General features: G+C 44.0%; 4 protein-coding genes across 6 annotated transcripts; all 4 read left to right on the top strand.

Moving 5' to 3' along the window:
- Window positions 1-5,482: 5,482 nt before the first annotated feature.
- On the top strand, window positions 5,483-6,172 carry LOC123146978 (basic leucine zipper 19). Its single transcript, XM_044566233.1, has one exon. The coding sequence runs from the start codon at window positions 5,533-5,535 to the stop codon at window positions 6,118-6,120; it is 588 nt and encodes a 195-aa protein (XP_044422168.1). The 5' UTR covers window positions 5,483-5,532; the 3' UTR covers window positions 6,121-6,172.
- A 7,505-nt stretch (window positions 6,173-13,677) lies between these two features.
- LOC123146977 (F-box protein PP2-B11-like) lies at window positions 13,678-15,320 on the top strand. The gene is made up of 3 exons (XM_044566232.1): window positions 13,678-14,047; window positions 14,143-14,267; window positions 14,638-15,320. Exons 1-3 carry the CDS (start codon window positions 13,772-13,774, stop codon window positions 15,182-15,184), a joined length of 948 nt encoding a protein of 315 aa, XP_044422167.1. The 5' UTR covers window positions 13,678-13,771; the 3' UTR covers window positions 15,185-15,320.
- An 11,171-nt stretch (window positions 15,321-26,491) lies between these two features.
- LOC123149635 (DNA (cytosine-5)-methyltransferase 1A) lies at window positions 26,492-38,552 on the top strand. 3 transcript variants are annotated; one of them, XM_044569331.1, is made up of 15 exons: window positions 26,492-26,644; window positions 27,322-27,459; window positions 28,417-28,500; window positions 29,188-29,228; window positions 32,066-33,515; window positions 33,691-35,176; window positions 35,344-35,508; window positions 35,618-35,810; window positions 35,908-36,019; window positions 36,107-36,254; window positions 36,345-36,542; window positions 36,634-36,912; window positions 37,010-37,171; window positions 37,298-37,516; window positions 38,032-38,552. In XM_044569331.1, exons 4-15 carry the CDS (start codon window positions 29,195-29,197, stop codon window positions 38,170-38,172), a joined length of 4,587 nt encoding a protein of 1,528 aa, XP_044425266.1. In that variant the 5' UTR covers window positions 26,492-26,644; window positions 27,322-27,459; window positions 28,417-28,500; window positions 29,188-29,194; the 3' UTR covers window positions 38,173-38,552. The 3 variants fall into 3 exon arrangements, with proteins under 3 accessions (XP_044425266.1, XP_044425265.1, XP_044425264.1); XM_044569330.1 differs by having other exon boundaries at window positions 28,417-28,495; window positions 35,908-36,254; XM_044569329.1 differs by having other exon boundaries at window positions 35,908-36,254.
- A 2,473-nt stretch (window positions 38,553-41,025) lies between these two features.
- On the top strand, window positions 41,026-42,730 carry LOC123146976 (chaperone protein dnaJ 11, chloroplastic-like). The gene has a single exon (XM_044566231.1). It carries the CDS (start codon window positions 42,284-42,286, stop codon window positions 42,581-42,583), a length of 300 nt encoding a protein of 99 aa, XP_044422166.1. The 5' UTR covers window positions 41,026-42,283; the 3' UTR covers window positions 42,584-42,730.
- Window positions 42,731-71,775: the final 29,045 nt, after the last annotated feature.

The following is a 71,775-nucleotide window of genomic DNA, read 5'->3' as shown; positions in this document are numbered from 1 at the left end:
GGAGGGGGAATCCCTCTCCGGTGGCCATCTTCATCATCCCGGTGCTCTCCATGACGAGGAGGGAGTAGTTCTTCCTCGGGGCTGAGGGTATGTACCAGTAGCTATGTGTTTGATCTCTCTCTCTCTCGTGTTCTTGATTTGGCACGATCTTGATGTATCGCGAGCTTTGCTATTATAGTTGGATCTTATGATGTTTTCTCCCCCCTCTACTCTCTTTTAATGAATTGAGTTTCCCCTTTGAAGTTATCTTATCGGATTGCGTCTTTAAAGATTTGAGAACACTTGATGTATGCCTTGTCGTGCGTATCTGTGGTGACAATGGGATACCACGTGATTCACTTGATGTATGTTTTGGTGATCAACTTGTGGGTTCCGCCCATGAACCTATGCATAGGGGCTGGCACATGTTTTCGTCGTGATTCTCCGGTAGGAACTTTGGGGCACTCTTTGAGGTTCTATGTGTTGGTTGAATAGATGAATATGAGATTGTGTGATGCATATCGTATAATCATACCCACGGATACTTGAGGTGACATTGGAGTATCTAGGTGACATTAGGGTTTTGGTTGATTTGTGTCTTAAGGTGTTATTCTAGTACGAACTCTAGGGTTGTTTGTGACACTTATAGGAATAGCCCAACGGATTGATTGGAAAGAATAACTTTGAGGTGGTTTTGTACCCTACCATAATCTCTTTGTTTGTTCTCCGCTATTAGTGACTTTGGAGTGACTCTTTGTTGCATGTTGAGGGATAGTTATGTGATCCAATTATGTTATTATTGTTGAGAGGACTTGCACTAGTGAAAGTATGAACCCTAGGCCTTGTTTCAACACATTGCAATACCGTTTACGCTCACTTTTATCATTAGTTACCTTGCTGTTTTTATATTTTCAGATTACAAATACCTTTATCTACCATCCATATTGCACTTGTGTCACCATCTCTTCGCCGAACTAGTGCACCTATACAATTTACCATTGTATTGGGTGTGTTGGGGACACAAGAGACTCTTTGTTATTTGGTTGCAGGGTTGCTTGAGAGAGACCATCTTCATCCTACGCCTCCTACGGATTGATAAACCTTAGGTCATCCACTTGAGGGAAATTTGCTACTGTCGTACAAACCTCTGCACTTGGAGGCCCACCAACGTCTACAAGAAGAAGGTTGTGTAGTAGACATCAGGTACTTGGCCAGAAGCTTGTTGGGTATCATCTGACACATCATCAGGTATAGCCCTTGGCCCCTTCTCACTTGTTTCTTTGGCAAAATGCCAGCCTTTCTCTTATTGCATCCTTTGATATTATGGCACTGTTCATGGCAGTAGGAGCATGTTATTGTGCCTCTATGTCTGGTCATTACCTTTGTTCCATCTTTCTTTTCAATCTCATAAGGATGCTTTCTCCTACTCTTGTTTGAAGGCCTCCCTACTCTTTTTTTCATAGGCAGGTGGCTTGATTTCACACCCATTCATCTTCTTCCACTCTCTCCTATCTCTGCAAGGCTTGATAATGGGTTTGTATGCTAGCTTGAATGCCGCAATACTGTAGCAGAGTGCACCAAAGTCTCGGGGTCAATTCTTTCATGTCTGCAGCATGCAACTGCATGGTGACATGGAACTCCACTAAGATCCCACCTCTTGCATGTACAACTCTCTTCCTTAATGTCAACAATGTATGTCATGTTCTTGTTGTCAACCTAGAAAATACCATCACCAGCCCCTAAAACCATGCATGTAGCTGACAACTCAATATCCTTTTCAACTCTTATCCTTATTTTTGGGCATATAGAGCTAGGCCAGTTCTCTGCCTCCTTTCTTTTATTGTAGAATCTGACCATGAGCTGGGTTTTGATCTTGTCAATCATTGATTTGATCAGCATCTCCCTAGCCTCAAGGATATATTTGTTGAAAACCTCACAGTTGTTGTTCATAAGGATATCACACTTAGGCAATTCTCTTTGGAAACCCCTGGCCGAAGTGTTTGGTGGTAGTTTCTCAAGCCATGTGTAGGCTTCCAAGCTCATGGCCTTTAGTTCCTCCATGTTTGCAGCCCACAGTTCAGGTGTTGTGCTCCTTGCACACTTCCATAACCGGTTCTTCAGTACATCTCCTTTGTGTGTTTGTTGAAAATTTTGCCATATATGCCTGACAAATGTCTGTGCTCTGAATCAGGAAAGTGCCGCCTCACTCCCTTGATCAGCCCCTTTTTCTTGTCTGACATAATAGTCCACGGCTCTGTATTGAGTATTCCCAAGTCACTCTTCAGGTTTGACAAAAACCATTTCCATGTATGAGTGTTCTCTACCTCCACAACTGCAAATGCTAGAGGGTAAATGCAGTCATTGGGATCCATCCCAATAGCACACAACATAACACCTCCATAATTGCTCTTCAAGTGGCATCCATCTAAACATATCACAGGCCTGCAGGCTTGCATGAAACCCCTTTTGCAGGCATCCAGAGAGAAATAGCAACTTCCGAATATGCCATCATTGACACCCACATAGAAAGAGCTACCTGGGTTTGATGTTCTGAATTCTTGTGCATAATCCCACATGTTGCTATACCGCTCTAACTCATCTCCCTCAAGGACCTTCTTGACTAGTCTCTTAGCCCTTCTAAGTTTGCTCCTTGTAGCTGTCATGTTCCATTCCTTCTAAACCACCCTTGCAAAATTCTTCATGTTCATGTTTTCATCTGCTCTGAAAGAATCAATATATTTTCCTGCCATGAAGGGAGCAGTGAATGACTTCACGGACCATTTATTTATGCAGGTATGCTTTGGGTTGTATTTCTTGACCATCAAGCATTTTGTTCTGCCATCAAATGATGCAAACAAAGACCAAGGGCACCCTTCTTCACAAATGGCTTGCAGTCTTTCCCTATAATTTCTGGGGCACTTAATGTCAACCCTTTCCCTACAGCTGTACTCTTTGATACCTTTCCTTAGTAATTCAACACTTGCAAATGTCTGACCCACTTGGAACTCTGGTTTAGACAGGTCTTCTTCTCTGAAACATTTGAAATTCAGCTTAACCTTGTCTTCATCAGAAGAAGGCAAACACAGGTCCACATCTTCAACAGGATCATCAGGTTCTTCTTGGACTGCTAAACCTTTACCTTTATCACAATCAACATTTCTGTCAAACAAGTCATCATCATCTTGCAGATCAATATCTGAATCAACAAGTTGTGGATTGAAATCTTCATCAGAATCATGAATTGCTGAATCACCAACTCCATCTTCTACATCCATGTTTAAAACCCTACAGGTTTTCCTTCTGCCCCTGAACTCAAATTGAAATGTATGAATATATTCTCCTAGCTGAGGAGGACCTGGTATGTACTCCTCTTCTTCTGACTCTTCCTTACTTTCTACCTCATACAATTGATCTTGCTCGGTCTGCTCCTGTAACACTTGCACTTGCTCAGCATTTTCCTCTTGCACTTAGAGTTGAAGTGACTGGTCCTCTTACACTTGGTCAGAATGATCCTCTTGCACTTAGAGTTGAAGTGACTGGTCCTCTTACACTTGGTCAGAATGATCCTCTTGCACTTGCAATTGATGTGACTGCTCCTCTTGCACTTGCTCCTTCTTAGGCCTCAAGCCACTGAATTTGGCCAAAGGAGGATCCTCATCATCATAATGAACTGGAACAGGGGAAATATATGACCTCATGTTGTCATCATGATTAAGAAATATCTGCTGGACATGGTTCCCATTCAGAACACAATCCTTCATGTTCTCTGTCATTGTGTTGTCCCCTAACTTAATTTCTCTTAAAACATTCTTATACACTGTCAGTCCAGGAACACACCAGTAAGCCCTGATCCTGCCCTCAAACTCATACCCAATTTCCTCCATCAGACTGGCAACAACTGTAGGTGTCCAATTACCTATATCACAGTTGTCATACCAAATGGAGTGGCCCTTATGATAATCCCTATGCTTGCCTGAACATAGGAAATAGCCACCATGTATGACCTCAACGGAGAAGTGGTTGCTTAGGGGTCCTGGAAAACAATGGAAATGACAAAATGTTCAGACAAACAGTAATAACAGAGGGGAAGAGACAACGTAACTACACAATGACACAACCATGCTATTTGAGAGCATCTGAGCTAGGAAACTGACACAATGTAACTGCACCAGTCCAAAAATTGTCAATGTTCAAACCGTAATAACAAAACTGTCAATGTTCAGACAAAAATGTTCAGCCACTTGAAGACATGACCCAACCATCCTATTTAATAGCATCTTTGCTACAAATAGCTCAGTGTAACTGCACCAATCTAACCAAAATGTCAATGTTCAGACAGGTTCAGAAATAGATAATTTAGACAGGTTCAGACATTGAAAGTTCAGACATTTCCAGAACAAAAGCATGGAATTCATGGCATATCCAGTAAACAAATGTATGATCTTTCACGTCCAAAAGCATGTTCTTTTAGGGGATCTGGCAAACAAACGATCATCTACAAAACAACATATGGTCGACGCATGTGACCTAATTGAAGCTAACATTTTCCACCAAAAAATAGGGCATACCCTTTGCCTAACAATTCGAGCAATCAAAACCTTAATTACCTCTGTACAACCATAGTTCATCTACAAAGAACCTATCGAAAGGCCTCATGAAACCCTAATTTGGATCTGCCACTAACTTCACCATCCACGGCTAAAAGCCTACGTGCGCACCCCATCCGTGACCAAAAAGAGGGCCAACAACCCTAAACCCTACCCCATATGCGCAACTGAGTAGGACGTGCACTCTTTCCCGGAGCTAAAATGGACAGATCGAGCAGAGAAGGTGGTGACGACGGCGACGTACCATACAACGGCGGCGAGGCATGCTCATCACAACGGGAGGGAGCGAGAGGGACGTCACGCATGCCCCTACCAAACGGAGCAGACGGCAGCGGCTCGGTGGCCGATGACGAGCTCATGGCGGTCGTCGCCACAGTCGGCCACGCCGGCGAGCTCGAGGTCGCACCTCGGCAGCGACGACGAACGGGGGAGCAGAGCAGGGGAAGGGAGCAGAGCGACTCGGTCTGGTCGGTCTGGTCCGACCAGGTGGGCTAATGTTTTATTCCCTGGTGATTTTGCAAAAGACCCCCCCCCCCCTCCCGCATTCCCCCGAATGGATCGGCCCAGAGCGTTTGGTGATGAGCTGGCGGTCAAAGCCCGCGTAGACATGCCAGTCAACCGCCAAATCAGCACGTACATAGAAGAAAACGTATATTGGACCGTAGATGACCACCTGAGACAAGTTTGAGGACTGTATTTTGGGTATTTCTAAGTACAAGGACTAAATCGGCCAACGCGACGAGTACGAGGACCTGGAGTGAATTTTTCTCAAAAATAGATGAATAAATCGCTGGCGTTTTTTTTTAACGGTAGTGGCTTCCTCTGGTCCACGTTGAAGTATTTCCCATCATGTCGACACTTTCTGCGAAAAAATAAGAAACAAATGCAAGCGTCACGTGAGCACGCAGGCTAATTAAGCGTCTCCTGGTCGCTGCAAATCGCGGCCATGGACGACGGGGACCTGGACTTCTCCTCCATGTCCATGGGCAGCTACTTCGACGACTTGCTCGGGGGCACGGCGGAGCACCTCGCGTGCTGCACCCACACCCACACCTGCAACCCGCCCGCCCACCACCTCCCCCACACCCACACCTGCCACCACGTCCACTCCAAGTTCGCCGCCTCCGCCTCCTCCGACGCTGCCGCCGACTCCCCCACCGAGCCGGAGGACGCCCACGCCACCTCCCGGAGCAAGAAGCGCCGCCCCTCGGGCAACCGGGCGGCCGTGCGCAAGTACCGCGAGAAGAAGAAGGAGCACACGGCGGTGCTGCAGGAGGAGGCGGCCCGTCTGAGGGCTATGAACGAGCAGCTCACCAAGAAGGTCCAGGACCACGCCGCGCTCGAGGCCGAGGCGGCCAGGCTCCGCTGCCTGCTCGTCGACGTCAGGGGCAGGATCGAAGGGGAGATCGGCGCCTTCCCTTACCAGCGGCGACCGGCCAAGGGCGACGGCCCGGGCTCTGCTGGCCCGGTCATGATGAGCTCATGTGGCTTCGTACGAACCTGTGAACAGCCTCCTGTTTGTTTTCATCATTAGTAAAAGAGTAGCAACAGAATTTTACTTTGGATACGTTGCCTTCTCAGATAAATTTTATGCCATTGTCGTTTTCCTTTTATAAAAGGCGAAGTATCATGTGAAAATAGGTACTCAGTGAAAATCTGAAAATTCTCACGTGGTCCATCAGATCTATAACGAACGACACTGATCAAAGGTGGGATCTCTAATGATCCACTTAAACACAATTAGCAGAAAACCCCCTGGCTTGTTCACCATCAAGGTGGAAAAAATCCTTCGTGAGTGTCCCTATGATAGGTTTACGTTTCAATCTTACACGCCGCCATGGAGAATCACGTTTCGGCGGCCGTGAGCCCTTGCCTTTAGACGTCAACGATGATCCCTCCGATGGCAGCAACAGGCCCTCCGTCCGCTGTGGCTCATCCTCCGCCGGTGGCGACTCGAGTTATGTCCTTCCCTCCGACGGCAGCGACGGGCCCTCTGTCGGCTACAGCTCATCCTCCGCCCGTGGCGACTGAAGCCATGATCTTCCCTCCATCTGTCGTGACAGGGCCTCCATTGGCTGCTCACCCTTTGCCGGTTGTGTCTCAACCTTCAGAGTACTCAACGCTGTCGGTCGTGAAAGGGCCTCCGTTGGCTACACACCCTTCGCCAGTTGCGTCTAAATCTTCAGAGTACTCAACACCATCGCTCGTGACTGACACCCCTATTTCCCCTGACATGCCTCCGGCTCTTCCTAGCCATGCAGAGGTAAGCTGTTACGTGAGCATAAACCATCGATTGATCACTAGGTAACATTCATCGTCTCGTACTCTCAAGTTATGGCGCATTAGATGAAAAAATAGACTGATGCTTGACAAGGATTTGTGCCAAAAAAACATATCTGCATCAGCACTAGACGTACTAGAAAATTAGAGTATGAGATGATCATGCAACGGTACATATACTGTATAGAATATGCATATTTGATGACTGTTTCTTTGTTTATACGAACTGAACATGCTAACACCCATGATGTTGCATCACAGATTGAGCATGAATTCGATATTGGCAATGATCAAGGGAGTCATGATATGGAAATCCATCCTCCTCCGATCAATCTAGACAACTTCAGTACACCAAAAAAGAGAGCTACAAGTGGCCCATTTTGTGTGAGTATCATTATCACCATAATTTCGGTCAGATTTCTCTAACAATCACTAGCTTGTATGAGTAACGAGTTTTAATTTTTTTAGGGTTCATCATGTACACCCGACTGTGATGAGAACTTAAAGCCGGTTGTAGGTAAGACATTCGAGAGTATGGAAGCTGTCGAGAAGTTTTACAAGGCTTATGCACACAGTGTTGGATTTTCAGTTCGAATTGGGCAGAAAAGGACCGTAGATAATGTGGTGGTCTGGAGGAGATTTCTTTGCTGCAAAGCAGGTTTCCGAACAATAAAGGAGGAGGAACAAAAGAAGGATCCGAAGGGAGAGAAGACAAGAACACATTCAAGAAAGATTACTAGATGTGGTTGTGAGGCCATGATAACTGTCAAGCATATGCAGGATGGCAAATATTGTATGTCATATTTTCAAGAAGAACACACCCATGAATTTGTCACACCTAGCAAGCAGCATTTAATCAAGTCTAACAGAGAAGTCAGCGAGAAGGCCAAGACCACACTATTCACATGTCATGCAGCTAGCATTGGCACATCTGGGGCCTTCCGATTGCTTCGTGTTGGTGAGGGCGGATTCCAGTTCGTGGGGTGCACAAAGAGAGACTTGCAAAACTATCACCGCGACATGCAAAGCACCTTCAAAGATACAGATGCTCAAATGTTCATTGACAACCTTAGAAAGAGGAAGAAAATCAACCCAGGATTCTTCTTTGACTATGTTCTTGATGATAAAAACCGACTGGCGCGTGTCTTTTGGGCAGATGCTTTTTGTCGGAAGAATTATGCTTTATTTGGCGAAATGGTGTCTTTTGACTCCACATATAGCACCAATCAGTATAAGATGATATTTTGTCCTTTCACAGGAATAAACCACCATATGGGATCAGTTTTCTATGGTGCCGCCTTGATTGTTGATGAGAAGATAGAGTCATATAAATGGGTGTTCGAAACATTCTTGAAAGCAATGGATGGTGTAGCACCGAGGCTTATAGTAACTGATGAAGATGCTAGTATGAAGGCTGCCCTTGATGAAGTTATGCCGAACACCGTCCATAGGTTATGCATGTGGCATATAATGAGAAAGCTTCCAGAAAAGGTTGGTCCTCCACTGAGAGAGGATGAACATTTCTACAGTTCAGTTAACTCATGTATATGGGGATCTGAAAATCCAACTGAATTTGAGGCTAAGTGGTCTTCCATGATTTCTGAATTTGGACTTGAGGAAAACACATGGTTTGCTAGGAGATATGAAATTTGTAAGTCATGGATACCGGCCTATTTCAAAGGTGTATTCATGGGTGAAATTCTGAGAACCACTTCAAGGTCAGAGAGCGCTAACTCATTCTTCAACCACTTTATTGGTTACAAGCATGCTTTGGTGGATTTTTGGATTAGGATTGGTACAGCCCTAGAGGAACAGCGTCAAAATGAACTCAAGGCTGACCATGATTGCCTCAGTTCCATGCCTCCTCTGATTACATCCTGGGAGATCGAGAAGCATGCTAGCATGTACTTCACCCATGAGGTTTTCAAAGCTTTTCAGAAGGAAGTGCGTGCAGCTAGAGAACATTGCTTGATTGAAAGCATATCGCAAGAAGGTGATGTGAAAACCACGGTTGTAGGTGGTGACTGCTCTTCCAAGTCTAGAGAAGTTCAATTCAACACATCAACCATGAGCGCTCACTGCTCTTGCATGTTATTTGAGACACGTGGAATTCCATGCCGACATATTATCATGGTTTTGAGAGGTGCAAAGTTGAATGAGCTCCCTAGTCAGTTCATTTTGGATAGGTGGAAGAAAACAGTTAATAGGAGAGCCCTATATGACAGCTATGGTAACTTACTTGAAGAAAATGAGAGTAGTTCTCTAGATTTGGCAAAGCGAAAAATGATTTCAGAGATACACCAAACATTGGATGACACAATCAGGTTGGCGGAGCACTCTCCTCAAGAATTGGAAGCATTGAGAGATGGTCTCCTTGGAATGAAAAGAAATTTATCTCAAAAGGTTACAGCCAATAATCCTAGTAGATAAGATGAATTTGAGGCATACATTGGTTGTACTATGCCCGGTGAAGTTGAAATCCATCCACCAACTGATGTCCACACAAAGGGAAGATGCAAAAGAATTAAGGGACACTTAGACAAGGGTGGGGAAGGGAAGCAAAATAAGGATGGGGAAGGAAAGCAAAATAAGAATGGAGAGGGGAAGAAAACTGCTGCAGGACCCAAAAAGCCTCGCACATGCAAGGCGTGCAAGCAAGTTGGTTTCCATGATAGTCGTACATGCCCTAACAAGAGCAAAGAAATGTAGAGGTAGTTGTCATACAAACAGAATGATTACTATTTCAGAATTCATTTGTGCAATACTAACAGTTGTGTTCATGTCTATGTGCAGCTTCTTTTATTTGATTCGAGGCACCCAGTTGCTTTTATTTTGGTGTACTTGAAGATGGAGTTCAAAGCTTCAGCATTATCTTCTGAGAGATCAACTTTATCTTTTGGGCTTCTAAGAGCGGCGCCTTTAAGAGCATGAGCATTATCTATTTGAGAGCTTCAATGTCGTTCTTTGAGAACTCCTTTTGTTACCTGCTACTGATTTTTCTTTATCTATAGAGAAACATTGCTAGTTGCTTGTTCTGGTGAACTACATTGAACAAGTTCATGTATTGCGTGATTTCTGAATTGGCATTGTGCCAATATTTTATCAAGTTGAACCGTGCAAAACTCTACAAAGATGTTAGTTTATGGGCTTCATGCCAACATTTTATCAAGCTGAAACTGCGCAAGAATTCTGAAGTTCTGTATTCACATTCTTTTGCCTCCTACACACGGATTTTTGCAACGAGTCCACCACCCAATCAATCTTAATCTCTTTTGTAGCTAGACACATGTACATGGGCCCAAATTACAGTCTTTACAAGCAAATTTAGAAACAAACAGAGGGACAAGCCCCAGCCAGACATCACACAACCCTTATGATCGAGCTAGCATGTTCAGGTGCATTTCTGAATAACAGAGGTTGTGCGGACGTTTCTTCAGAGAACTGTATAGTTGAGCTACAATTTTTCAGAGAAAGTGTAGCATGGGGCAGCACGCTTCCGCATGTTTCCGCTCGAGGTCGACGCATCTAGACGCTACTGTGATGGACGCAGCTAACTTGTACACTGTGTTACAGCAAAATTTGGTTACAGCAAGCTGGAACATTCAGTTAGGCAAGCGACTACACATCACTTTGATATCTCTTGAGCTCATGACACAATCTACAACGAGATGCTTCAGATTTTCAGTTTGTCCATTGCCACCGAACAATCACCACAGGAGAGTTGCACAACTCCAACACTAACAATATAGCAAATCTCAATGCAAAAGCTTCAGCATGTTCAGGTACATTTTCTGAAATAACAGAGGTTGTGCGGACGTTTCTTCAAAGAACTATATAGTTGAGCTACAATTTTTCAGAGAAAAGCGTAGCATGGGGCGGCACGGGTCCGCGTGTCGCCGGTCGAGGTCGACGCATCTGGACGCTACTGTGATGGACGCGGCTACCCTGCAGGTCACACCCGCCGGCGACTGTCATCGTGGCGCAGCATCTCGGATGCACTGGAAACACCAGGGCGCTCGGTTTCACCACTGCGGCTGGTCTGTCGCGTGCGTGTCTCCTACGCAGTCCCACTCCTCCGCTACACGGTGTGCGTCATCGGTGAAGCTGCCGAGGCGGACGTCGCGGATATCCTTGCCTTCCGCCGGGGCGGCGTCCTCGCCTCAGGTCCTCGGGAGCCCTCCCTGCCGATGACAGCTCTGACGCGGTGCGTGCCCGCTTCGCCGCCGGTTCTGTCCGCCCCGCCTCGGGCCTCGCGGCCGCAGCAAAGCTTGAAACCGCCGTGGCGTTCCCCGCGGAAGCAGCCCCATGGGACGCCTGGGGAAGAGTTAGATTGGAGTTGGGCAAGGCAATCCCCACTTGACATTGGTTAATCACCGAGAGAACAGGGGGTTTTCTGCTAATTGTGTTTAAGTGGATCATTAGAGATCCCACCTTTGATCAGTGTCGTTCGTTATAGATCTGATGGACCACGTGAGAATTTTCAGATTTTCACTGAGTACCTATTTTCACCTGATACTTCGCCTTTATAAAAAGCCTTCTTGGCTAGCTTTATTTCCATTCAATCATAGTTACTTCTTCCGTTTCATAATATAAGACGTTTTTTAACATTACATTAATATCAAAAAATATCCTATATTATGGGACGGAGGGAGTACATTTGATGCTAACTCAGGAAAGAAAAGTCAATTGGGACCAACAATATCGTACTAATTGTTATTTAGAGTAATGCTAGAGTCAGGGAGGAATTGATTATGGGGTTCACGGATTAACAGACGTGGGCGATTGGGATTGGACAAGAGGGGAGAATGGGGTCCATCCCCGCTGAAAATCGGCGGAAGAGAGATTAGTTAGAAGAAAATCACGTAAAAGCCTGTAAAGGGTCCGTGTGTGTAGGATTATCGTGTTATTTAAATTTATTTTGTAAAAATGACAGAGAGTGCAAACCTGGGAACGGGTACAAATTAAACAAATTTGCCAAAACCTGCCAAACCGAAAAATCATACCTCTAAAGTCAAAGCCCAGGCATTTTTTTCTTTTAGAAAAGAAGGACTGCCCCGGGCCTCTGCATCAGAACGATGCATGCGGCCATTTATTAAAAATAATCGTACAACAAAGTCTCAATAACAAAAAGGCTTTCACAGAGCTAGAAACATGAGAAGGATAGCCACAACCGGCGGAAAATAGAGAAATAGGCAACTAAACACCTATCCTATGGCATGACCGACATCCAAACCGGTTGAAGATAGTCCGCGCTACCATTTCTCATCGGGTAGACCCAGTAACCAAACGCTCCTTAGCCTTCGTCGGAGTGAATAGCGACCACATACGAATTAAAGCAGTGGCCAGTTCAGGGGGGTGTCAATGCATGAAAATGGCCACGACGGGGACTTGGGGAATGTATTCGAGTCATTCAATCCAACCGAGTGGATTGAACCTGTGGGTGAACACGTCAACTAGAACCATTTCAGTATGTGCAGTTTCATCTGCTCAATTTCTTTTCGCCCCCTAATTTTGCTCAACCCGCACCGCTCTAGTCCAATTTGTTTTCGAGTCCATCACACAATTCATAATGAAACCATGTAAAGACTCGCACCGAAAAACCCAAATAAACCGACACCATTTTTAGGATGGTTTTTTTTCTTTCTGAACTAGTAAATGCGCACGTGCAACACACGTTAATATTTAGGCAATATATTAATTGCATGCGGATATTAGGTATGCTATTATTTGTGTGTTAATCCTATAATTAGTGCAATATTTGGTATGATATTAATTGCACGTTAAACATGTTTAACGCTCGCCATTGAAGAAGTCTAGGTCGTTGGATTGACTTAGTTCGACGGACGAGATCGGTTGGATCTGCCTCTTTGGGTCTTTTTATATTGGTATAGATGATAACAACAAACACTATTCACCGAGCTAAAAATACATTGTTTACCAAAAATGTCACTATGAAAGGTGAAGAGTATAAGAAGGCTAGCAGGGACCAGAATCCACAATATGCCCTCATCGTCGTCCATTGGAGCCCCTGGCCGAGGAGAAAGGTACAACCGCCGAGGGAGAAGATTGCCAAAGGAGGTACCACAACCAAAGACAAACCAATCATGTAATTTGTGTTAGTTTTTAAGCCAAAAATGTTTTGTGCAGATTCCACTCCAACAACTTTTCTTATAAGCTATGAGAACAAAGTTGCGTCTGGAAAATTGACAAGCAGTCATACTCAGCGGAAATTTTCATCTCTATATATTTTCCCCCTATGTCAGCCGTTTTCTCAACCTGAAGTTGCACCTTTTTTTTTTGGCTTGTTCTTCCATTCATGGGGGAAAGTGCAAGTTTAACAGCATACATATGCACGTAGGTAGTATGTGATGTAGTTATATCTCAATTTGCGATAAACTACATGTCTCCATTTCACTTTTTTGTTTACAAGGTGACTATGATCCAACAAATACAGCATATATTTTTTTCCCAAGGTACTCGAATTATAAAGATACAAGAGAGCTAGTTAGACAGATTCCGCAAAAAATAAGTTATAAAATAGACAGGGTAATTAAATATATTTTGCATCTCTCTTCTTTCCCTTTCCCTTTTCTTTTTCTTTCTACCCCAATTAAAAAATAGAAGACAACTTTTCTTTTTTAAGAAGGAAAAAAATAGAAGGGAACTGGTTCACTAATTACATGTTCTACCCAAGTTGGCCTGAGGAATGTCGTCATTATGTGGCCATACCCACGGCATGATCACCATGTGCTCACTCTCGCATCCGGAGCAAGAAATGTTGTCATCGTCGCAACACCATGTGGTGTGACCAGCAACGTAGTACGGACGCGTCCCTGTCCAAAGTCTTTATCGTCGCTCCCCTCCACTCCAGGATCGACCAAAGCAAAATTAATCAACGCGTATGCATGGAGACGGAGACGGGCATCTGCGACCTCCCGCCGGACTGCCTGGCCCTCGTGGCCTCCCTGACCTCCCCCGGCGACGCGTGCAGGCTGGCGGCCACCGCCAGCGCGCTCCGGGCCGCCGCCGACTCCGACGAGGTCTGGGGGAGCTTCCTTCCGGCGGACTGGGCCGACGTCCTCGCGCGGTACAGCACCGCCGGCCGCCGCGAGGGTGAAACAAAGAAGGAGCTCTTCTCCCGCCTCTGCGGCTCCCCCGTCCTCCTCGACGGCTGCAACCTGGTAATCTTTGCTGTTGCAGACTTAATTGTTAGTAGTACCATTCGAAAGATCGATCACGAATGACATTGGCATCGATCCGCCGGCCGGGCGAGAAGAGCTTCTCGCTGGACAGGCGTAGCGGCGGCAAGAAGTACATGATACCGGCGAAAGCTCTGTGCTACGGGTGGAGTGGCTACCCCTACGGAGGCCTCGCCTGGTCGCACTGCCACCCTCACTCCAGGTTTTGCTTTCGTCCCATTTCGATAATTTCCGGTTGAATTTCTGTAGATTTAGGCAAGTACTGTGGAATTAGGTGGTCGAGATCTAGAAAACTTTAATCACATGATGTTTCCTAGTTAAACAGGTAAAAGATTATTAGGAAGTAAAGAAAATAATTTAGATTGAGTTGGACATTCCGGACTTCGGGTGGATTATGAGAATCCTGTCTGCCCAATCTATACACTTATTTTGTGTGCATATTTTAGTATTTGTTTGATCTGCTTTGCCTGCTTTTGAGGCTAATTTCTGCAGCACATTATAAATTAAGCGTAGCACTAAAACACAGTTCAACAACCCGTAAACTAAGAATTACCCTTTCTTTTGTCTTGTAGATTCCGTGAGGTGGCTGTTCTATCGCACTTGTGCTGGCTGGACGTGTATGGCATTTTGAACACCAAAAACCTCTCGGGCGTCGGTAGAGGCTATGCCGCCTATCTCGTATACAGGGTACATTGGTTGCAAGCTCCAAACACCGCTCAGAAGCAAAGTGAGAATGCTACAGCGTCCTCTGTCGCCGCCATCTGCAACCATGAGTGCAACCATCTGGTGCCTCATAACTACTCGCGGTCTCCGTTATGGGACTGGGACTGGGAACTCAATGGATCATCGTCGTCGTCTACGTTGGTAGCCATGACCGAGAAGAATCAAAGTCGGAAGCCGCGGCTTAAACCTGATGGTGTTTGCGTGAGGAGCGACGGACGATGGGTAGAGCAAGAGATCAAAATAGAGTTGGACGAGCAGTGTGTGGAGGGAAAAGAGAGCAATATTTCCGTTGAGTTCAGAGGGTTGACAGGGTCGCATGGGTGCCAGATTATCATAGAGGGGATCGAGGTAAGACCGAGAGCAATGGAGAGTCGAAAGCATGTAGATGCTGCTTAGATAGATAAATTCAGTCGTATTGTGAAGTTTGTTTGCGTCAGTATTGCAATTTGCAACTATGTTGTAAACTTGATATCTTAATTAATTTTGTGCCTTATGTTCGACTAGTGTTTTGACAACAAAGATCCAGAACAAAGCCCTCATTGCATCATCTAATTGGATAGTTATTAAAGAGCATAATTCTTTGGCTTTTGAGGTTTGAAGATAAAATGTTTTCCTAGTTCATCTATCCAGAAAGGAAACACATTTCTCCCCTCTAGTGAACTTTTTCCAAATCCACAAACTTTTTTCAAAAAAATCGAACACTCTAGTGAACTTTTTTCAAATCCATGAACTTTTACAGTTTACATGAAACTATTTTTTCAAAACCCATGAACATTTTTAAATCCAGGAAAAAAATTCAAACTCATGAATATTTTTTTTCTAATTATCGACTTTTTTCACAGAAAACCTGCCTCTTTTTCTTTTTTGGTTCATAATTTGTTTCTTCTTAGTTTTTTTTGCTTTTCCTTTTTTTCGTTTCTTTCTTTCCCAAAAATGCTTGTGCTTTTAAATTTATCAACAAAATGGTTGCCTTTTAAAATTTTGTTCAAAAAAATAATCATATTTTAATAAATTGTACATAAATTCCCAAGGAAATGTTCGTGTCTTTAAAAGTTGCTCAGAATGACAAAATACAAACATTTTTAAAAAAGAGCGAACAAAATTTTGACCGTGAACTTTTTTTAAAAGCGCTAATAAATTGGAATTTCATAAAAAAATTGAAAAAATGAGAAAAATGAAACCAATTTTTGAATTTCCCCGAACTTTTTTGTATTTGTGTAAAAAGGTTTGAAAACAGGAACATTTAATAAACCCCAAATAAATTTTGAATCCGCGGGCATTATTTGAAACTTCTCGGTTGTTTCTCAATTTTGGATTTTTTGGAAAAACGGAAAGATTTTATGAATTTGTGAACAAATTTTGAAAACAGATACATATTTTGAATAGGTGAACTTTTTTTAAAGCCACGAGCTCTCGGCCAGCCGAAGAGGCGCCTGATGGGAGCGATGTCATCGCCTAGTTGGGCCGAGGCCTAAGCATTTTTTTCTTTTATATTATTTTGTTTATCTTCTCTTTTTTCGTTAATTCATTTTCTCCATTTTGAACTTTATTTTTATTTTTGAAACCTGTTAAGAAATTCGAAATATTTTTTGAATACCAAAATAATAATTTTAAGTCAGTATTTTAAATTCTTTTTTCCTTCAATTTTTTATTAAATGAATGCTTTTTAAAAAATCATTTACTGCTTAAATTCCGGTTTAAAATACTTTTTTATTCAAACTTGACATGGATGTCTACCTTCTTCCAAAAAATCACCGGTTGAGAGGAGTGTGCTAGACTAGGCCAAACGGATGTATCCATGAGCTTTTATAATTTGAATGCTTTGGTTATTTGCTATTTCCATCATTATCAATCAACATGAAAATTTTCTTATATCATAACCATTTTTTGAACTGTAAATTTTACAAACTTGAACACTGTTTTCCGAAATAGTTAAGAAATTCCCGACAGATTATGTTGAATACAAATTGCAAACCAAGTATTTTTAAAAAAAATTATGAACCTTTTCTAAAACACAAACATTTCTTAAATTTGTGAAAAAAAATATAAAGTGGGAACGTATACATATATTTTTTTGTGGGAAAAACATCCAATCTATTCATTTTCAATCATGATAGTACAACGAAAAGTAGAAATAATGAAAATTACATATAGATCCATAAACCACCTAGCGACGACTACAAGCACTGAAGCGAGCCGAAGGCGCGCCGCTGTCATCGCCCCCCCCCCCCTCCCCCCTCACCGGAGGCGGGCAAACGTTGTTGTAGTAGACAGACGGGATTTCGTCGTGCTAAGGCCCCATAGAACCAACGCACCAGAATAGCAACCGCCATAGATGAAGAGTGTAGATTAAAATGATACAACATGAAGACACACAAGCGAAGACGAACGACAAACAGATCCGAGCAAATCCACCAAAGACAGATCTACCGAAGACACACCTTCACACGTCCACCGATGATGCTAGATGCAACACCGGAACGGGGGCTAGGCGGGGAGGGGCATGTATCCAGTGCACCAACACTTGTGGTGCTACCGGTGCACCGGATGCCGTAAAACATTTTAAAAAATCTGGAAAAAAATTGAGCACATTGACATAACATCAATGTATGTCGTCACAAAATTCCGTATCAAAATTTGAATATTTTTTAAGATACAAAAATGACATCAGTGTGATAATGGGTCAAATCTAAAGCCCAACCTATATTATGTACTATCAGTGTTGAATTTGCCATTTTTGTTTTAGGAGCTTTGTTTCGAATTTTGACTTAAAATTTTGTGACAATCTACATTAATATTGTGTCAATGTGCTACAATTTTTTTCAGAATTTCAAACATTTAAAATGTGCGACTTGAGTTCAGTGCACCGGTAGCACCACAAATACCGGTGCACCAGATATTCTCCCAGGCGGGGAGACCTTTATTCCATTTTCAGAGAGCTGCCGCCGTCTCGCCTTTCTGAGCAGGACACAAGTCCTAACAAGACTTGAAGAAAGATCTAAAAACAAAGCCCCCACCGGCAAGAACCGAGATCCACTCCGCCTCCATGGCCCTAAGGCCACCGGAGACGAGACGGACCGGCACCGACGCCGGCGGGAGGCAAAGAACCTTAGCTTTTTGGAGGCAGCGGCTGGCTAGGTCAAGTCCGCCTCTAGGGAACATATACATACATGACACAATGGCTGTTCTGGGGACACATACACATGGACCAGACAAAAGGCATGAACCTATTACGAACAAATTAGAAGAAATGACATGTGCGCAACAAATCTACACACACAGAAACGTTGAACAACTTCACTAGTACAAAGTACAAGCTACACACACAGAAACGTTCAGAGGTGAAAGGAGTTGTGGGCATGCTGAATGAGCAAGGGAAAAATCTTTCAGTTTTGGATCCTGTGATCGAAGAGGTGAAAGAGCTTCTAGCCTTCTACGCACGAGGCAGGAATACAAAGTAGGTTGGGTTCGGCGCTCAGCAAACAGCGCAGCGCATGCACTTGCTAGGGCAGGTGTTAGTAATAATCAGTGTCAGGTCTGGACGCCTCAGCCTCCTGATTGTATTTTCAGTATTGTAGCTTCAGAAATCCCTGGACCTTTTGAATAAATTGCATGCATGTGGTTGACGTTAATAAAAAAAAACAACGATGACCGCGACATCTACAGGCAACAACTAATAACATAATTCGTGCTTTGTATAGCAGTAGCGGTGGTGTAGCCTGAGGTTTTTTTTTTTTTGAAACACAAATGTATTCCATTACCCAGTTAAGCTGGACTCGCCAGCGACAAGTTTTTTTACATGGCTCGGAAACGGATCAAGCCAAATCTGATAGCTCTTCCGCTCCATACATACACCATGAGCAGCTAAACAGTGTGCAGAAATATTACATGCCCGTGGGCAGGTTTCTACTTTACAAGATTGAAAAGTTGATTGCAACACTGCTCTTATCTCTTTAAACAGCACGCCTAGGCTTGAGTAGTCGTACAGGTCGCTTGTGATTGCCTGCTTTAGAGCAACTGCATCCGTCTCTAAGATGACTTTTTGGCACCCCATTCTTGACGCTTCATTCACAGCATAGAGCATGGCCAGAGCTTCAGCTTGTAGTGGTTCAGCAACATTTTCCAAACTCCCTGCTCCTGCAACTAGTGCAATTCCATGATTATTTTTTATGGTAAAACCCCACCCTCCTGATTTAGTTGATAGCCTAAAGGCTCCATCAGTATTAATTTTAAGGAAATCATCAGGCGGAGGACACCAAACCTGGTTTACAGCCTGCACATTTTGCTCCTGTCACTTGATGTATTTTTTGTATTCCAACAAGTGCAGCTGAACTGAATATATAATTTCCTCTTCAGTCCTAATCCTTTCTCCTTGATTAGCTCTGTTTCTTTCAGACCACCATAACCACAAAAGGATGCATACTTTCAGACATTTTTCCTCTTCCATGTGCAAGATATCCTCCACCATCGAGATGGCATTTGGGCAATTGAGAAGTTGCATCCGACTTTCTTCCAACAATGTAGTTCTCCAAACGGCCTTGACAAATTTGCACTTTAGGAAACAATGACCTCCATCTTCATCCATTCGATGGCATACTGGACATCTTGTATCCACTTCCATTCCTCTATTCTGTAGTTTCATTCTTAGAGGTAAGCTATAATGGGCCAGTCGCCATAGGAAGTGCAGGATCTTGTTGGGCAAGGGCAACGTCCATAGTTTCTTCCAAAATGTTATCCTATGCTGATCATTCTTACTTGATGACGAAGCTCCACCATGTGCAGAGTTCCTGGCTTGGTTTTCCAACACTACTTGATATGCAGATTTTACTGAAAATATACCCTTTTTGTCAAAATGCCAGGCAGGAGTGTCCTTAGCACCCTCTCGGATCGGAATTTGGATAATTACCTCTACATCTTCTTTGTTGAAAGTTTGATCAATCAGTTGTAAATCCCATGTGCCAGAGGTAGGGTCAATCAAATCTGAAACCTTTGTGATAACATGGCTGCCTTGCTGAGATGTTACTCTCCTAAAAACACCCCTTGGTAGCCAAGGATCTGCCCATATATTGATATTGCGTCCATCTCCTACTCTCCATATGATTCCACTTTGCAACACCTGCACTCCTTTCAAAATGCTTCTCCAACTATATGAAATGCCATCTCTTGGCCTCGCTTGTAACAGATTCTGATTTGGATAGTATTTAGCAGCCATCACTTGAGCGCATAGGGAAGATGGGTTTTGTAGCATTCTCCAAGCCTGCCTTGCCAACATAGCTAAGTTGAAAGAATATAGGTCTCTAAATCCCAGCCCTCCATCCTTTTTGGGTTTTGTGAGCTTGTCCCATCCAACCCAGTGGATTTTATTTTCTTTATCCAATTGACTCCACGAAAACCTCGCAATAAGAAATACCAAGTGGAGCTTACTATAAACCTGGTTTTTGTGAGCTCCACCAAAGCTGGGTTTTGGTGACTGGAGCTCCATCTTTAGTCGCACGTTGAAATACCAAGTGGCCCGCCGCCTGGTGGGTTGGCCCAATACCGGCACACTCGGCCATACACAGCCCATGTATCGGAGGTCTCGTCGCTGCTCATGTCCTTTCAAAGATGACCATCCTACCCTTTATTATAAAAGGGTATGGGGTAATCTTAACCATTGATATGTTTAGGGGTGTATCAAAGCAGAAGTGTTGTCGTTTATTAGTGTAAAAAGATTTCTCAAATCTCCTTTTTTTTATTCTTTTGGTTCCATGTACAAGCTTCTTGTGAAGGGGCGGGTGTCCAATTTATATAATTAATCTTCACCAAATGGAGATATATGGATAGCATATATTCTTAAAAGAGAAAATCATAACAAGACAACGCCCCGCAGATATATGGATAGGCATCTTCTTAAAAGAGAAAATCATCACAAGACAACATCGAGATCAGACTAATTTTTATGAAGGGATTTAGTATAATCCCCGCAAAAGGATTACCATCTAGTCTTAAAGACGTGGTAAGAAAAATTGCTTGGTTTGTGGAGATAGTTCAAGCAATATGTTATTTCTTCCTATAAAAAGAATAATACTGTTGATTGATTTATAAATGTAAGAGAGCCTAAATGTTACTCGTCTCATAATGTAAGACGTTTTTTGACACTGCACTAGTGTAAAAAACGTCTTACATTATGGGACGAAGGAAGTAAAAGGTAAATTTCTAACTTAAATAATTATATAATTTAATTTTTTTATATTCACTTGATATTTTGATGTGAACATTGTTATTGAAATTTAATGTATTTGCACGTTGTGTACAAATAGGTAAAGTATACCAATATTTTTCATTGATATTTTCTTATTTGCTACTTTTCATAGCAAAGAAAATTTATTATAGTGTATCCTGTAATTGATGGTAGAAGATATGAAACACACTTCTATTTAGTACGATGTTGCTTGAAAAATTTACACCATTTTTCTTTTTAAAAATACACAATATTGAAGTTGGTGCATCAGGGCGACTTAAGCTCCAGCTTCGCCCCTGGCTCATGTTGTAGATTTTAATCTAAGTATGCTAATTGTGTCCTACTAACCACTAGGGCAATGATGAAACTTGTCACATTCACATTTTTTTTATAGATAATGCTTATAAAAATCCGTTAATGCTTTACCATGCTAGTAGTGTTGCACTAGCCACACTAGCCCGATGATGAAACGTGTTACCTTCATAAATTTCTATAGGTGATGTTTATAGAATTATGTAAATGCTTTAGATTTTAGTCAAACTTTTTATTTCTAATAGTGTCTAATAATTACTAATATTCTTTAACTCATGCTACCAGAGCTAGAAACATCTATTAAGGTTTTAGATTACATATCTTACTTGATATAGTAAGGACAAGTCAATTTTGTTTTTTACAATGTTACCCTAAATGTCAAGGCGGTGATAACATTATATTTTAGTTGCACTACACACACAAAATCTGAAAAGAAAGGAACGGCCAGGAGAAAGCACCTGCTAGTCCAGATGATTAAGTTTGCCTTCAAGACTTATAGGTTTACCTTCACGTTTGCAACTTCTTGTTTCGGCCTATCAACTTCTTATCTAGAGGCAGTTATTGATCCTGTAGATATAGACGTTGTCGACAGTATGTCTTAGAAGCTATAATTATTCTAAGCAATCTTCATTTACTTCGATCGTACTCATGTCTTGTTATTATAAATCATAACTTGCTTGCTAATTTGTTTCTCGACATACCATATTTTAATGTCACTACACAAAATGACCAAGTCTCATTTCCTCTACCATGCTCCTGCACTAAAGGAGAGACAAGTGAATTACTCGGGGAGGACGACATAGTATGAGCACATCACAACAAAACTTATATTTGTAGGTTTTACAAGCAAGTTCAATACATTGGCTACGAATTGTGTTCAATTTAATGTACTTGTTGGCTGTGAAGTATAATTATATGCTTGTTTGTTATGAAAAGAAAAGTGCTTTGTGCAAAATGCATGATGTGTGCGTGTATATTTTTTGTATGCCTTTTTGTCAATTGCAATTCTATGGCTTGCAACAAAACAGAGGTGAAGGCCAGCGATGAAAAGAAAAGGGGGATGCTATCACTCACCAACCAGCGGTCTACGTTTAGAGGTCATCATTGACTGTCCAGTTGGCCCGTCCGTGTTGAAAAAGCCGTCACTGACACCTAGCCACTGACAGGGCAAGAAGTGTGTCGATGATGATACGATTTGTAATATACAGTTGGTGACATTCGGACTACACGGTGGGAGGAGGAAGATGGCATGAGGAAAAGGGGAGGGAGAGAAGGACGACGAGGAGGAAGAAGGGGGAGGGCACAAAAGAGGAAGGAGAAGGGTGACAAGCAACGATACGATTTTTTGGCCTGGTTTTTCGTATAAATTGGGCAACTCTGTTTTGTTTTTTCTCTCATAATGAAATTGGCAGTGCACCTGCGTTGCCCCAAAAAGAGAATAATAGCAACGATAGCTTTGCTTTGCTGAGGGCATGCACATTGGTATCTACTCAACCGTCTATAACCCAGGCCATGTAAGATTTTTGTCTGTGGGGAGGAAAAATATTTACAAAAAGGATACAGTCCGTCTGTAGAATTAAAGATCGTCTATTCCCGTAAAAATCACCCCTTGACGTCGTGCTTTCTCCTGTTGTACGAGGGGAGTCTGTAACAAACTGTTTCTCTCTTTGGAGAAATATATTTTCTATTTTTTAATCACTCGCTTCGGCCGGCCGCCACGGGCCAACCACCGCCCGTATTGGTTTGTTACCGACAACTAGACAGATGAAGCGTTGTAAGGACATATCCAATAGTTGATAAGATAATCTTATCTTAAGTCTTGTATGTAATTTAGATATGACAAAAAATGTCTATAATGGGTCATCTATTAGTCTTATCTTTAATAATTGGTTATTCCTAAAAACACGGTGAGACATATTGTGCTAAGAGATCATCTCTTGTCTTCTCTTAAATAAAAGAAGACAACTCTTTTCTTATGAGTTATCTCTCCTCCACCTCATCATTTATTCTACGTGACACTCTTAAGATAGCACCATTATACATGCCCTAACCTGCGTCGATAATACAACCTATATATGATGTGGCATGGTATCATAGACAGACCTTGAGCATGATTGGTTTGATGCCAACACTTGGCTATTACTTGGTTGGTTACCATGTCTACTTGCCAACATCACAAGAAGTTGTCAATTTTTTGGCAATGCTAAATGTTTGGCATCAAGCCAATTATCCTCCTTATTGTCTAAACAAGTGTATGTGCCCTGCGACAAAATTGCAACGACAACTACCACTGTCACAGGAAGGTTCACCGCATGGCTTAGATGGACTGTCGGTCGAATGTGGTCCAAGCAGGAAAAGCCCACCCGGAGGCAGAGGAAAGCGGCGTCCCTCCCACGCAAAGGGAACCGCGCCAAAAATCGAAACCCGCGCGCTTTCCGCCCCCGACCACGCCCACCTTCCGTTTATATACCCACCCCGCCCGCCACCCCCACTCTCTCTCCCTACCCCCCCCCCCCACCCCACTCCGCCCACGTCTCTTCGCTTCCTCCCACCCACACCCCTACTTGCTTGCTAATTTGTTTTTGAGGTAATAACACCAGTGGTGCTTGAACTTATCATAGATGTTCACTTTAGTGCCTAAACTTGAAAAATACGCCAAACTGGTTCTAAAACCTGTAATGAACGCGCAAATACGGTGCTAATCCTATTCGTAGATGTAAAGTGTGATGCCATGACACTGTATTTTGCTGACATGGCATGTGTCCACTTGTAGAGATGAAACATGATTTTAGTTGGATATACTATGTCTCTATGACTGATAAGTGGGCCCTGTATGCGAGGGCAGAAGAAAACTAAAATAAAAAATGGTGAACACCAGGGTTCAAACCTGCGAACTGAAGAGTGCGGGCAAGCTATGCTAGCCACTACACGAGATAGATTAATATGCGTACTTTGCCCCCTTAGATTTAATGTACAGTGTAATTAAAAGCTTGTGCTATTTAAACTGATTGGAGCTATTGCGGCCCATTTAGCACATTGTTCATTTAAAGAAACTGGCACAAGTCTGTAAAATACAAATCACAGCAATACCATTAAAGGTCAATTATTTGTGTGGTATTAATAGTTATAAATATTATACATATAACTAAAATAACTATTTTCTAAAATGTTCATATACCTTTTAGAATATTCATGTATCATTTCAAAATATTAACACAATTGAAGTAATAGAGATGAATTATAACAATATTTGTATAATATAATATACTACAAATATTTTTCAAATTATACTTCATAAATATTATTTTAATCATTCAAACATTTGAGTAACTATACAACAATTTTATATTTCATAAGTATGTTGTTTAAGAAAATGTTTCTATAATCAAATATTATTCATAATTTAAAATTTAAAATGTATATATGAATATTCACTCGTGGATTATATTTAAATTATATAAAAATTAATAATATAATCCATGAGCGAAATTATGCACTAGTGAATATTTTTAAGTATTTAGTAAATGTTGTTATCCTTAATTTCTTCAAAATAAATATAAGCCATCCATGTACAAAAATGTTTGTATTCACTATATTTAAAATATTATTTTATAAATAATATATTAATATTTCTTAAACTTACATGATCATTTTTAGTAAGTTAGTTTATTGCATACATTTATATATTTATTTTGTGTGCACACGAATATTTGTGTACCACGAGGTTATTATTTATGTACCACAAATATTTGTAACACACGATATGGCATGGGGCTTAGTTTATAGATTTTTTTAATTATATATGCACACAAATATTTGTATACCACGAGGTAACTATTAATACCCCACAAATATTTGAATCTAACTTTATTATTACGAGTATAATCTACAGACGTTACCGTGTGTAAAATGCAGAGTGGTAGCATGTGTATTGGTGTGGTTATAATTTACAGATATTTTCCCAAAAATAATATGTGCTAAACGGCAGGTACTGATTGCAGCTCACTTAAGTAGCACACGCATTAAAGCTGAAGGGCAAACATTGGCTACATTAAAGCTGAGGAGCAACATTTTAAACATGACGTAACTGGGTGGAGTGGCTGGCGCAACCTGTATTTTCATTTCGGTTCTCTTTTGTACTGACAGACGAGCTCCCCAGTCATAAAGACATAATATTCAACTAAAATCCTATTTCATCGCTACAAGTGGATCCTATGCCACATCAGCTAAATTCAGTGTCATGTCACGTCTACGAATAACATTAACACCGTATTTGTATGCTCGCGCCATGTTTTAGAACCAACTTGACGTATTTTTCAAGTTCAGACACTAAAATGGACATCTGTGGCAAGTTCAAGCACCACCGGTGTTATTAGCTCTTTGTTTTTGGACAGATTATATAATATTCTAATCACACTACACAGAAAGACCAAGTCTCACTCCCTCTACCATGCGCCCGCACTAAAGGAGAGACGGTTGTATTACTTAGGGAGCGTTTGGTTCTTGGGCAAGGGCTCGCTCAACCTGACCCGGCAAGGAAGAGGTGGATTTGGTTCCTAAGCGGGCTTACCTCGTTGCCCACAGTTTCCAGGTTTTTCTACGCCGGAGCGAGCGGGCCAATTTGGCTAGCCTTCATCGGCAAGGCTAGCCTTGCCTAGCAAGGTAAAACGGCAAAAAGAGATCCAAACGCTTCCTTAATTGCTCGGGACGATGGCATAGCATGAGGGCATCACAAACAAGCTTATATTTGTAGGTTTTGTTACAACAGTAACAGCGACGATAGCCCTTTTTCTAGACAAAGTAGCAATGATAACTTTTTTTCATCGCCAAAAAAAAGCAACGATAAACTTTTTCTTAGACAAAGTAATACTCCCTCCGTCTCAAAATAAGTGTCTCAAGCTTAGTATAACTTTATACTAAAGTTAGTACAAAATTATCGCACAGAAGAAAGATTCACCGCTATGGCTTAGATGGAGTGCAGGTCGAATGTGGCCCAAGCAAGCAAAGCCCACCGGGAGCAGAGGAGAGGAGAGGAGTGGAGAGCTTTGTCCCGCGCAAAGGGAGCCGCCCCAAAAATCGAAACCCGCGCGCTTTCCGGCCCCCCGACCGCGCCCGCCTTCCGCTCATATACCTCCCACTCTCTCACTCTCTCTTCGCATTCCGCCCGCCACCTCCCACGTCGCTTCGCTTCCTCCCACACCCCTACGAGCTACCCTACTTCCGTACGATCGAGACCGCCCCTCTCCCTCTCCCCCTCCCCGCATCTCGCCGCCGGTCGCCGGAGGCCGGAGGGAGCCCGCCCGCCCGCCTGCCCCCGCAGGCAGGTAATCGCTCGCCCGCCGGCCGCCCCAGCATTAGCTTGCTTTATTATGATTTTTTTTTGGGGCGAGGGTTTCGATTTGGGCCTTTTTGGGGAAGGGGATTTGCTTCCTTGCTTTTGGTCGCCCCGCTCGCTGATCGCCGGCGCGCGATCCGTGATTTGGGGACATTCGATTTCCCCCAATTTCTCCGAGAGTTCCGGTCGGTCGGCCGGTGATTTCGCCTCCCCGGCGGGGGCACGTAGACGGCCGATGTTCCGCCGGAGCTCGACCAGGCCCTCCATCGCTTCCGACCGGGGGGCGGGGTTTCCGCCTCGCCTTGTCTGCGCGCCTGCGTGCTTGCTCGTGTCGCCTCAGATGGATGGATGGATGGATGGATGGATGGATGGATGATTACCGGCCTGGCAGGGCTGGAATGGCGATGCGAGTGTGTGCGTGCTTTCGCTTCTCTTCCGTGTAGCTGTGCGCCTCCCCGCATTTCCGTCGCTCGGCCCAGCTACTAGCCCCGCCCGCTTTGTGTACTCGGCGTCTTGGTCGTCGCCCCATCTGGTTCGAATCCAGACGGGTGTCCCTGCTTCCGTGTTCGGTCTATTGCGGCATCGCTAGCTGTGTTTGCGTTTCCGCATTTTGACTTCTGATTCTGATGTTTCTCTGATGGCATATCCCGTGGTTTTCTTGCGCAGGTGCTGGATCTGTGAGTGCGTGAGCCTCCCTAGCTTGCTGGGGTCTGGATTGCCCCGGCGAGGTGGCTATGTGCTTACTCAACCGTCAATGAACTGTTGGATTGTTGTTGTGATTGCTTGCAATCAAATCAGCCATAAGTTATTGCCTTTGCCGCCTCCTGTGTGCTGCTCTACTTATTAACTGTGGTTATGGTGCCATCGTGGCGCTGTTGCTTAATTAGTGCCTACTGTTGCTAACTAGTATGTGATCTCTTGGAGTAAAATCAGCTGGGAGCCTGGGAGCTGTTGCCCTTGCTTCCTTTGTGCGCTGCTCTCCTTGCCAGCTGTGCTTACTGTTTCAATGTTGCTTAGTTGCTTAATTTTTTTTGCTCCAATGATGAGATCTAGTTGCCTGTCGGCAAGTTGGCGACATTGTTTTTGTCGTTGCATATTAATGCCGGTGAATTTGCTTGCCTTAGCATGTTATGCGGAATGTGCTCCCACATAGTTGCATAGGATAAACTTATATTGTTCAACTGCTGCCCCTTTCATATTTGGCACGCTCATTGTAACATCCTGTAGATGCTTTCCTTATCCTGTACGCTTGTACATCATTACGTGTCTCTTCAATGGTTGCTTGGTGGCTAATTCTGTTTGCTCCATTGATGAGCTCTAGGCGCCTTGGCGGTGTTGTCATTGTCTTTGCATATCAATGCTGGTGAAATTTCTTGACTTAATGTTTTATGGAGAATGTGTTCCTACATAGCTGCATAGGATAAAACTCATATTGTTCAACTGCTGTTACATTTAGTGCACTCATTGTTATGTCCCGGAGATCCTTTCATTACCCTATTGGCTTGTACATCATGTGTCTCTTAAATGATTTCTATAAACTGGATGTCATTAGTTGTGTCCAAGTTGTGTTAATGGGCTGCTGCTTTGTGATGGGACCACCAAACTCCTGATTTTGCAGTTTGATTGCTACATTTATCTCAACTTCTAGTTGACATTTCTACTTGATTATAGAATTTTACAGGGGACTTATGCCGAAATTTCTGAATCTGATTCTGACTATGATGCTTCTCTAATGATATATCCTGTTGTTTTGTTGCACAGGATTCTTGATCTCGGTCGTGGATCTGTGAGTGTCAGTGTGTGACCCTCCCTAGCTTGGTGAGATCTGCGGATTCCACCGGTGAGGTAACCATGTCCTTCCTCATCCATTGATGAACTAGTAGCTGAATTGCTGTTGTGATCACTTGCAATCGAATCACCCTGGAGTGTTGCCCTTGCTGCCTCCTGTGCGCTGCTCTCCTTATTAACCGTGGATGTGGTTGCACCTCAGCAGCGCTGTTGCTTAATTAGTTGCTACTGCTACTAACTAGTATTTGCTCACTTGGAATCAAATCAGCTGGGAGTTGTTGCACTTGTTAACTGTGATTACTGTGTCAATGTTGCTTAGTGGCTTAATTTATTTGCTCCAATGAGGAGATCTAGGTGCCTGTCGGCAGGCCGGCGACATTGTCGCCGTCTTTGCATATTAATGCTGGTGAATTTGCTTGCCTTAGCGTGTTATGCGGAATCTGACTGTTCAACTGCGGCCCCTTTTGTGGCGCGCTTATTTTTACGCCCTGGAGATGCTTTCATTGCCCTGTAGGCTTGTACATCATGTGTCTCTTCAATAGTTGCTATAAAAATTGGATCAGATGTCATTAACTCTGTCCGATTTCATTGTTATATGTGTCAATGAACTAGGTCCTTTTTTGTCAATATGTTAATGAACTGTTGCTTTGTGATGTAACCGCCAAACTCCTGATTTTGCAGCTTTATTGCTACATTTATGTCAACTTCTAGCTGACATATCTGCTTGATTATGAAACTTTACAGGGGAGTTATGACGAAATTTCCGCATCTCGCTTCTACTGCAGGTATGTTTGCCTTGCTATTTCTGTTCCTACATTTTAGGCATCAATTTATTAGTTCATGGCTTCCTGCAATATTGCATGTCTCCGCATTGTTAGACTACGGCCTGTTATTGTTCTTTTTTTATGAGTTCAATATGTGGTGTTATATTTGGTCTAAAAAAAGTTGTGTAGTATATGAAGCAATGAATGCTACCATTGTGAAAACTGTTCCCCCTGAGCCGCTCCCGCGAGCGGACGGGGAACCAGCGGCCGCCCCCACCCCCTCCCCTCCGCCCCCTCACTCACCGCCGCCTAGAGGCGCCGCTGGGCGAAGCCTAGCCGGTGTAAGTGGCGGCGGGGCTTCTCCTTTCCCTACCGCGTGGAAACCCTAGCGGGTGAGGGATGGCTGGCCGCCGGTGGCGCTGGGCTATGGCGGGGCGCGGCGTCGGGCACGCGAGGAGGCCGTGGCGCCGTCTGGTGGTGGCGCGGCCTCTTCCTGCTGCTTGGCTGTGGCTCGGCGGCAGCTGGTGCCTCAGCCCAGGTTGGTGATGCAGGCAGCCTTCTTCAGGTGGATTTGTGCGAGACGGGCCGGTCAGATTGGGCCTGATATGCTGCTGGCGGCCCGTCTGGTGGAGAGGGCCGAGGCCAGCAGGGGCCACGGGCGACCGGTGCTGTCGTGGGTCGTCTGGCCATGCTGGTGGCGTGGCTGCGGTGGTGGAGGTGCGTATGTGCCCCAGCGTCTGGTCAGGCCTCTTCCCCGGCACCTGGACGATGACATGGTGTTGGAAGGCTTCCCTTGGGTCCATCCTTGGCGGCTGTGGCGGCAGTCCTACCCCCCCTCTTCAGCGGACAACTGCTTCGGGGGGAAAGGCCAGTAGGAGGCATGGGGGCTCCGACGTGGTCGAGCCGCCTGTCACCGGCGCAGGGGGTGCGTGGCCGTGTGCCGCTCCTCCCCCTTCCCCCTTCCCTGGCATGGTGCTCGCTGGTTGCTACCTGGCGATGCTTGAGGCGGGACGGTCGCTGGCGGTTCCGGCGATGGTTGGGGTTGGCAGTGCTGTCCAAAGCCTTCCCCTTTGATGTTCTTGGGGCGGTTTGGAAGCAGGGCGGCGGCGGAAGGCGCGTTGGTCTTAGCAGATTGTGTGGCTCGGGTGCGGGTGAGCAAACATGGCCTCTCGGGTGGTATGGATGTGGGTGGTTGACGGAGCGGGGGTGTGTTGGAGGGGTTGGAGCAACGGGGTACATCACTTGCCCAGTCTTTGGACTGGCCGACGGTGACGGCGGCCGTGGGCGTGTTTCCTCCTTGCAGGAGGAGTCGCGGTGCTCCCTCTCCCTTCGTGTTGCTCTGGGTGAAAACTTGATCTGCGGGACCGGACGGTGGTGGCTATTGTGGTTGTGCCCTTCTTGGAGGCACCGTTTTGGTGTCCCCGCTACGAAGTTGGCCGTCTCACTTCTCCTCGGCTCAAAGTGGTTCTTCTTTGCTCATTTATAGTGTCCTAGTAGTCGTTGGGGTGGTGTGTTGGTGCCCGACACCTTGTATCTTGCCTTGGGTGTGTTTGTTGAGTGCGGTCGTGGCGTGAGTTTGTATCAGTTCTCTCGGATGTATGCGGTGGTGGTTGCTTTATAATATAAAGCGGAGGGAAACCCTTTTTCGTCATAATGATACCATTGTTATTTATTGATAAGTTTGCCATCTCAGACGTTTAATTGATCACTCGCCAATATATTTTACAAGGCCGCTATGCACTGGGAGTCTTAGCTAGAAGCCTAGAACTACTTTTTCTATCATGAGTTAGTTGAAGCTTGGCTAGAGCATAATTAAATTGGGTGGACGATCAAATAATGTGTAGTTAACCATGAGCTTCCAGCTGGAGGAAAGTATAGATGATATCAAAGTAAATAAATGTAACTTCTAAATCACATAGCAAGTAACTGTCGTTCACCAGTTAGTAACCAACCAAATATGTATAGGATATGCACGACAACAAGAGAACTGAGTGCCACTCCATTGGCTAGTTGCATGAATGCATGCCCGGCCCACCATGTTTGAGGCTTGGCCTCTGTGTGGTGCCTCATGGGTTGTTTCTTCTTACTATAAAACTCCACATAGGGTCGAGTTTTGTATAACTTAAGACAACTTGAGAACCGAGCATCCCTTAGCAAGTGTGCCCAACCCACCCGTGTTCGATGCTAAAAAGGTCACATGGTGCTTCCTCCGCGGGGTGCCTCATGCGTTATTTCTCTTACTAAAAAAGTCAGAGGGTGATTCCCCTGTTGGGTTGTACGTCTATGTTTTCAATACAAGATAACTTGTCTCGCGCCCTAGCAGAATTTATTCATTTGTGATACGCAAGTGTAAGCTATTAGTTTTCGCTAACTAGCCAAGTAGTTTTTGTTTAGTCTTCTTATTTGTTTTGGCTTTCTGGTTTGTTGCTTTATTTTGATTTTGTTGTTGTAAGTTCTGTGTCATCTTGAAGTTTTCCTAGTACAAGATGACACACATATGTGTGTGTTCGACGAAAAGAGCTTAAGTTATTAGGGAGTAATCTGCTCAGATACATATGATAGCCACATCTTGATTTGATTAGTGATAGCACTTAATATGCCATGCTCCGAGTTTTGCGCTCAGTGCCACATCTTGATTTGATTAGGCATAGCACTTAACACGACATGCTCCGAGTTTTGGGCTCAGTGCAGAATCCAAGTTCATATTGATAATAATAAGTATTAAATATTGACCAGCATTTATTTTCTTGTCTTTTGAATGCACTCCATTTAATATTCTTATGTATGGGGTTCATCTGATGTTTATATTCTCGCATCTTGTTCAGTTCTTAATGTGTCTGTCATTTTCTGCTTTTCAGGAACAAAGAGGCGCAGACCTAAGCTTCATAAGACGGAAGATGAGACCGAGGATGACAACAATATTAATAAAGAGAACAACGGTACCACTAACAATGGTCATGACACCATTGTCTCCAAGAGACCAAAGAGAACAGCTGCCTGTTCTAATTTCAAACAGAAGGCAGTTGACTTGTCTGAAGAAGATATGCTTGTCACAATCAAGGAAATTCGGATTGAAGAGGAAACAGAGGCTGTTAGGTTGACAAAAACAGGGCCTGAAGATAAGAAACCTCGCAGAAAACTCTGTGATTTCATCCTGCATGATGGAGATGGTAATCCGCAACCTTTTGAAATGTCTCGAAGTGATGGTATCTCCATAACAGCTGTTGTCATGCCCTTTGACGCTGATATGAAAAAGCCCAGGGAAAAGGGAATACGCTGTGAGAGATTTGGGCCAATCAAGGACTGGGCAATTTCTGGCTATAAAGAAAAAACTGTGATAATTTGGCTCTCAACAGAACTAGCTGATTATGAATGCGTGAAGCCAGCAAGTAGTTACCGGTCTTTTTTTGATCTTTTCAGTCAGAAGGCCCATATCTGTGTTGAAGTTTACAGAAAGCTAGTCAGGTCAGTTGGCGGAAATCCTTTGCTGGGTCTGGAAGAGTTGCTTGCTAGTGTTGTACGTTCCATTAATTCAGAGAGAAGTTTCAATGGAACAGTGAGAAAGGACTTTGTAATCTCAATTGGTGAGTTTATCCATAACCAGCTTACTGCATTGGACCATACAGCAAACAACGATGATGAGATACTGTCCACACTGCCTGCTCTTGTTGCCCTAAGAAATGGATGTAAATCTAGGGTGGAATTCAGCAGGTTGGCAGCTATGACCTCAGATGGAACTCTGACGATCAAGGATGGGCAGTGTAAGGAGGCGACTGAAAACGAGGATGAAGATGAGAAATTAGCAAGACTGTTGCAGGATGAGGAAGAGTGGAAGATGAACAAGAAGCAGAGAGGCAAGCATGAGAATTCACAGAAAAATGTCTATATCAAGATTAGTGAAACAGAGATCGCGAATGACTACCCAATGCCAGCATACTATAAACCATCTAGCGTAGAAATGGATGAGTACATGCTTGACAGCGAAGATGCCATGCTTGTGGAGGAACTGCCAACAAGAATACTCAACAATTGGGCTCTGTATAATTCAGATGCCAGACTTATCCCTTTGGAGCTCATTCCTATGAAGGCAGGTGCTGAAAATGACATAGTGATCTTTGGGTCTGGTTTTATGAGAGAAGATGATCATAACTTCTGTTCAACAGCCGAGTCAACACAGTCATCTTCTTCCTCAAGTAAATCTGACCAGGAAGATAAAGGGATTGCAGTTTATCTAAGTCCAATCAAGGAATGGGTTGTAGAATTTGGTGGTGAAATGATCTGCATATTAATTCGAACTGACATAGCTTGGTAAATACTCCTGCAACTCCAGTTACCTCTGTATTACAAGCACACTTGCTCAATAGCTTGCCATGCATTTCGGATCTTCTGTCTTGAAATTTGTATTTTATTTTATGCACAGAATCTTGCAATTTCTTCCGATGAAAGCTCCCTCTAACTTACATATGGATCTCAATTATTTCAGGTACAAATTACGCCAGCCAACAAAGCAGTATGCGCCATGGTGTGACACTGTCCTTAAAACAGCAAGGCTGGCTGTCAGTGTCATCGCCCTTCTAAAAGAACAAACTCGCGCTTCCAAACTTGCTTTCGCTGATGTTGTTAAGAGAGTAGCCGAATTTGAGAAAGGGCACTGTGCATTTATTTCAACAAATGCAGCGCTTGTTGAAAGATATGTTGTGGTGCATGGACAGATAATTCTTCAGCAGTTTGCAAGTTATCCAGAAAGGACTATTCAACAAAGTGCCTTCATCACTGGACTTCTTGCAAAGATGGAAGAACGAAGGCACATAAAACTAGCGATGAAGAAAAAAAATCAGGCAACAAGGGGAGAGAATCTGAACCCAAGTGCAAATATGGGCCCAATACTTAAAAGAAAACTTATGCGTGCGACAACTACAGGGTTGATCAGCAAGATATGGAGTGATTACTATGCAACTCATTTCCCAGAGGATTCCAAGGAGGGAGATGAGAATGATGACCAGAAGGAAATTGAGGAGGAACAGGAAGAGAATGAAGATGATGATGCTGAGGTGGAGGTTAAAGTTGACGAGGAAGCTGTTTTTAGGACCCCACCATCAACGAGGTCTAAAAAGTCATCAACAAATGCTTGTAAAGAAATTGAATGGGAGGGCCAAACAGTTGGGAAAACACTCTCTGGAGAAGTTCTGTACAAATGTGCTAGAGTTCGAGATCTCAGTATTGCTGTTGGTGGGGCAGTCACACTAGAAGATGATTCAGGAGAAACCATCATGTGTTTTGTTGAGTATATGCATGAGAAACATGATGGTACACAAATGATCCATGGAAGAATTCTGCAAAAGGGTTCACACACTGTCCTTGGCAATGCTGCAAATGAACGAGAGGTTTTCTTTACTAATGGTTGTTTGGAATTCGAAACAAGTGACATCAAGGAATCAGTGTCCGTCAATTTTCAGCAGGTTCCTTGGGGCCACAAGTGCAGAAAGGAGCATTTAGAAGCTATTAAGATGGAGAGGGCCAAGGCAGAGGACAGGAAGAGGAAAGGTTTGCCTGTGGAGTATATCTGCAAAAGCTTATACTGTCCTGAGAAAGGTGCCTTTTTCTCCCTCCCTTCTGATAAACTGGGCACTGGAACTGGCCGCTGTAGTTCTTGTGAGGAGCGAGAAGCAGTTGGTGATGAATTCAAGATATTATCAGAGACCAGCTTTGTCCTCAAGAATGTTACATACAGTGTTCATGACTTTCTGTACATCAGGCCTGAGTTTTTCTCTGAAGTCGAGGGTCAGGGGACCTACAAGGCTGGAAGAAATGTAGGCCTGAAGCCTTATGTGGTGTGTCACCTGCAGAGTATCAAAGCTTCTGCTGGATCGAAGAAAGCTAATCCAGAATCAACCAAAGTCAGTGTAAGAAGGTTATACAGGCCAGATGATATTTCATCAGCTAAAGCTTACTCTTCAGACATCAGAGAGGTTTGTTGCTTTTTGCCTTGTTGTTTAAGGTCTAGTATTCACTTCAAAAATATTCACTTCATTGTTGTTTATCTGCATAGCGATCGTCATACGCCTGTTATTCCTCATAACCTTTTGGTTTGTACATTTGGTCTTTAATATTTATTCTTTGTTGTTTGATGATCCAGGTTTACTACAGTGAAGATGTAGTGAGTGTGCCAGTTGTGATGATAGAGGGGAAATGTGAGGTTACAGCAAAGAACGACCTTCCAAACCCAAATCTTCCAGTAGTGGTTGATCATGCCTTTTACTGTGAATATCTTTATGACCCTAAGACTGGAGCTCTCAAGCAGGTTAGTTATTGCCAAAATTCAGCTTTTGATCTTCACCAGTTACTTTGCATTTATTTTGTTGAGAAACTGCTTCAGATAGTTGACTGAGCCTGTCTTGTCTTTGAACCAGCTACCGACCAATGTTAAGCTCACGATCCTGACAAGGAAGGCACAGGCTGTAAAAAAGAATAAAGGAAAGCAGATTTGTGACGTTTTGCAAGCTGATTCTGACAAACAGAAGAATGTGACACCAGAAAACTGTCTTGCAACCCTTGATATTTTTGCTGGCTGTGGAGGTTTGTCTGAAGGGTTGCAGCTATCTGGTAATTATATTTCCATCTGCATGTTTTTTATTAGATGCTTGCTGGAAGATAGAACAAACTTGGCCTCCATATACTTTCTGATCATTTGACTTTACAGGCGCATCACGTACAAAATGGGCAATTGAATATGAAGAACCTGCTGGGGATGCATTTGGTGAAAATCATCCAGAGGCAGTGGTATTTGTGGAGAACTGCAATGTGATTCTGAAGTATGCAGCCACCTTTCCCCCCTTTGGACGCACTAAACCTATTATTCCTGTATCTCCCAACTCACATGTGACCATTTGCCTTTGCAGGGCAATAATGGACAAGTGTGGTGATGTTGATGATTGCATCTCAATTACCGAGGCTTCTGAACGGGCAGCTAAACTTTCAGATGAAAAGATTAAAAATCTCCCTGTGCCAGGTGAAGTAGAGTTCATCAATGGTGGCCCTCCATGCCAGGTTGGTTGTTTCATCTATATGCCAGGAGAATGCTCGATGCTTTGTTAATCTTCAGTGCTGCTGCTTGACACTCTGTCCATCTTTTCTCAGGGGTTCTCTGGAATGAACAGATTCAACCAAAGTCCATGGAGCAAAGTTCAGTGTGAGATGATTTTGGCATTCCTGTCCTTTGCGGAGTATTTCCGGCCTAGGTTCTTCCTTTTGGAAAATGTTAGGAACTTTGTTTCATTCAACAAAGGCCAGACCTTCAGACTGACACTAGCATCACTGCTGGAGATGGGATACCAGGTGCTTGACACTTGCTCTCCTCTGTTTTTGCTTGTACTATATGGCATTCCTTCATTCCCACATGTTCTAAACTTCTCTGCATTTTTTATAGGTTCGATTTGGGATTTTAGAGGCAGGTGCTTATGGTGTTGCACAGTCCAGGAAAAGGGCATTCATCTGGGCTGCTGCACCTGGGGAGACCCTTCCTGATTGGCCTGAACCGATGCATGTCTTCTCCAGCCCTGAGCTGAAAATCAATCTACCAGAAGGGAAATACTATGCCGCTGCTAAGAGCACTGCTGGAGGGGCTCCTTTCCGCTCTATAACAGTCAGGGATACAATTGGTGATCTGCCGCCGGTGGAGAATGGTGCCAGCAAACCAACAATACCGGTAGGTGTATAGTACATCCCTACTCCCACTTCAGTCCGTTGTGTCAGTGCTCTTGCTTGATATGCACAAGCTGAATTTTCTCCCTTGTGTGCTGTAGTATGCAAGTGAGCCTGTCTCCTGGTTCCAGAAGAAGATTCGAGGTGATGCATCTTCGCTGAGTGATCACATAGCTAAAGAAATGAATGAGCTCAATCTCATAAGGTGCAAGCACATCCCGAAGCGCCCTGGCTGTGACTGGCATGACCTCCCAGATGAGAAGGTAGCATTCTGCCATTTTCTTTTTCATTCGACGCAAATCCTTTTCTGCTGCTTTCTACCGCCTTGTTTGTTGGTAGCCAATCATGTGATGTACTGGTAGCTGATTTTCATCATGCTGTGCGTGCAGGTGAAGCTATCTACAGGGCAAACGGTGGAGTTGATCCCTTGGTGCTTGCCGAACACGGCCAAGAGGCACAACCAGTGGAAAGGCTTGTACGGGAGGTTGGATTGGGAGGGCAACTTCCCCACATCTGTGACAGATCCCCAGCCAATGGGCAAGGTCGGCATGTGCTTCCACCCTGATCAGGACAGGATCATCACTGTTCGTGAGTGCGCCCGATCCCAGGTAAAATACTTTGCCAACATATATACTCCCAAAAATGATACCACTGCATAGATTACTACACAGTAATACACCTGCTGGTGCTTTGAAAATTACACTTGACTAAAATGAAGCATACGGTTCAGACTTCAGAGTTCACAGTAGTTTTTGTTCCCCTTCTACCAGGGTTTAAGATTGAGCTATTTTATGAGAATCAGATCGTAGTGCTAATATTGCATAGACTCTAGTAGACAGTAATATACCCCTGGTGCCTGGACATTTACGCTTGACTAAAATGAAGCATATAGTTCATACTAGTTTTTGTTCCCATCAATGCTGCTACTAGAGTACTAGACTGAGCCATTTTATCAAATACTTGGATCATAATTATGCATTTGTACAAGCACAATGGCCTTGTCCGCGATCTGGAGGCAGATCAGAACCTAATGCATTATGCTATGAATCGAATGCATCTGCTGATATATTCTGAAGATCTCTGATCCAATCCCATGACATGACTGACATGAATGTGCTCGCAGGGCTTCCCTGATGGATACCATTTCGCTGGCAACATCCAGAGCAAGCACCGGCAGATCGGGAACGCTGTGCCGCCTCCCCTCTCCTACATGCTAGGGAGGAAGCTCAAGCAAGCCATCGACGGCAAGCCTCGACTGGCTTAAGTTCACTGCATGATACAAGGCTCGTCATTTTTTGGTTGGTCCCAGTGGGACTTAATTTATCATTGGCCCCTATATGTATGTTCTGGGAGTAATTGACTCTGAAGCTATTACAGGCTGGCCGCCTGAGCTGCCTTTTGTGTATCTGATGTGCTCTTCGTAAGAGGAGGATTAAAAGCATCAGATGCTATTGGATGGATGGATGAAGTTTATAGAGGGAACAGACTCTTAGCACCGGGGGCGTAATCTTTTTGTAAACAACTGTGATGCCAATTTTCCGTTCCTGCAACTTTGCAAGTGTCTTCCAAAGTTGTGAAGGGAAAATATAGCATCAATCTTACCTTTCGTATTGGCCACCTGAATGAAACCAACTCTTGAGCTCACTTTGTCACCTTGTCTCCGTTTCATGCATTGACTTTTGTAAGAATCAATCTCCTTTGCTGACCTGTTGCTGTGGTGTTTTCTGGATGGATGCAGTTTTCTGTTGGCATCAGAATCAACTGTTGTTTTCCAAAGTTGGGAGGAAAACTGCATAGCAGCAACCTACCTTTTGTAATCGCCACCATGAAACCAACTCTTGGGCTCGCTTTGTCGCCCAATCTCTGTTTCATGCATCAACTTTCCTAAGAATCAATCTCATGCGTCGACCTGTTACTCTGTCAGTGCATTCATACATAAGAATTTACAAAAGTGAGGATTTCAAAATTCATGTGCTGTTTCCAAAGTTGTGAAGGGAAACTCACCTGATGTCTTCTTTCCATCCATGTATCGACTTCTCCAAGAATCTTTGGCGTCGACCCTGTTAGTTTGTTCAATCACACAGTACATGCATGATAATAACATAAGATACATTGAACTTCAAAATCTTTATTATTTTCTACCATCAGTCAGCAGGGAGATTGATTTACACACTTGCTTGCTCCTTGGAGCTACATCTTGGTACAAAATTTCCCCCGGAATTTCACTTGAGAAGTTATCTCCAGAGTACATACAGCATTGGAACTACAAAGATTGGTACTACTACTACTATCTGAGATCTTTCGATATCAGAGAGGAAGAGCCACGCCAAGAACTGAAGAATCCTCTCTCGGCAAGAAGAAACGCCCTTGAATCGAATGCGTCGCCTCGGGGGCGTGTTGCTGTAGCCGCAGGTGCGGTGCTCCCCGTGGAGGAGGGGACGGCGCCGTCGCCGTCCAAGCCTAGCCGCGCCCGAAGCAGAGCGCGGGCGGTGGACGAGGCCGAGGAAGAGGAGCAGGAGGGCGGCGGCAGCGGCGAGGGATGCCGAGCGGTGCGTGAGTAGATATCCACTACTCCAATGTCACTACCTATTTCTTTCACTACTCCCTCATGTCCTTTTTACTCTGTATATAAAAAAAATTCATATATAAGAATTGCCTGAAGTCAAACTTTATAAAGTTTGATCATATTTATATTAAAAAATATCAACATTTATAACACGAAAGTTATACATTATGAAAATTAAAGTCATGACGCATCTAATGATACTGATTTCACATTGTGATGATTGATATTTTTTCTATAAAGTTGGTCAAACTTACAAGATTTGATTTCAGACAAATCTTATATGCAAACTAAAAATGATCGAAGGAAGTATAATAAATGCATAGTAAAAGGACGCCAATATGGTCCCTAAATGTTGAGAGGCCGGTGTTACTCTCTTCTAGTTGGACCAAAAGAAGGTCCAGTTCATACCCAAAAAAGTCCAGTTTATACAAATTTAACATATCTATAAAATTAAATTCACCTAAAAAATATATAAAATTTTAAAAATGTCTATAAAATTAAAGTGTTCACAAAAATATATATAAAAAAAATTAAAAAACGTCGTATGCACACAAAAAAGTGGGTGCGATGTTTGTACCTAAGTTTTTACATTAAAAAACACTATATGCTAAAAAATGCCATGTTCAACTGCCACCTTATTAATAACGAAAACTGCCATCATCTTAACAATAAAACTACCATGGTCAGGCTAATAAAAATGACATGGTCTAACGAGTTAAAATGTCATGGTCTAAAATAGGTAAAAATACCATGCTACCTATACTGAAATTTAAACATGACAACATTAGCACAAATTTGTTATAAAAACAACTATTTGCCATATTAAAGAACATTATATGCCATGACAACTCTATATATTTGCGATGTAAAAAAATACAATTTCTCATGTGGACATTAAGAAAAACTCGAGAAAATTGTCATGTTAAATAATTATTTGCAATGACAAACTCTAATAATTAGCCATGTGGACAGTGTATGCACATGTGAACTTGCCATATACCTAGTACAAAGATTTGTATCAAAAAATCTTCATAAGTTGATACTATCTCGAAACAAAAAATAATTGACAAGAACTTATTGATGCATGATAGTTTTGCCATTCCACTTCACACAAAATACGCTATGTGACCAAAAATAATAATTTGCTCTAAAAATCTGCCATGTTCCACTAAACAAAAACTTCCATGTTTTTGAGTTTGTCATATGATTTTTCTGCTATGTTTTGAATTTGCCGTATGATCTTCTTCAAAAAATTGCAATGTCACTTCACACATAAATGCCATGTGACCAATACAATTTGTTATAAAAAAAGCCATGTTTAACTAAACGAAAACGGATATGTTTTCAATTTGCCATATGATTTTTCTAGCATTTTTTGAATGGTCTATCTAAATAAAACTGCCATGGTGTTATAATAAATTGCCATGCTACCCTACAAATATATTTGACATGGTAAACCTAGTTTATTTCCCATGGTAATTATAGTTTACTTGCCATGGTAAGTATAATATAAATTTTTGTGGTGCCTATAACAAATTTGCGCATGGCAAAAATATCATGAATCAAATATTTATATGATGTTGTGGTGATTACCTACAGAGTTGGCACGAGAAAACACATTGTCATGTGAACAAAACAAACACAATCATACAAAGAATGTCATGTGAAAAAGTTTTACTTGCCCACACCATCTGGGCTTAAAAACATTTCTACAATTTCCCTAGAAACTGCCATACATCTTAAGTAATGGCTACATGTTAATCACCACCCAAACTTCATACAAACTGCATACATCTTAATCATTTCTAAAATTTCCCGTACAAACTACCATACTAAAATTTGTACAATTTCCTACAAGCTGCAATGCAAACTGCCATGCACGAATCAAAAATCCATCTTCATAGAAAATATATATGGACAAACAGGGGGTGTAGGTGGGTTCATACCCGCGCGTGAGCAGACACCATCGGTGCTCTCTACTGGCATGTGCCCGGCCGCCCCAACTACAGCCGATGTGCCGTCCAGGACGCACTGCTCCCGCATTGGTTGCAGTTGTGTCGCGTATGGGGCCTCCATCGATGAGCTTCAGTGCCGCTCTCAAACGCGCTATAAAGGCCACTATCTATACATCATTTCATCGAGAGGTATTTGCATGAGCTCCAAGATCTCCAGCCATGAACCAAGGTTCCAGACCCACTAGAGCTCCGGCGACGGGGCACAGTACGTCATGGATTCGGCCAGCAGCGGGAGAGGTAAAGATGAACATTGATGATGCAGTGGCAAAATCATCCAACACCGGGCGGTGGGCATAGTTTGCCGAAATGAGACTGGCTTATTTTTGGGTGCCTCGGTCCATCTCGGTAAGTATTGCATGATCTCGAAATGACCCGAAGAACTCGGTCCATCTCGGTAAGTATTGCATGATCTTACATGAGATGAATGACAGGAAGCAGAAGTTTCAGAGCTGTGAGCTCGTCGACGAGCAACCCGCAAGCAATGTTGATGCACATAGATTAGTTAGAATGCCCGCTACCCGGAATGTCGCGCAAGTTGGTTGAAGAGACTGAGTTTTTAATGATGGAGAGTCCCTTTCCGCCTTGTTGGGGGGAAGAGAAGAGAAGAGAAGAGAAGAGAAGAGAAGAGAAGAGGAGGTGCAGCGGCAACCGGACCACGACGGGTGGCGCGAAAGCAACAGGCTGGGCACTAGGAGAAGAAGCCACTGGTGGCTACGTTCGCTTCTGCAGCTGTGCCCTTTCCAGGTCGTGTCGCCGGAGCCCGGCGGTGCGTGCTGGCGCGGGCTTCTGCGACGATGGCACCACCGGCTAGGAGGACGCACTACGAGGTGCTCGGGGTGGGCGTGGGGGCCAGCAGGGGCGAGATCAAGGCGGCGTATCGGCGCCTGGCGAGGGACGTGCACCCGGACGCCGCAGGCGCAGGCGGCGACGAGGGGTTCATCCGGCTGCACGCGGCGTACGCCACGCTGGCCGACCCCGACGAGCGCGCGCGCTACGACCAGGATGTGGCCAGCCGCGCCGCGGTCATCACGACGCGGCGGGCGGCGGGGCCAGCGTTCCGACGCAGGACGTGGGAGACGGACCAGTGCTGGTAGGACGGCCGGACACACGCATGCTCTGCTTTCCCGTTCGCCAGGCCGCCGGCCGTTTGGTTCAGACACGGCGCCATGTTGTGCTCGTGGTCGCCGGAGGAAAAACCGCGTCAGCTGCTGCGCGCTGTTCGATCCGTCTTGGACGGCCCAGATCAGGTGATGCGTGTAAACTGCGGCACGGCGGGAGACGTTTTTATAGATCTCATGTGCGTTCGATCATTAGCAAGATGCAAAATATGTACTACTAGATCGATTAGTCTACTGTAAATTAACGGCTGCCCTTTAGGCCTACGACTCTGCCATCATTTTCAGGGGGGAGGTCGGCCCCCCTTTAGTTCAGATCGCTGCCATTCGGGCACGCGAGATCCTTGAGGGGAAGCTTGCCGAGGTCCGGGCTGCTCTCCTTTCCCCCCGGACGCACCTGCGGACGGGGTACCTCCCTCTTCCTCCGGGCCGCGGCGTCAGGCCCCTCCTCCCCCGGCCGTGATCCGCGGCCGCACCCGCTCCCGCACTGCCGCTCTCCGCGCCCAGAGCGCCTCCCGAGTCCTGGGGTCAAGCAGCCCCCCGATGGCTCCATAATGCGGGCCCTCTTCTGGAACATCCGCGGCTTCGGCCATGATGGTCGTCGCCGCCAGCTTGTGGAGTACATGCGAGATGAGCACATTGACATCGTGGCTGTCCAAGAGACCATGCGCCGCGAATTCTCGCTCCCCGAGCTCGAGCGTTTGAGCTCCCACCTTTTTGCGTGGCACTGGCTCCCTTCTAGTGGGAGCGCTGGCCACTCGGGTGGCATCCTTTTAGGCGTAAAGGATGCCACTTTCGAGGTGGGCAGTATGGACCGGGGGGAATTCTTCGTCAGCATGGAGCTTTTCGAGCGATCTCTTAATTTCAAATGGGAGATCATCATTGTCTACGGACCTGCCGACCATAGTAGGTCGGCGGCCTTCCTCGAGGAGCTGCATCGTAAGATCGCGGCAGCCTCCCTCCCTGTGGTGGTGGGGGGCGACTTTAACCTGCTTCGAGTAGCGGAAGACAAGAACAATGGCAATGTCTGCTTTGCCAGAATGCAGATGTTTAATGACTTCATCGCTGACCTCGCCCTGCAGGAGATTGATAGGATTGGTGCGCGGTTTACCTGGACCAATCGTCAATCCTCCCCGACCCAGTCCGTCTTGGACAGGGTCCTTGTCTCCCCGGATTGGGACCTCCGCTGCCCCCTCTCCTCTCTCCGCGCCATCACTAGGATTGGCTCGGACCATGTCCCCCTCCTTCTCTCCTCTGCGGACGAGCGTCCGCCTATCCCTCCCCGTTTCCGCTTTGAGACCTTCTGGATCTCCCAGGCTGGCTTCAAGGACGCAGTCTGCGCCCGGTGGACTGCGGCCCGTGCCCACCCACATCCTAGGCCTCCTTCGGCCATTGACACGTGGCACTTCTGTGCGAAACGTGGTAGACAATTTATGAAGAGATGGGGGGCCAACCTTGGGCGTGACTCCAGAGAGCGCAAGAAAGCGCTTCTATCCGCGATCCAAGCTCTTGACCTCCGGGCTGACTTGGTGGGTCTATCTCCGGACGAGTGGCTCTCTCGATATGACCCCGAGGACCAACTATCAGTTATCTACTCCGATGAGGAGGCCTATTGGCGCATCCGGGGCGCCCAGAAGTGGGTCCTGAAGGGTGATGCGAATGCCGCTTACTTCCAGGCGATCGCTAACGGCCGCCGTAGACGCAACACCATCCCCCTCCTTTGGGATGGGGATACCCTCCTCCAGGACCCTCGCGACATCCGGTCTCATGTCGATAGTTTCTATAGGTCCCTTTTCTCCGCCGCTCCTCGGAGCGGCGTGTCCCTCGCCCACGATTGTTGGGCCGGTAGTCAGTTAGTTTCCAGGGCGGAGAATTCCGCCCTGACGGCTCCCTTCTCTGAGCAGGAGGTCTGGGAGGCTATCAAGGGTATGAATTCCTCCTCGGCCCCTGGTCCTGATGGTCTCCCCGTTCTTTTCTTCCAGACCTTTTGGAACGTCATTAAACCCGAGGTCATGGCCATCTTTGAGGAGTTCTTTGTGGGTGCCATCGATCTCGGTCGCCTCAACTATGGGATCATCTCTCTCATCCCCAAGGTCCCTGGGGCGTCGGACATCCGCCAATTCCGGCCGATCACGGTCATCAACGTGATCTTCCGGATCTTGGCCAAAGGGTACGCCAATAGGGTGACCCTGCTGGCGGATCGGATTACCCACCCTAACCAGTCGGCCTTCATTAGAGGGCGATATATCCTGGACGGGGTTTTGGTCCTTCATGAGGTCCTTCATGAGGTCCGGACCAAACACCTTAAGGCGGTGTTTCTGAAGATAGATTTTCACAAAGCCTATGACACGGTTAGCTGGACCTTCCTCAGAGAGGTCCTTCTTCGGAAGGGCTTTGATGACCGCTGGATCACCAGAGTCATGCAAATGGTCTCTTGTGGTCGCACGGCGGTTAACATCAACGGCGAGGTTGGTCCCCTCTTCCCTACCCTCTGTGGGGTGCGCCAGGGCGATCCCTTCTCCCCGTTCCTCTTCAATATGGTGGTTGACGCCTTGGCCACCATTCTTGATAAGGCCAAGGCTGCTGGTCACATTCGTGGGATTACCCCCATCTCTCGGGGGGCTCCGGGATATCCACCCTGCAGTATGCTGACGACACGATCATCATGGTCGAAGGCTCGGAGACGGACATCGCCAACCTCAAGTTCCTCCTTCTCTGCTTCCAACAAATGTCGGGCCTCAAGATCAACTTTGATAAGAGCGACGTCATGATAATGGGATATTCCCCCTTGGAGTCTCAGGCTATCGCCAACCGGCTGAACTGCCGCCTGGGCTCTTTCCCCACCTCCTACTTGGGGACCCCTATCAGTGACTCGCGCCTCTCTGCCGCGGACTTGAGGCCTGCTATTTCTAAGCTCCAATCCTGGTGCGAGCCCTGGCAGGGGAGATGGCTCTCTAAGGCGGCCCGCACTATTCTTATCAACTCTTCTCTCTCTAGCCTGCTGCTGTTCCTTATGAGCTTCTATAGCCTCCATGAGTCCCTTCATAAGGAGATTGCCAAGATCCAGTCTCGCTTCTACTAGGCTGGTGAGCATGATAAGCAGAAGTACCACATGGTCAGCTGGCCTGACATCTGCAAGCCCCGGGAGCAGGGTGGCCTGGGTATCATGTGCTCCAAGCGAATGAACATCGCTCTCCTCTCCCGTTGGCTCTGGCGCATCGCCCAGGGCCAGGGTGGCCTCTGGCTGGACATCATCTGGACTAAATACCTTCGGGGTCAGCCCCTTGCTTTCTGCCAGCGATCGGGCGGCTCCCAGTTCTGGCAGTCCATTGTTCAGCTTCTCCCGGTGCTGCGCATTGGGACCTCCATCTCGGTGGGTTCTGGCCTCTCGACTCTATTCTGGTATGACCGTTGGGCGGGTGACTCCCCCTTCGCGGCTCGCTTCCCTGCCCTCTTCTCTATTGCAGTTGACCACATGATTTCCGTCAATAGGTCCCTTCTTGATCTGGGGCGCCTTGCCTTCCGCCGTCCGTTTGAGCCGGCGGAATCCGCCGCCTGGCGTGAGTTGCTTGATTGCGTTGCGTTTCATGAGCCGCTTGTGGATGATAGGCCGGACTGTACCAGGTGGAGACTTGAGCCGTCGGGCTTGTTCACCACCCGGTCGCTCTATGCGGCCATCGCCCCTTCCTCCGCACCCCTCCCCTTATCGATGGTCTGGACCGCCCGGGTTCCTCTGAAGATTCGCATCTTCATGTGGCAATGGATCCGTGGTAGACTTCCGTCTGGTGTGGAGGTCCGGAAGCGCAATGGCCCCGGCTCCGGTATCTGCCCTCTCTGTGGCGTCCCGGAGGACTCGAACCACATCTTCTTCTCCTGCATCTCCGCTCAATTCCTTTGGAGCTGCTTCCGCGAGGTGGTCGGCGGGAGTTGGTGCCACACTAACTTCCCGGACCTCTTTGCTGAACTCCAATTGTCCCCCGTGTCCATTCGCCACATTAGGTGGCTGCAAGTTGGGGTCCTTGCGTGGACATTGTGGACCGTTCACAATAAACTCGTGATCTAGCGCGCTCCCCTTCGTCGCCCTTCTGACGCCCTCTACAAATTCTCAGGTTTCTTGCAGCTTTGGCGGCCGCTTAGTCGCTCCTCGGACCGTGACGCCATCTCCGCCTTCATCACCGACCTTCGATCGATGGCCGTCCGCATCTCTCCGCCGCCGCCGCCGCCACCGCCGGAGCCCGATTAGCCCCCTGGTGTCGGGTGCGATGTGTTGTTGTTGTTTGCCTCTTTTTTGGGCTTGTTGAGTTGTGCCCTCAGCAGAACCTTGGTACTTTTTCGTGAGACTTGGGTGTGTGTGTGTGTGAACCTGTGTGGTATGTATGCTCTGTGGCGGTTGCTTTATTTATAAAGCGGGGCGAAAGCCTTTTTCGGTAAATTAACGGCTTGAAGCCCAAGGGACATGTATAGTTCCTATGAATCACCATAGATCAACATACTGATCTTTCCGTGCGCATCCACCGTCTCAGTGGTCGTCATGTTTTAATCAGATGGATTAAGAGCAACCTCACTACAGTACTACAGTACATGTTTTCAACTTGGCTCTTATTGCGATCGTAGAGTGGTAGCAGCATCGACTAGGGCCCGCGGCTTTTGGATATGGCGGCAAGGGGTCGTGTCCGCCTTGGCCCGAAGAACTGATGGACAGGACGACGCGGGGAGGGCGAGGGCGCGCTGGCCACCAGCGGAAGAAGCTGGCGATAGGGCAAGCCGTGCGCAACATGTAGTGGGGTTGGGCATGGCTGTGGTGGTGGCGAGCTGTGACTGCCGGAAGAAGGTGGGTGTGGGCAGGGAGAGCATGAGAGGATGGAGGTGGAGAGAGGTGGGATGCGTGGGTTGGGTGGTGGGGTAGAAGGTGGCGGTCCAGAAGATAACCCCGACAACAAACACGTCCATAAGTAGAGATGTTTTTTTTTGCAACAAAGAGCTTCAAAAAATGAGTAGCCTCCCAAAAAAGTAATGTTTGCAATTTATAACAAAGGGCATGTCGCAATTGCAACAAGGCTCTTATTGCAAAAGAGTCATATATACAGCCGTCTCGCAAAAAAAAAGAGCCATCTCACAAAAACAAATTCATGTTTTTGCAATTTGCAACAAAGGGTTTGTTGCAATTGGAACGAGGCTCTTGTTGCAGATCATCATAGATCGGCGGCTCACGACCCAACATATCTTTTAAGAAAACCAGCCGATGGATGCGAAGCACGCCCGATAGTTCTTTTGGTTGGAGGAATCACTGGTTACTACAATCGTCCATGCGCAGTGTTGGAGCCAGTAAAATTGAACTGGAGGGAGGGGGCGAGTGATGTTAAATCAGTTTGGGAGAACCAAGTCATAGAAAATTAGGCTTTTAGCAGCAACTAATGACTAGTTTTGCATTGTAAATCGATGTGAGGGGGAGCCAGGGTCCCTGCTGCCCCGTCTCCGCCACTATACATGCGATCATTTTTTAGATACTCTCACATCATTACTTTGAAAACATAAGGAAAGAGTATTGTGATCATATTACCAAAGTTATCTCTCGACGAGGAGATAATCATGTCTGGCAATGCCACAGATCCACATCAAAATAAGACAATCGTAGTAATGACAAGGTGAAGAAACGATGATTGATTGGTGCTTTTCTTTGCATAGAATTATGCCTTTTCTGCCCTTGAGGTACCGAGTTAAGAAGCAAACAAAACTATCGACATGCATGTCTTTGTCACCGAGTTCATATCGTTTAGAGAAAAGAAAAAAAGAGTATAAATAAGCTTGAAATAATTAGTAGGTTTCAAAAAGAAGAACCACTCACTAGATTCTGCAACCAAATTAATGACAAGGGGAAGTGCAAAAAATTGATAACTGGAGGTGCTTCCCTTGGCGTAGAGGTATGAGCTAAGAAACAAACTATAGACATGCATGTCTCTATCGTAAGCTCGCATGACTAAATAATAATAATAATAATAATAAGATATGTAAGCGTGGAATAATTGATACTCCCTCCTTTCGGTTTATAAGGCTCAATTCAAAAATCTCACCAACTAAGGTAGATGATGAGTGGTGGAATATTTTTTGTAGTTTGCAAAAGCACCCAATTAATGCTTTTGTTTTCCTCAAAAAATTATGTTTACGAACGCATTAATTGCAATGGATGCATGCATAAAGTGCATGCATTGGTCAGTTTTCTCTTCATACACCTTGAAGTCTGAACATGTGATGGGGAACAACCAAATTGAGCCTTATAAAATGGAAAAACTAAAATTTTGAGATAAGCCCTATAAACCGGAAAGGAGGGAGTAGATTTTGAGAAGAAGATTCACTTCCTCGGTTTTGCAATATCTATCTGGTCCCATGCATGTATGTTGAAGACAAAAATTGTATGACATTTCATTGGATTATATCATTGTTGGTCTTTTTTTCTTTTGAAGAAACTTTTGATCTATTCATCAATTATCATGGTAGTACAAAGAACATCAGAATGAACTGAAATTACATACAGGCTCATGGACCATATATCTATGACTACAATTATTGGAGCAAGGCGAAGGTGCGCCGTCGTCATTGCCCCTACCTCGCCGGAGTTAGGCAAACCTTATTGTAGTAAACAGTCGGAAAGTCGACGTGCTAAAACCCCACTGAACCAGCACACCAAACCAGCAAGCAGCCCTGATGAAAGAAGCGCAGATCGAAAGAATCTAACATGTAGACACACCAACGTAGACGAACGAAGATGGGATCAGAACAAGCCCATCGAAGACAAACACCAATAATATCATGTGAGATTCTTCGGAGACACACCTCCACACACCTTCCAATGACGCAAGACACACCACCGGGATGGGAAGTAGGCGGGGATAACCTTATTCCATCTTCAGGGAGCCGCTGCCGCTTCGCTTTGTTAAGCAAGAAACCCTAACCAAAGTCAAAAATTACCTAAACCGGAGCATGAGCCCTCCCACTGTCAGGGTCAGGATCCACCGTGCCTCCATGGTCCTAAGATCACGAGAGACGAGGCAGGCCAGTGGCGGGGGTGGTGGGCAGGCCCATCGATGAGGGCGGCCAAAGTGGCCAACCGCACAGGCCCCCCAAAATCTTGGGGCCCCCGACCGGGGAGAAACTGTCGTGCACGTATATCTGCAACCCGCCCGAGTCTGACGCGAACGCCTTCTCAATCTCTGCACAAGCCTGGTACTGTCCCGATCCCTAGGCCGCAGCGCCCAACCCCATCCCCAGTCGTCTGCCATGCACACTCGCGCCGCCTCAACCCATCTCCCACCCCGCAGACAAGTCGAGGACTGCTCATCTGCTGCAATCCGTCGTCGGCCTTCTAGCTCCTCCGCACCGTTCCCACAAGTTCCTAACGTATGCCAGACTGACCAAGCCCCCGTATTGCTGTTGCCGGGCACCTTCGTCTGCCTCCCCTTCGCCCTGGACTGATTGCACCTTCGAAGCCGAGAGCAAACTATTCGGTAATTTCTTGGACTGAGACAAACCTATAACAACAGCAGATGCATTTGAACTGACATGTTGTATCTGCTGATTTCCAAATTGATGTTGTATGTGTTGATTTGTAAATAGATGCACTTGAACGTCGAACAAAAATTGAAATGAAAACAAATCATTAATCCATTGAACTCAAATTGCCCCCATTTTTATTTCAATTTCAAGATGAACATATTTTTTTTTCGTCAATGCCCGCAACAGTAGTGTGTACACATATAGGCACGGACGAAGCAACCTATTCATCAGGTCTCTTTTATATCCCCATGCTTTTTTTGTCATGTCTCTATTTTGTCCGATCGTTCCACATCAAGTTCTAGTTCTACTCATATTGTGTATTTGAGCAAAAGAATATGCTTTACCATGAGGTATTTCTTGGGTAGGTATGCGACTTTTTAGAAATAGTTCCTCAGTTATATTTTTTTTTCCAAAATTTGAGCCAACATTTTGAATTCCGCCCCGGGCCCCCAAATTACCGGAGACGGCCCTGGTGGTGGGTGACATGAAACCCTCGTCACTTTTCGTGAGGAGGAAAACATTTTGCATCTAGGGAACGAATTCAAGTGTTGGTCTTGTTAGACGTATGACTACTCTATCTAGCATTAGCAAATATGATAAAATTTCACCAAACATAAGTTTTGTTTTGCGCCTTAATGATTAAGAACCGAAGAGTATGCGTTGATGGATTGGTTATCATAATATGTTTTGCGCCTAAATATGTGTAAGAAGCTGTAAAATGCTTAGGAATAAATACTTTTGGAGATCTTATCAATACCTACATGGATAGTGTATGTGTTGATAGATTGGTTATCATAATCTGTTTTTTAGATGGTTTTTCTTATGGATTTTGGGAATGTTTTTTTAGGACAATTGGGATATATTATTCTCTTTGCGAGACAGAACATCGTCTCGCCTCTCGCGCTGCGCTACTGGCCCGACCCAATAAGGTGCATTCCTGTAGCTTCTTGGAGTGGTTTTGAAAAGATTCTATGGAGCGGTTTTAGAAGCTTCTGCGTGGTTTTTTATTTTTGTTTTCTATATCAGTTTTCTTGGATTTCACCCCAGCTTTTTTTTGTTTTCCTTCCTTGTTTCAAATGCATTTCAAATTTTTTAGTAAGTTCAAAATTTTAAGCATACATGTGAACATTTTTTAGATACACGTTGAACATTTCAAACATATGTTGAGCATTCTTATCCGAATACATGTTGAACATTTGTCAAATGCACATTCAACATTATTTTTATATACAGGTTGAACATTTTTCAGATAGAAGTGGAACATTTTGCAAATACACATTGATTTTTTTTGAATACATGTTGACATTTTGTCAAATTCACATTGAATTTTTTTAAAAATACACGTTGAACATTTTTTAAGCATGCAAACATTTTTATATTTTAACACATTTTATTGAATGGTAGGGAACATTCTTATAAATTATGCTAAAATTGTTTTGCACTGCTTAGTCATTTGAAAAAATGCCACTAATATATTTTTCAAACGTGTGAATACTTTTACATGTGGTGGAAAATTTCATGAATGATATAAAACTCTTTATAAACTATGTGAACAAATATTTATAATTGCACGCGCATTTTTTTGACATCACATGGAATTTTGAAATTATGTGAACATTTTCTCAATGGCACGAATATTTTTTTGGATGGCACGAATATGCCTTTATAAATGCAGGAACATTTTTTTACACAGCATTTACATTTTCGAAATGTGTGATAAAAGCTATTAAATATTTCGGCAAATTAATTTTTGGAACATATGTATTTAGAATTTTAAAAAATAGTTTTTCAGAAAATCAAACAAAAAAGTAATAAAAATAAATAAACAAACAAACTAGAGATAAACAGAAATAAACAAACAAAAGAGCAAAAATGGAACGGCTGATATTGGGCTGGTCCACTATGGAGGCTGCTTGTGGCGAGTTGTAAATCCGTCGGGTGAGTTTAAGTTTGCTGATATACTCCTGGCCGAAGGAGGCCTATCAATTCTTCTCCTCAGAAAAAATCTAATGGTTCAATTCATATCTACAGACTTAAACTATTCATCAATTATCATGATAGTATAAAGAATACAAAATATAATCAAAAATACATCCAGCACGGTAGACAATCTATCAGATTGCAATCACGCCAAAGGCACGTCGTTTTCAACACCCCTCCCTCACCAAGGCCGGGTTAACCTTGTTGTAGCAGACAGTCGGAAAGTCATTATGTTAAGGCCCTGCTAGACTAGCACACCAGAACAACAACTATCGTCAATGAAGATAAGTGTAGATCGAAAGAATCCAACTAAGTAGACATGCCAACGTAAACGGGCGAAGATTGAATCAAAGTAGATCTGTAAGAGAGACACCGACTGAATCCCATGAGATGTGCCAGAGACACACCTCCACACGTCCTCCGATGATGCTAGATGCACTGCCATAACGGGGGCTAGACGGGGAGAACCTTATTCTATCTTCGAAGAGCCATCGCCTCACATTCCTGAGCATGACACAAACCCTAACCAAACTCAAGAAAACATCTAAAACCGGAGCAGAAGCCCCCCACTGACAGGGGCCGGGGTCTGCGACGCCTCTATGGTCGTAAGGCAACCGAAGACGAGGCGGACCGGTGGCGGTGGCGGTGGGAGGCAAGAAACGCACGTCACCTGGGGAGACGCGTTTCGTGTGGAGGAAACCGTTTCGCATCTAGGGCACGAATTCCATTGTTGGTCTTGTTAGACATATGACTAATCTATCTATCATTAGCAGATATGATACAATCTCATCGAACATAAGTTTTGTTTTGTGCCTTAATGATTATAAGAACCGAAGACGCAAAGCAAGAGTAACAAGCTGTACAAATGTTTAGGAATAAATATTTTTGGAGATCTTATCAATACCTGCATGGACTGTGTATCTGTTGATGCATGGATTGGTTATCATAATCCGTTTTTATATTGCTCTTCTTATGGATTTTGGGAATATTCTTTTTTGAAATTGGGGTAGATTATTCTCTTTGCGAGACCAGACACCGTGTCGCCTCTCGCGCTTCAGCTACCGGGCCGGCCCAACAAGGTCCATTCATGTACCTTCCTAGAGCAGTTTTGAAAAGATTCTATGCATTGGTTTTAGAAGCTTTTGTGTTTGACTGAAAAAAAAGAACCTTTTATGTGGTTTTTTCTTTTCGTTTTATGCATCAGTTTTCCTTGATTTTTCCTGTTTTTCTTTATCAACACGGCAAGATCAAAAGAACAATTCTTTGGCTGCGTTCTGCTTGTCTCTAGAAGAGGAGTTGCATATGCCAAGCTACAAGCCACATGTACGTTAAGATATGAAGAAGAATTAGTTGGTTTCTTAATTTTCCTTTGCTTTTATCCAGAGATGGTTGGCGAGTCAAAAGCAAAGAAAACATCGACGGGAAGTTGTGCCAAAGAGCAAAGGATGCATAAGGCGTGAAGATCAGAGGAATCCTTTGCTTGGCCCCATTTCCTAGGCGAGGAAGGTGGCAATACATCAAAAGCATTACTAAAACATCAATTGCAGGAGATGGATATGCCAGGAAGCAGCAGCACGGAAGAACCTTTGCTTGGTTCAGACACGGCGCCATGTTGTGCTCGTGGTCGCTGGAGGAAAAACCGCGTCAGCTGCTGCGCGCCGTTCGATCCGTCTTGGACGGCCCAGATCAAGTGATGTGTGTAAACTGCGGCACGGTGGGAGACGTTTTTATAGATCTCATGTGCGTTCGATCATTAGCAAGATGCAAAATATGTACTACTAGATCGATTAGTCTACTGTAAATTAACGGCTTGAAGCCCAAGGGACATGTATAGTTCCTACGAATCACCATAGATCAACATACTGATCTTTCCGTGCGCATCCACCGTCTCAGTGGTCGTCATGTTTTAATCAGATGGATTAAGAGCAACCTCACTACAGTACTACAGTACATGTTTGCAACTTGGCTCTTATTGCGATCGTAGAGCGGTAGCAGCATCGACTAGGGCCGCGGCTTCTGGATATGGCGGCAAGGGGTCGTGTCCGCCTTCGCCCGAAGAACGGATGGACAGGACGACGCGGGGAGGGCGAGGGCGCGCTGGCCACCAGCGGAAGAAGCTGGCGATAGGGCAAGCCGTGCGCAACATGTAGTGGGGTTGGGCATGGCTGTGGTGGTGGCGAGCTGTGACTGCCGGAAGAAGGTGGGTGTGGGCAGGGAGAGCATGAGAGGATGGAGGTGGAGAGAGGTGGGATGCGTGGGTTGGATGGTGGGGTAGAAGGTGGCGGTCTAGAAGATAACCCCGACAACAAACACGTCCATAAGTAGAGATGTTTTTTTTTTGCAACAAAGAGCTTCAAAAAATGAGTAGCCTCCCCAAAAAAGTAATGTTTGCAATTTATAACAAAGGGCATGTCGCAATTGCAACAAGGCTCTTATTGCAAAAGAGTCATATATACAGCCGTCTCACAAAAAAAAAGAGAGCCATCTCACAAAAACAAATTCATGTTTTTGCAATTTGCAACAAAGGGTTTGTTGCAATTGGAACGAGGCTCTTGTTGCAGATCATCATAGATCGGCGGCTCACGACCCAACATATCTTTTAAGAAAACCAGCCGATGGATGCGTAGCACGCCCTGTAGTTCTTTTGGTTGGAGGAATCACTGGTTACTACAATCGTCCATGCGCAGTGTTGGAGCCAGTAAAATTGAACTGGAGGGAGGGGGCGAGTGATGTTAAATCAGTTTGGGAGAACCAAGTCATAGAAAATTAGGCTTTTAGCAGCAACTAATGACTAGTTTTGCATTGTAAATCGATGTGAGGGGGAGCCAGGGTCCCTGCTGCCCCGTCTCTGCCACTATACATGCGATCATTTTTTAGATACTCTCACATCATTACTTTGAAAACATAAGGAAAGAGTATTGTGATCATATTACCAAAGTTATCTCTCGACGAGGAGATAATCATGTCTGGCGATGCCACAGATCCACATCAAAATAAGACAATCGTAGTAATGACAAGGTGAAGAAACGATGATTGATTGGTGCTTTTCTTTGCATAGAATTATGCCTTTTCTGCCCTTGAGGTACCGAGTTAAGAAGCAAACAAAACTATCGACATGCATGTCTTTGTCACCGAGTTCATATCGTTTAGAGAAAAGAAAAAAAAGTATAAATAAGCTTGAAATAATTAGTAGGTTTCAAAAAGAAGAACCACTCACTAGATTCTGCAACCAAATTAATGACAAGGGGAAGTGCAAAAAATTGATAACTGGAGGTGCTTCCCTTGGCGTAGAGGTATGAGCTAAGAAACAAACTATAGACATGCATGTCTCTATCGTAAGCTCGCATGACTAAATAATAATAATAATAATAATAATAAGATATGTAAGCGTGGAATAATTGATACTCCCTCCTTTCGGTTTATAAGGCTCAATTCAAAAATCTCACCAACTAAGGTAGATGATGAGTGGTGGAATATTTTTTGTAGTTTGCAAAAGCACCCAATTAATGCTTTTGTTTTCCTCAAAAAATTATGTTTACGAACGCATTAATTGCAATGGATGCATGCATAAAGTGCATGCATTGGTCAGTTTTCTCTTCATACACCTTGAAGTCTGAACATGTGATGGGGAACAACCAAATTGAGCCTTATAAAATGGAAAAACTAAAATTTTGAGATAAGCCCTATAAACCGGAAAGGAGGGAGTAGATTTTGAGAAGAAGATTCACTTCCTCGGTTTTGCAATATCTATCTGGTCCCATGCATGTATGTTGAAGACAAAAATTGTATGACATTTCATTGGATTATATCATTGTTGGTCTTTTTTCTTTTGAAGAAACTTTTGATCTATTCATCAATTATCATGGTAGTACAAAGAACATCAGAATGAACTGAAATTACATACAGGCTCATGGACCATATATCTATGACTACAATTATTGGAGCGAGGCGAAGGTGCGCCGTCGTCATTGCCCCTACCTCGCCGGAGTTAGGCAAACCTTATTGTAGTAAACAGTCGGAAAGTCGACGTGCTAAAACCCCACTGAACCAGCACACCAAACCAGCAACCAGCCCTGATGAAAGAAGCGCAGATCGAAAGAATCTAACATGTAGACACACCAACGTAGACGAACGAAGATGGGATCAGAACAAGCCCATCGAAGACAAACACCAATAATATCATGTGAGATTCTTCGGAGACACACCTCCACACACCTTCCAATGACGCAAGACACACCACCGGGATGGGAAGTAGGCGGGGATAACCTTATTCCATCTTCAGGGAGCCGCTGCCGCTTCGCTTTGTTAAGCAAGAAACCCTAACCAAAGTCAAAAATTACCTAAACCGGAGCATGAGCCCTCCCACTGTCAGGGTCAGGATCCACCGTGCCTCCATGGTCCTAAGATCACGAGAGACGAGGCAGGCCAGTGGCGGGGGTGGTGGGCAGGCCCGTCGATGAGGGCGGCCAAAGTGGCCAACCGCACAGGCCCCCCAAAATCTTGGGGCCCCCGACCGGGGAGAAACTGTCGTGCACGTATATCTGCAACCCGCCCGAGTCTGACGCGAACGCCTTCTCAATCTCTGCACAAGCCTGGTACTGTCCCGATCCCTAGGCCGCAGCGCCCAACCCCATCCCCAGTCGTCTGCCATGCACGCTCGCGCCGCCTCAACCCATCTCCCACCCCGCAGACAAGTCGAGGACTGCTCATCTGCTGCAATCCGTCGTCGGCCTTCTAGCTCCTCCGCACCGTTCCCACAAGTTCCTAACGTATGCCAGACTGACCAAGCCCCCGTATTGCTGTTGCCGGGCACCTTCGTCTGCCTCCCCTTCGCCCTGGACTGGATGCGCCTTCGAAGCCGAGAGCAAACTATTCGGTAATTTCTTGGACTGAGACAAACCTATAACAACAGCAGATGCATTTGAACTGACATGTTGTATCTGCTGATTTCCAAATTGATGTTGTATGTGTTGATTTGTAAATAGATGCACTTGAACGTCGAACAAAAATTGAAATGAAAACAAATCATTAATCCATTGAACTCAAATTGCCCCCATTTTTATTTCAATTTCAAGATGAACATATTTTTTTTTCCGTCAATGCCCGCAACAGTAGTGTGTACACATATAGGCACGGACGAAGCAACCTATTCATCAGGTCTCTTTTATATCCCCATGCTTTTTTTGTCATGTCTCTATTTTTGTCCGATCGTTCCACATCAAGTTCTAGTTCTACTCATATTGTGTATTTGAGCAAAAGAATATGCTTTACCATGAGGTATTTCTTGGGTAGGTATGCGACTTTTTAGAAATAGTTCCTCAGTTATATTTTTTTTTCCAAAATTTGAGCCAACATTTTGAATTCCGCCCCGGGCCCCCCAAATTACCGGAGACGGCCCTGGTGGTGGGTGACATGAAACCCTCGTCACTTTTCGTGAGGAGGAAAACATTTTGCATCTAGGGAACGAATTCAAGTGTTGGTCTTGTTAGACGTATGACTACTCTATCTAGCATTAGCAAATATGATAAAATTTCATCAAACATAAGTTTTGTTTTGCGCCTTAATGATTAAGAACCGAAGAGTATGCGTTGATGGATTGGTTATCATAATATGTTTTGCGCCTAAATATGTGTAAGAAGCTGTAAAATGCTTAGGAATAAATACTTTTGGAGATCTTATCAATACCTACATGGATAGTGTATGTGTTGATAGATTGGTTATCATAATCTGTTTTTTAGATGGTTTTTCTTATGGATTTTGGGAATGTTTTTTTAGGACAATTGGGATATATTATTCTCTTTGCGAGACAGAACATCGTCTCGCCTCTCGTGCTGCGCTACTGGCCCGACCCAATAAGGTGCATTCCTGTAGCTTCTTGGAGTGGTTTTGAAAAGATTCTATGGAGCGGTTTTTAGAAGCTTCTGCGTGGTTTTTTATTTTTGTTTTCTATATCAGTTTTCTTGGATTTCACCCCAGCTTTTTTTTGTTTTCCTTCCTTGTTTCAAATGCATTTCAAATTTTTTAGTAAGTTCAAAATTTTAAGCATACATGTGAACATTTTTTAGATACACGTTGAACATTTCAAACATATGTTGAGCATTCTTATCCGAATACATGTTGAACATTTGTCAAATGCACATTCAACATTATTTTTATATACAGGTTGAACATTTTTCAGATAGAAGTGGAACATTTTGCAAATACACATTGATTTTTTTTAATACATGTTGACATTTTGTCAAATTCACATTGAATTTTTTTAAAATACACGTTGAACATTTTTTAAGCATGCAAACATTTTTATATTTTAACACATTTTATTGAATGGTAGGGAACATTCTTATAAATTATGCTAAGATTGTTTTGCACTGCATAGTCATTTGAAAAAATGCCACTAATATATTTTTGAAACGTGTGAATACTTTTACATGTGGTGGAAAATTTCATGAATGATATAAAACTCTTTATAAACTATGTGAACAAATATTTATAATTGCACGCGCATTTTTTTGACATCACATGGAATTTTGAAAATATGTGAACATTTTCTCAATGGCACGAATATTTTTTTAGATGGCACGAATATGCCTTTATAAATGCAGGAACATTTTTTTACACAGCATTTACATTTTCGAAATGTGTGATGAAAGCTATTAAATATTTCGGCAAATTAATTTTTGGAACATATGTATTTAGAATTTTAAAAAATAGTTTTTCAGAAAATCAAACAAAAAAGTAATAAAAATAAATAAACAAACGAACTAGAGATAAACAGAAATAAACAAACAAAAGAGCAAAAATGGAACGGCTGATATTGGGCTGGTCCACTATGGAGGCTGCTTGTGGCGAGTTGTAAATCCGTCGGGTGAGTTTAAGTTTGCTGATATGCTCCTGGCCGAAGGAGGCCTATCAATTCTTCTCCTCAGAAAAAATCTAATGGTTCAATTCATATCTACAGACTTAAACTATTCATCAATTATCATGATAGTATAAAGAATACAAAATATAATCAAAAATACATCCAGCACGGTAGACAATCTATCAGATTGCAATCACGCCAAAGGCACGTCGTTTTCAACACCCCTCCCTCACCAAGGCCGGGTTAACCTTGTTGTAGCAGACAGTCGGAAAGTCATTATGATAAGGCCCTGCTAGACTAGCACACCAGAACAACAACTATCGTCAATGAAGATAAGTGTAGATCGAAAGAATCCAACTAAGTAGACATGCCAACGTAAACGGGCGAAGATTGAATCAAAGTAGATCTGTAAGAGAGACACCGACTGAATCCCATGAGATGTGCCAGAGACACACCTCCACACGTCCTCCGATGATGCTAGATGCACTGCCATAACGGGGGCTAGACGGGGAGAACCTTATTCTATCTTCGAAGAGCCATCGCCTCACATTCCTGAGCATGACACAAACCCTAACCAAACTCAAGAAAACATCTAAAACCGGAGCAGAAGCCCCCCACTGACAGGGGCCGGGGTCTGCGACGCCTCTATGGTCGTAAGGCAACCGAAGACGAGGCGGACCGGTGGCGGTGGCGGTGGGAGGCAAAGAAACGCACGTCACCTGGGGAGACGCGTTTCGTGTGGAGGAAACCGTTTCGCATCTAGGGCACGAATTCCATTGTTGGTCTTGTTAGACATATGACTAATCTATCTATCATTAGCAGATATGATACAATCTCATCGAACATAAGTTTTGTTTTGTGCCTTAATGATTATAAGAACCGAAGACGCAAAGCAAGAGTAACAAGCTGTACAAATGTTTAGGAATAAATACTTTTGGAGATCTTATCAATACCTGCATGGACTGTGTATCTGTTGATGCATGGATTGGTTATCATAATCCGTTTTTATATTGCTCTTCTTATGGATTTTGGGAATATTCTTTTTTGAAATTGGGATAGATTATTCTCTTTGCGAGACCAGACACCGTGTCGCCTCTCGCGCTTCAGCTAGCGGGCCGGCCCAACAAGGTCCATTCATGTACCTTCCTAGAGCAGTTTTGAAAAGATTCTATGCATTGGTTTTAGAAGCTTTTGTTTTTGACTGAAAAAAAAGAACCTTTTATGTGGTTTTTTCTTTTCGTTTTATGCATCAGATTTCCTTGATTTTTCCTGTTTTTCTTTATCAACACGGCAAGATCAAGAGAACAATTCTTTGGCTGCGTTCTGCTTGTCTCTAGAAGAGGAGTTGCATATGCCAAGCTACAAGCCACATGTACGTTAAGATATGAAGAAGAATTAGTTGGTTTCTTAATTTTCCTGTGCTTATCCAGAGATGGTTGGCGAGTCAAAAGCAAAGAAAACATCGACGGGGAAGTTATGCCAAAGAGCAAAGGATGCATAAGGCGTGAAGATCAGAGGAATCCTTTGCTTGGCCCCATTTCCTAGGCGAGGAAGGTGGCAATACATCAAAAGCATTACTAAAACATCAATTGCAGGAGATGGATATGCCAGGAAGCAGCAGCACGGAAGAACCTTTGCTTGGTTCAGACACGGCGCCATGTTGTGCTCGTGGTCGCTGGAGGAAAAACCGCGTCAGCTGCTGCGCGCCGTTCGATCCGTCTAGGACGGCCCAGATCAGGTGATGCGTGTAAACTGCGGCACGGCGGGAGACGTTTTTATAGATCTCATGTGCGTTCGATCATTAGCAAGATGCAAAATATGTACTACTAGATCGATTAGTCTACTGTAAATTAACGGCTTGAAGCCCAAGGGACATGTATAGTTCCTACGAATCACCATAGATCAACATACTGATCTTTCCGTGCGCATCCACCGTCTCAGTGGTCGTCATGTTTTAATCAGATGGATTAAGAGCAACCTCACTACAGTACTATAGTACATGTTTGCAACTTGGCTCTTATTGCGATCGTAGAGCGGTAGCAGCATCGACTAGGGCCCGCGGCTTCTGGATATGGCGGCAAGGGGTCGTGTCCGCCTTGGCCCGAAGAAACAGATGGACAGGACGACGCGGGGAGGGCGAGGGCGCGCTGGCCACCAGCGGAAGAAGCTGGCGATAGGGCAAGCCGTGCGCAACATGTAGTGGGGTTGGGCATGGCTGTGGTGGCGGCGAGCTGTGACTGCCGGAAGAAGGTGGGTGTGGGCAGGGAGAGCATGAGAGGATGGAGGTGGAGAGAGGTGGGATGCGTGGGTTGGGTGGTGGGGTAGAAGGTGGCGGTCTAGAAGATAACCCCGACAACAAACACGTCCATAAGTAGAGATGTTTTTTTTTGCAACAAAGAGCTTCAAAAAATGAGTAGCCTCCCCAAAAAAGTAATGTTTGCAATTTATAACAAAGGGCATGTCGCAATTGCAACAAGGCTCTTATTGCCAAAAGAGTCATATATACAGCCGTCTCGCAAAAAAAAGAGAGCCATCTCACAAAAACAAATTCATGTTTTTGCAATTTGCAACAAAGGGTTTGTTGCAATTGGAACGAGGCTCTTGTTGCAGATCATCATAGATCGGCAGCTCACGACCCAACATATCTTTTAAGAAAACCAGCCGATGGATGCGTAGCACGCCCGATAGTTCTTTTGGTTGGAGGAATCACTGGTTACTACAATCGTCCATGCGCAGTGTTGGAGCCAGTAAAATTGAACTGGAGGGAGGGGGCGAGTGATGTTAAATCAGTTTGGGAGAACCAAGTCATAGAAAATTAGGCTTTTAGCAGCAACTAATGACTAGTTTTGCATTGTAAATCGATGTGAGGGGGAGCCAGGGTCCCTGCTGCCCCGTCTCCGCCACTATACATGCGATCATTTTTTAGATACTCTCACATCATTACTTTGAAAACATAAGGAAAGAGTATTGTGATCATATTACCAAAGTTATCTCTCGACGAGGAGATAATCATGTCTGGCGATGCCACAGATCCACATCAAAATAAGACAATCGTAGTAATGATAAGGTGAAGAAACGATGATTGATTGGTGCTTTTCTTTGCATAGAATTATGCCTTTTCTGCCCTTGAGGTACCGAGTTAAGAAGCAAACAAAACTATCGACATGCATGTCTTTGTCACCGAGTTCATATCATTTAGAGAAAAGAAAAAAAGGTATAAATAAGCTTGAAATAATTAGTAGGTTTCAAAAAGAAGAACCACTCACTAGATTCTGCAACCAAATTAATGACAAGGGGAAGTGCAAAAAATTGATAACTGGAGGTGCTTCCCTTGGCGTAGAGGTATGAGCTAAGAAACAAACTATAGACATGCATGTCTCTATCGTAAGCTCGCATGACTAAATAATAATAATAATAATAATAATAAGATATGTAAGCATGGAATAATTGATACTCCCTCCTTTCGGTTTATAAGGCTCAATTCAAAAATCTCACCAACTAAGGTAGATGATGAGTGGTGGAATATTTTTTGTAGTTTGCAAAAGCACCCAATTAATGCTTTTGTTTTCCTCAAAAAATTATGTTTACGAACGCATTAATTGCAATGTATGCATGCATAAAGTGCACGCATTGGTCAGTTTTCTCTTCATACACCTTGAAGTCTGAACATGTGATGGGGAACAACCAAATTGAGCCTTATAAAATGGAAAAACTAAAATTTTGAGATAAGCCCTATAAACCGGAAAGGAGGGAGTAGATTTTGAGAAGAAGATTCACTTCCTCGGTTTTGCAATATCTATCTGGTCCCATGCATGTATGTTGAAGACAAAAATTGTATGACATTTCATTGGATTATATCATTGTTGGTCTTTTTTTCTTTTGAAGAAACTTTTGATCTATTCATCAATTATCATGGTAGTACAAAGAACATCAGAATGAACTGAAATTACATACAGGCTCATGGACCATATATCTATGACTACAATTATTGGAGCAAGGCGAAGGTGCGCCGTCGTCATTGCCCTACCTCGCCGGAGTTAGGCAAACCTTATTGTAGTAAACAGTCGGAAAGTCGACGTGCTAAAACCCCACTGAACCAGCACACCAAACCAGCAACCAGCCCTGATGAAAGAAGCGCAGATCGAAAGAATCTAACATGTAGACACACCAACGTAGACGAACGAAGATGGGATCAGAACAAGCCCATCGAAGACAAACACCAATAATATCATGTGAGATTCTTCGGAGACACACCTCCACACACCTTCCAATGACGCAAGACACACCACCGGGATGGGAAGTAGGCGGGGATAACCTTATTCCATCTTCAGGGAGCCGCTGCCGCTTCGCTTTGTTAAGCAAGAAACCCTAACCAAAGTCAAAAATTACCTAAACCGGAGCATGAGCCCTCCCACTGTCAGGGTCAGGATCCACCGTGCCTCCATGGTCCTAAGATCACGAGAGACGAGGCAGGCCAGTGGCGGGGGTGGTGGGCAGGCCCATCGATGAGGGCGGCCAAAGTGGCCAACCGCACAGGCCCCCCAAAATCTTGGGGCCCCCGACCGGGGAGAAACTGTCGTGCACGTATATCTGCAACCCGCCCGAGTCTGACGCGAACGCCTTCTCAATCTCTGCACAAGCCTGGTACTGTCCCGATCCCTAGGCCGCAGCGCCCAACCCCATCCCCAGTCGTCTGCCATGCACACTCGCGCCGCCTCAACCCATCTCCCACCCCGCAGACAAGTCGAGGACTGCTCATCTGCTGCAATCCGTCGTCGGCCTTCTAGCTCCTCCGCACCGTTCCCACAAGTTCCTAACGTATGCCAGACTGACCAAGCCCCCGTATTGCTGTTGCCGGGCACCTTCGTCTGCCTCCCCTTCGCCCTGGACTGATTGCACCTTCGAAGCCGAGAGCAAACTATTCGGTAATTTCTTGGACTGAGACAAACCTATAACAACAGCAGATGCATTTGAACTGACATGTTGTATCTGCTGATTTCCAAATTGATGTTGTATGTGTTGATTTGTAAATAGATGCACTTGAACGTCGAACAAAAATTGAAATGAAAACAAATCATTAATCCATTGAACTCAAATTGCCCCCATTTTTATTTCAATTTCAAGATGAACATATTTTTTTTTCGTCAATGCCCGCAACAGTAGTGTGTACACATATAGGCACGGACGAAGCAACCTATTCATCAGGTCTCTTTTATATCCCCATGCTTTTTTTGTCATGTCTCTATTTTGTCCGATCGTTCCACATCAAGTTCTAGTTCTACTCATATTGTGTATTTGAGCAAAAGAATATGCTTTACCATGAGGTATTTCTTGGGTAGGTATGCGACTTTTTAGAAATAGTTCCTCAGTTATATTTTTTTTTCCAAAATTTGAGCCAACATTTTGAATTCCGCCCCGGGCCCCCAAATTACCGGAGACGGCCCTGGTGGTGGGTGACATGAAACCCTCGTCACTTTTCGTGAGGAGGAAAACATTTTGCATCTAGGGAACGAATTCAAGTGTTGGTCTTGTTAGACGTATGACTACTCTATCTAGCATTAGCAAATATGATAAAATTTCACCAAACATAAGTTTTGTTTTGCGCCTTAATGATTAAGAACCGAAGAGTATGCGTTGATGGATTGGTTATCATAATATGTTTTGCGCCTAAATATGTGTAAGAAGCTGTAAAATGCTTAGGAATAAATACTTTTGGAGATCTTATCAATACCTACATGGATAGTGTATGTGTTGATAGATTGGTTATCATAATCTGTTTTTTAGATGGTTTTTCTTATGGATTTTGGGAATGTTTTTTTAGGACAATTGGGATATATTATTCTCTTTGCGAGACAGAACATCGTCTCGCCTCTCGCGCTGCGCTACTGGCCCGACCCAATAAGGTGCATTCCTGTAGCTTCTTGGAGTGGTTTTGAAAAGATTCTATGGAGCGGTTTTAGAAGCTTCTGCGTGGTTTTTTATTTTTGTTTTCTATATCAGTTTTCTTGGATTTCACCCCAGCTTTTTTTTGTTTTCCTTCCTTGTTTCAAATGCATTTCAAATTTTTTAGTAAGTTCAAAATTTTAAGCATACATGTGAACATTTTTTAGATACACGTTGAACATTTCAAACATATGTTGAGCATTCTTATCCGAATACATGTTGAACATTTGTCAAATGCACATTCAACATTATTTTTATATACAGGTTGAACATTTTTCAGATAGAAGTGGAACATTTTGCAAATACACATTGATTTTTTTTGAATACATGTTGACATTTTGTCAAATTCACATTGAATTTTTTTAAAATACACGTTGAACATTTTTTAAGCATGCAAACATTTTTATATTTTAACACATTTTATTGAATGGTAGGGAACATTCTTATAAATTATGCTAAAATTGTTTTGCACTGCTTAGTCATTTGAAAAAATGCCACTAATATATTTTTCAAACGTGTGAATACTTTTACATGTGGTGGAAAATTTCATGAATGATATAAAACTCTTTATAAACTATGTGAACAAATATTTATAATTGCACGCGCATTTTTTTGACATCACATGGAATTTTGAAATTATGTGAACATTTTCTCAATGGCACGAATATTTTTTTGGATGGCACGAATATGCCTTTATAAATGCAGGAACATTTTTTTACACAGCATTTACATTTTCGAAATGTGTGATAAAAGCTATTAAATATTTCGGCAAATTAATTTTTGGAACATATGTATTTAGAATTTTAAAAAATAGTTTTTCAGAAAATCAAACAAAAAAGTAATAAAAATAAATAAACAAACAAACTAGAGATAAACAGAAATAAACAAACAAAAGAGCAAAAATGGAACGGCTGATATTGGGCTGGTCCACTATGGAGGCTGCTTGTGGCGAGTTGTAAATCCGTCGGGTGAGTTTAAGTTTGCTGATATACTCCTGGCCGAAGGAGGCCTATCAATTCTTCTCCTCAGAAAAAATCTAATGGTTCAATTCATATCTACAGACTTAAACTATTCATCAATTATCATGATAGTATAAAGAATACAAAATATAATCAAAAATACATCCAGCACGGTAGACAATCTATCAGATTGCAATCACGCCAAAGGCACGTCGTTTTCAACACCCCTCCCTCACCAAGGCCGGGTTAACCTTGTTGTAGCAGACAGTCGGAAAGTCATTATGTTAAGGCCCTGCTAGACTAGCACACCAGAACAACAACTATCGTCAATGAAGATAAGTGTAGATCGAAAGAATCCAACTAAGTAGACATGCCAACGTAAACGGGCGAAGATTGAATCAAAGTAGATCTGTAAGAGAGACACCGACTGAATCCCATGAGATGTGCCAGAGACACACCTCCACACGTCCTCCGATGATGCTAGATGCACTGCCATAACGGGGGCTAGACGGGGAGAACCTTATTCTATCTTCGAAGAGCCATCGCCTCACATTCCTGAGCATGACACAAACCCTAACCAAACTCAAGAAAACATCTAAAACCGGAGCAGAAGCCCCCCACTGACAGGGGCCGGGGTCTGCGACGCCTCTATGGTCGTAAGGCAACCGAAGACGAGGCGGACCGGTGGCGGTGGCGGTGGGAGGCAAGAAACGCACGTCACCTGGGGAGACGCGTTTCGTGTGGAGGAAACCGTTTCGCATCTAGGGCACGAATTCCATTGTTGGTCTTGTTAGACATATGACTAATCTATCTATCATTAGCAGATATGATACAATCTCATCGAACATAAGTTTTGTTTTGTGCCTTAATGATTATAAGAACCGAAGACGCAAAGCAAGAGTAACAAGCTGTACAAATGTTTAGGAATAAATATTTTTGGAGATCTTATCAATACCTGCATGGACTGTGTATCTGTTGATGCATGGATTGGTTATCATAATCCGTTTTTATATTGCTCTTCTTATGGATTTTGGGAATATTCTTTTTTGAAATTGGGGTAGATTATTCTCTTTGCGAGACCAGACACCGTGTCGCCTCTCGCGCTTCAGCTACCGGGCCGGCCCAACAAGGTCCATTCATGTACCTTCCTAGAGCAGTTTTGAAAAGATTCTATGCATTGGTTTTAGAAGCTTTTGTGTTTGACTGAAAAAAAGAACCTTTTATGTGGTTTTTTCTTTTCGTTTTATGCATCAGTTTTCCTTGATTTTTCCTGTTTTTCTTTATCAACACGGCAAGATCAAAAGAACAATTCTTTGGCTGCGTTCTGCTTGTCTCTAGAAGAGGAGTTGCATATGCCAAGCTACAAGCCACATGTACGTTAAGATATGAAGAAGAATTAGTTGGTTTCTTAATTTTCCTTTGCTTTTATCCAGAGATGGTTGGCGAGTCAAAAGCAAAGAAAACATCGACGGGAAGTTGTGCCAAAGAGCAAAGGATGCATAAGGCGTGAAGATCAGAGGAATCCTTTGCTTGGCCCCATTTCCTAGGCGAGGAAGGTGGCAATACATCAAAAGCATTACTAAAACATCAATTGCAGGAGATGGATATGCCAGGAAGCAGCAGCACGGAAGAACCTTTGCTTGGTTCAGACACGGCGCCATGTTGTGCTCGTGGTCGCTGGAGGAAAAACCGCGTCAGCTGCTGCGCGCCGTTCGATCCGTCTTGGACGGCCCAGATCAAGTGATGTGTGTAAACTGCGGCACGGTGGGAGACGTTTTTATAGATCTCATGTGCGTTCGATCATTAGCAAGATGCAAAATATGTACTACTAGATCGATTAGTCTACTGTAAATTAACGGCTTGAAGCCCAAGGGACATGTATAGTTCCTACGAATCACCATAGATCAACATACTGATCTTTCCGTGCGCATCCACCGTCTCAGTGGTCGTCATGTTTTAATCAGATGGATTAAGAGCAACCTCACTACAGTACTACAGTACATGTTTGCAACTTGGCTCTTATTGCGATCGTAGAGCGGTAGCAGCATCGACTAGGGCCGCGGCTTCTGGATATGGCGGCAAGGGGTCGTGTCCGCCTTCGCCCGAAGAACGGATGGACAGGACGACGCGGGGAGGGCGAGGGCGCGCTGGCCACCAGCGGAAGAAGCTGGCGATAGGGCAAGCCGTGCGCAACATGTAGTGGGGTTGGGCATGGCTGTGGTGGTGGCGAGCTGTGACTGCCGGAAGAAGGTGGGTGTGGGCAGGGAGAGCATGAGAGGATGGAGGTGGAGAGAGGTGGGATGCGTGGGTTGGATGGTGGGGTAGAAGGTGGCGGTCTAGAAGATAACCCCGACAACAAACACGTCCATAAGTAGAGATGTTTTTTTTTTGCAACAAAGAGCTTCAAAAAATGAGTAGCCTCCCCAAAAAAGTAATGTTTGCAATTTATAACAAAGGGCATGTCGCAATTGCAACAAGGCTCTTATTGCAAAAGAGTCATATATACAGCCGTCTCACAAAAAAAAAGAGAGCCATCTCACAAAAACAAATTCATGTTTTTGCAATTTGCAACAAAGGGTTTGTTGCAATTGGAACGAGGCTCTTGTTGCAGATCATCATAGATCGGCGGCTCACGACCCAACATATCTTTTAAGAAAACCAGCCGATGGATGCGTAGCACGCCCTGTAGTTCTTTTGGTTGGAGGAATCACTGGTTACTACAATCGTCCATGCGCAGTGTTGGAGCCAGTAAAATTGAACTGGAGGGAGGGGGCGAGTGATGTTAAATCAGTTTGGGAGAACCAAGTCATAGAAAATTAGGCTTTTAGCAGCAACTAATGACTAGTTTTGCATTGTAAATCGATGTGAGGGGGAGCCAGGGTCCCTGCTGCCCCGTCTCTGCCACTATACATGCGATCATTTTTTAGATACTCTCACATCATTACTTTGAAAACATAAGGAAAGAGTATTGTGATCATATTACCAAAGTTATCTCTCGACGAGGAGATAATCATGTCTGGCGATGCCACAGATCCACATCAAAATAAGACAATCGTAGTAATGACAAGGTGAAGAAACGATGATTGATTGGTGCTTTTCTTTGCATAGAATTATGCCTTTTCTGCCCTTGAGGTACCGAGTTAAGAAGCAAACAAAACTATCGACATGCATGTCTTTGTCACCGAGTTCATATCGTTTAGAGAAAAGAAAAAAAAAGTATAAATAAGCTTGAAATAATTAGTAGGTTTCAAAAAGAAGAACCACTCACTAGATTCTGCAACCAAATTAATGACAAGGGGAAGTGCAAAAAATTGATAACTGGAGGTGCTTCCCTTGGCGTAGAGGTATGAGCTAAGAAACAAACTATAGACATGCATGTCTCTATCGTAAGCTCGCATGACTAAATAATAATAATAATAATAATAATAAGATATGTAAGCGTGGAATAATTGATACTCCCTCCTTTCGGTTTATAAGGCTCAATTCAAAAATCTCACCAACTAAGGTAGATGATGAGTGGTGGAATATTTTTTGTAGTTTGCAAAAGCACCCAATTAATGCTTTTGTTTTCCTCAAAAAATTATGTTTACGAACGCATTAATTGCAATGGATGCATGCATAAAGTGCATGCATTGGTCAGTTTTCTCTTCATACACCTTGAAGTCTGAACATGTGATGGGGAACAACCAAATTGAGCCTTATAAAATGGAAAAACTAAAATTTTGAGATAAGCCCTATAAACCGGAAAGGAGGGAGTAGATTTTGAGAAGAAGATTCACTTCCTCGGTTTTGCAATATCTATCTGGTCCCATGCATGTATGTTGAAGACAAAAATTGTATGACATTTCATTGGATTATATCATTGTTGGTCTTTTTTTCTTTTGAAGAAACTTTTGATCTATTCATCAATTATCATGGTAGTACAAAGAACATCAGAATGAACTGAAATTACATACAGGCTCATGGACCATATATCTATGACTACAATTATTGGAGCGAGGCGAAGGTGCGCCGTCGTCATTGCCCCTACCTCGCCGGAGTTAGGCAAACCTTATTGTAGTAAACAGTCGGAAAGTCGACGTGCTAAAACCCCACTGAACCAGCACACCAAACCAGCAACCAGCCCTGATGAAAGAAGCGCAGATCGAAAGAATCTAACATGTAGACACACCAACGTAGACGAACGAAGATGGGATCAGAACAAGCCCATCGAAGACAAACACCAATAATATCATGTGAGATTCTTCGGAGACACACCTCCACACACCTTCCAATGACGCAAGACACACCACCGGGATGGGAAGTAGGCGGGGATAACCTTATTCCATCTTCAGGGAGCCGCTGCCGCTTCGCTTTGTTAAGCAAGAAACCCTAACCAAAGTCAAAAATTACCTAAACCGGAGCATGAGCCCTCCCACTGTCAGGGTCAGGATCCACCGTGCCTCCATGGTCCTAAGATCACGAGAGACGAGGCAGGCCAGTGGCGGGGGTGGTGGGCAGGCCCGTCGATGAGGGCGGCCAAAGTGGCCAACCGCACAGGCCCCCCAAAATCTTGGGGCCCCCGACCGGGGAGAAACTGTCGTGCACGTATATCTGCAACCCGCCCGAGTCTGACGCGAACGCCTTCTCAATCTCTGCACAAGCCTGGTACTGTCCCGATCCCTAGGCCGCAGCGCCCAACCCCATCCCCAGTCGTCTGCCATGCACGCTCGCGCCGCCTCAACCCATCTCCCACCCCGCAGACAAGTCGAGGACTGCTCATCTGCTGCAATCCGTCGTCGGCCTTCTAGCTCCTCCGCACCGTTCCCACAAGTTCCTAACGTATGCCAGACTGACCAAGCCCCCGTATTGCTGTTGCCGGGCACCTTCGTCTGCCTCCCCTTCGCCCTGGACTGGATGCGCCTTCGAAGCCGAGAGCAAACTATTCGGTAATTTCTTGGACTGAGACAAACCTATAACAACAGCAGATGCATTTGAACTGACATGTTGTATCTGCTGATTTCCAAATTGATGTTGTATGTGTTGATTTGTAAATAGATGCACTTGAACGTCGAACAAAAATTGAAATGAAAACAAATCATTAATCCATTGAACTCAAATTGCCCCCATTTTTATTTCAATTTCAAGATGAACATATTTTTTTTCCGTCAATGCCCGCAACAGTAGTGTGTACACATATAGGCACGGACGAAGCAACCTATTCATCAGGTCTCTTTTATATCCCCATGCTTTTTTTGTCATGTCTCTATTTTGTCCGATCGTTCCACATCAAGTTCTAGTTCTACTCATATTGTGTATTTGAGCAAAAGAATATGCTTTACCATGAGGTATTTCTTGGGTAGGTATGCGACTTTTTAGAAATAGTTCCTCAGTTATATTTTTTTTTCCAAAATTTGAGCCAACATTTTGAATTCCGCCCCGGGCCCCCAAATTACCGGAGACGGCCCTGGTGGTGGGTGACATGAAACCCTCGTCACTTTTCGTGAGGAGGAAAACATTTTGCATCTAGGGAACGAATTCAAGTGTTGGTCTTGTTAGACGTATGACTACTCTATCTAGCATTAGCAAATATGATAAAATTTCATCAAACATAAGTTTTGTTTTGCGCCTTAATGATTAAGAACCGAAGAGTATGCGTTGATGGATTGGTTATCATAATATGTTTTGCGCCTAAATATGTGTAAGAAGCTGTAAAATGCTTAGGAATAAATACTTTTGGAGATCTTATCAATACCTACATGGATAGTGTATGTGTTGATAGATTGGTTATCATAATCTGTTTTTTAGATGGTTTTTCTTATGGATTTTGGGAATGTTTTTTTAGGACAATTGGGATATATTATTCTCTTTGCGAGACAGAACATCGTCTCGCCTCTCGT

This window comes from Triticum aestivum, chromosome 7A, assembly GCF_018294505.1.
Source record: "Triticum aestivum cultivar Chinese Spring chromosome 7A, IWGSC CS RefSeq v2.1, whole genome shotgun sequence".
Lineage (NCBI taxonomy): Eukaryota > Viridiplantae > Streptophyta > Magnoliopsida > Poales > Poaceae > Triticum > Triticum aestivum.
This window is presented reverse-complemented; position numbering and strand designations above follow the sequence as displayed.

Coding starts and splice junctions, on each gene's coding strand:
- LOC123146978 (XM_044566233.1), top strand. CDS start 5,533: ATGGACGACGGGGACCTGGACTTCTCCTCCATGTCCATGGGCAGCTAC.
- LOC123146977 (XM_044566232.1), top strand. CDS start 13,772: ATGGAGACGGAGACGGGCATCTGCGACCTCCCGCCGGACTGCCTGGCC. Junction 14,048..14,142: donor TCCTCGACGGCTGCAACCTG/GTAATCTTTGCT, acceptor CCGGGCGAGAAG/AGCTTCTCGCTGGACAGGCG. Junction 14,268..14,637: donor CACTGCCACCCTCACTCCAG/GTTTTGCTTTCG, acceptor TTTGTCTTGTAG/ATTCCGTGAGGTGGCTGTTC.
- LOC123149635 (XM_044569330.1), top strand. CDS start 29,195: ATGACGAAATTTCCGCATCTCGCTTCTACTGCAG. Junction 35,509..35,617: donor AGACTGGAGCTCTCAAGCAG/GTTAGTTATTGC, acceptor TCTTTGAACCAG/CTACCGACCAATGTTAAGCT. Junction 35,811..35,907: donor TGAAGGGTTGCAGCTATCTG/GTAATTATATTT, acceptor TTGACTTTACAG/GCGCATCACGTACAAAATGG.
- LOC123146976 (XM_044566231.1), top strand. CDS start 42,284: ATGGCACCACCGGCTAGGAGGACGCACTACGAGGTGCTCGGGGTGGGC.